The sequence below is a fragment of the Macrotis lagotis genome, chromosome 1 (assembly GCF_037893015.1).
Source record: "Macrotis lagotis isolate mMagLag1 chromosome 1, bilby.v1.9.chrom.fasta, whole genome shotgun sequence".
Classification (NCBI taxonomy): domain Eukaryota; kingdom Metazoa; phylum Chordata; class Mammalia; order Peramelemorphia; family Peramelidae; genus Macrotis; species Macrotis lagotis.
In genome coordinates this window covers 23,601,761-23,673,849 of record NC_133658.1, presented here as the reverse complement: position 1 = coordinate 23,673,849, position 72,089 = coordinate 23,601,761, and the positions used below count along the sequence as shown (strand labels likewise).

Sequence of the window (72,089 nt, the reverse complement as noted above, 5' to 3'; positions counted from 1 at the left end):
ATTCAGTCCAGGAGCAAAAGTTTCAATCTCTAAGGACAAAAGACTTGACAGGATTCACCAGCTTCCTGTACCCTATTGAGCTGTCCTGGCATGAAAGGATCTATCTACATGAAGTGTCACAGACCCCAAATTCACATTGAATTGACATAAACTGATAGATTATGTAAAATTGTTGTTCATGTGAATAACACGTCAAGAAATGTCTCACAAGGCAAATATTCAACTTCAACTAATATCTTTTCTTGCTACTAGGAATCTAATGAAGAAATGATCTTGCAGGTTCTGCCTCAGGCATGGATTTAAAAAAAAAAACAGAATCCAGGGCAAGACCAGAATAAAAGATATTTCTTCCCCTATCACTATGTTAAAGATGGCTATCAATAGGTCAATGCACCCAGAAAGAGAAAGAACCTTGAATGGTTTAAAGCTTATGGTCTAAAGTATCAACTGTGATTAAAGAAAGGGATTAAAAGAAGGTTACCCTAGTTCTCACAAGTCATAGCGATGGACTCATCAGTCATTCCCAATAGGTTTCTCCTCACTCACAAGATTCATAGAAACATGACCTTAGACCCTGAACCCATTGGTATGGAACTCCTCGTTGTAGCGATGAATCCTCTGCTCTCATTGAGTGGTAAGGAAAAGTTGTCTAGAGTCACAGAGGTCCCAAAATCTTTAGTAAACAACAAGAATTCCAACTTTAGAGTGCTCTGAGAATTTCTGAATTACAGTTTCAAGAAGAAAGATGGAAGAGGTGAACTCAATCTCAGCTGGCTGAAGGAAGACTCCGAGAAGCCATTAGAGAAACCAGCAACCTCCACCACTGACTGCTCTTTAATTTTGCTACATTATAGAGTTCTAGCAGTCTCCCTTGAGTGAGCTCAAGAACTGTCTCTGGCTTAGACTCTCTTGCTATTCAAACTGTGTGAACATAGTGGAATTTGTATTAGGTGCTTTGGCATCCCCCTTCCTCGCAATAATGACTAAAGTACCAGTAGTAAGAATGAACTAGTTCATATGCCCTACACTAATAGCATTTAAGAGAACAGAGATTGAATTCTTCACCCATATCTTGTCTCACCGAGGAGGAGAGAAATGATTACTGGTCCCAATTTTCTGCATCTTCTCTTGGGAAGAATGAAAGTGTCCCTTGGAGAATGATGGGGGTCAAAAAGGCTAGAGACCCTTTGGGACAGTCACCCAGTGACTCACCCATGTTACAGGTCAAGGAACAGGCCTAACTCACACATGAAACCCTCCTTTATAAAAGACCTTGGTGAAAGATGATTCTGAAAATTGAGAATGTAGACTGCTGTCCTAGAAAGGTTGGCACCAAATACTGTTGTGTTACCCTCATTATATAGGAAACATTTGAAGTTTTTGGTTGTTAAAGGAATACATTAGAGAACAACGCATGCCTGGATACATCAAAATCACTTTGGAATGCCCAGAACATGTAGTTGGTGTCACAAAGCGGAAGAATGTTTGAAGGTTTCGAATTCCAAAATTCAACCTGCATCAATGGAAGATTTAGCTTTGATTCTAATCATTGCATTCCATTTAGGATTAAAGGACACTATAACCAATGGATTGGGACATGTGGCTTGTACAACTTGATCCTTCATGAAGCTTCTGAAAAGAATGCTGAAGGGAAGCATCAAGAGGTTAAAGAGCCTCAACTTCTGAAGAAGATTCAGATATCTTTGACTTTTCTTTGATACCAGAGTAGAATTTGGAAAGTGTTGCTAAATCTGAAGATTAGCAAGAGGTCAAATAAGCTGCCATTGTATGAATAAGATGTAGCAAGTGAAAAAAGGAGAGATTTATAAGACAAAAATAGCAGTAGCTAGTATTTCTAGCTTTAAAGATAGGATCTCAGTTAATTCTTCTCAGAAATTGAAAAGATTCTTACTCCATTATTCAGGAAAGTGTTATTATCTTTTCAATATGAAAAAATAAAACATTGTCTCTTTTGTGCTTATAGCAAAACACCACCTGGTTCCTTTCTACTTTCCAACATTTTAAGGTAGCTCTTCCCCTTAAATGTCATGAGATAATGGCAAAAAGGCAGGAAGTGGCCTGAGGTCTCTGCAGTTTTAACTGAAACAATTTTAATTCAAGCCTCAACAGGAACTCTGAAGTGACAGAACCCACAAAAGGACAGGGTGAAACAAGTTTCCAGGACAAGGTAACTTCACAGGACTCCAGTGGAGGTCTGACACAATTGGGTAAAGGGGGTGCATGGCCCAGTGCAGATGGTATCCAGGTAAGGCTGCAGGAAGCCTCTCGGCCCAAAATAAATCAGCAAATGAGGCCCACTGACCTGGCTCAGCAAAGAATGATGTTAAGGGTGTGAATAGAATGTTAGAAAAGCTAGGTATCATAGACCTTTGGAGACCATTGAATGGGGACGGAAAGGAATATGCCTTCTCAGTAGCCTTCTCAACTGTTTAGTCATTAGGACGCACAAAAATAACTCACAATCAAATGCTGAAAGGCAGATCTATTAGGTGCATCCTTTTTGGATTATAGCAAACCAACCATTGCATTTCATAAATGGCAAGAAAGATTTAAAGCTGAAAAGAAATTGGTTCATTAATCCTGAAAAAGGAATCTTTAAAGAATATATCATGGAAACATGACTCATTTCATGAAAGAGAATGACAATTATCAGATAACACACCAAAATTTATGGGATGCAGCGAAAACAGTATTCATGGAGAAAATGTGTATCTATAAATGTGGTTTCCTTAAAATAGAGAAAGAGTAGATCAATGAATTCAGCACACCAATGAGAAACATGGGAAAAGGACTAAAAATCCCCAATATATACCAAATTGGAAATCCAGAAAATCAAATGAGCGATTTATAAAACTGAAAACAAGAACATCTTCAATCTAATAAAGAAAACTAAGAATTGGTTTACGGAAGAAAACTCAAATAAGAGTATCAGAATCCCAAAGGCTGAATTCATCACTCACGAAGAGCAAATGAAAGCAATAAATAAGAGCTAATTGCCCGATTATATGCCTATAACTCTCATAATCTAGATTAAATGGATTCATATTTGCAAAAAATACAAATGGACCAGATTAACCAGTCAGGAAAATGCATTCTTAAAGGACCCCCATTTTTAAGAAAGAAATAAACTTAAGAAAGAAAATAAGAGGTACAGATTACTATAATGAAATTCCAGAGTGTTCAAACATTGAATTACTTTGGATACTTCTGACTTTGAGTTTCAAAAGGAAAAATGGAAGAGACCAACTGTACTTTGGAAAAAGGAAAAGACTGGGAAGACTTAAGGGGAACCAGCAGTCCTCCTTCATTTTGCTCTCTGTATTTTGCTAAGCTAGAGGCTTCTAGGAGTTGTAGGAGTTTCATCAATGAACTCTAAGAAAAAATCCCCGAGGCTAGATGGGTTAAACATGAATTCGACTAAATATTGAAAGCATATTTAACTTTAGGACTATATAAACTATTTGGGGAAAAGGACAAAAAAAGAGGCCTTACAATTTTTTTTCATGACACCAACATGGTGCTAATGTCTAAAGAAGGCAGAGCCACAACAGAAATAAAATTATAGACCAACTACCCTAAAGAACATTAATGCAAAATTTTGAATAAAATATTAGCAAAAAGATCTTAGCCATAGATCACCAGGATCACAAACTAGAAGCAGGTGGCATTTCCATGGGTAGTGGATCATTATAATTTCTATCCATTATCTTTGACTCCCATTTCTCCATGGACAAATCCATGTTGTACCTCAGCCTGCAAAGTGTCACACCAGCACTCCTGCCTCTTTGAAAGTCATATGAAGAGCAAATATCATGGTCTATATAATGTGAAAACTTCTACCCTTGTTTCTCCCATTCTGTGATAACTCATCCTCCTTCCCATTCCAAATTGCTTTTTAGCTTAATAGTCACTTTTCAGATGAGTCAAGTAGGCTCAGAAGGAAATGTCTTTTAAGAACATGTTCTCTGTGGGCCCATGGCCATGATTGAGAAGACCAATAGCAGAAGCAGAGTGAAAAACTAGGTTCACTCTGGGACATTTCAGGAACCAAATTCTCTATTGGAAAGAACCCTCTGCTCTTATTGAGTCATTTGGGTCTCTGTGACTTCATTTGGAATTTTCTTGACAAAGATACTTTTATTCCTCTTATTGATTAGATCAGAACCACAAGACTGCAACTAGTTTTCACTATGTGAACTAGTTATTAAAGAAAGAAACTTTGAGACTTTAAAATTTATATTGAGATCTGTTTTATAAATGATTTTAGCAGAAATGGCTAAGGAGCTTTTTCAAGTAACTTGAAATCATAAAGAAAATCCACTCAAATGGTCATCGTGAGGACAAGAGATTTTCAAAACTGTTGCAAGAAAAGATGTTCCAGGAACCAGACATTTTATCCAAGATGAAATGTGTCGATTGAACAAAATAAATTTCAAAGATTTCAAGTTTGTAAATGTTGATGTTAATGATTGAATTTTGGTTTTTGTTCCTTTGTATCTGTATACTATGTTCTCCTGCTTTTCTTTGTGTCATATGAATTTCCTCTCTGCATTAGACCCCAGTTTTCCATAAGGAAGAAAATTTAGTAAGCTTAGTAATTTAGAAGTAAAGGGAACTTGAATGATAATCCAGATCAACCCCTAACTGAACAGAATTTCTTCCACAATATCCCCAAGAAGGGAATTATAGAACCAAGTGTGAAGGAATTCACAATCCAGGCAAAAGTTTGTATATTTATAAGTTAAAAAAGCAGAAGTTTCATGTTAATAATCGAAGGCTATCACTTCTAAAATGTCCAGGGATGAGGAAAGAGTACTAAGAGAAGAAGGACGAAGGAATATTGGATCATAGAGGGAAGGTGTTCAGCTTACCTGAAAGTAGTTCAGCTGCACAGACAGCTTATAAATCTGGTACAGACTGATACTGATACCTGTGTTGAATCCGATAGGAGGGAACTCAGTGCCGACACCAATATGATGCATAAGCTGGTTCATTTATTGATTACAGGATACGTAATTTTATACTTTTCATTTATGTAACCACTTACATAAGCGTTTTAGCAAGCATTTTTTTCACATGCATTTCCTTGTGTATGTCTTAGGTGAATGTTTTGAGAACCAAACAATGTTTTGAGGAACAGAATACAGAATGGTGTGAGAACAAAACGGTGTTGTGAGAAACCGAGTGCAGAATGCTTTGAGAACAGTGCAGAAGGTATTTTCTCAGAATGTGCTTTCTTATCTGAGCCCGGGAATATATCTTGTTAGCTCAGACATGCAGCTACTCCCTTATCTAAGCTCTGAAGTACATCTTGCTCGTTAAAGCACATAACTATTTCTGTGTTAACCCTTCATAGCTCTTAGCCTGGAACACATATGCCACCACATCTCCCCCTTTTCGTATAAAGGCCTGGGAGAGCATGTTTCCTAGAGATCTCTGACAACACAAAAGGATGCATGGTCCAAACAACAAGAATATAACAAGTATAAAGCAAATTACAATGATAGGTTTTACAATTGCCAAAAGCCAAGCAGGTAATCCTAAAGATTTTAGCCAATCCTTAAAGAAATCTTCATGTACAGTTATTTTATCAAGATTTTCTTGTAATTTTTTGATTTTAGCATAGACTGAAGCACCATTATCTGAAATATCAAAGCAACACATGCCTTCAAATTCCTCACAACCATGATTATGTAATAAAAGCCAGAAATCTATTGCAGCTCTATTTTGTAGTGTAGCCTTGTGAATTCTCTGTACATCCGTAATTATATCCATTAAAGGCATGGACGTAATGTCAGCCTGAGCTTTTGCCCAAATAGATGCCATTACCCCTGATGTGAAAAAGGATGTGGCTATTGCTTCTGATACTGATAGAAAATTAACATTTTTATTACAGTTGGAAGCCAGAGGAATGCTCCTTGTTTTCCTAGGGCTTCTGGAGAAATTAAGGTATGGTGTGGACACTAGTGCTAATTGGCCTAGGTAACAAGGTCCTCCTATAGGACGCCATGGGATAGAGCTGTAGGCCTTGTCTTCACATATCAAGAATACTCCAGAGGGTAATGACTTCGCTCCCTCAATTTGTACTTCAAGGAGCCCCCGTTCTGTTTCTGATAAATTCCAATAATGAGAATGCCCTGATACATTAGTGAATCGTTCCCACTTAGGGGAATCCCAAGGCGCGTTTTCTTTAAAATACTCTAAATGTCCAAATATAAAAGCTCCTGTAGCATTATAAAGTTGTGGGGAGCTCACAGGACTACAATGTGGGAGATGAGTGATAGTCTCTTTTATTTCAGGGGGAACGCTCCACAAGAGACTTATTTCCTGTGGTTTCTGTGTAGTTGGCTTATTTAAAGCCTTTATACAGCTCTTAATCTACAACTATTTTTCAGGGATGGCCAGGTATAATTTTGCGGCTTATCACACATACATGCACAAGAAGTATGCTGCTGGAAACTCCTACATGTTCCCCTTAACTGTCCATAGGGCCCTTTCAGTCTCTGATGTTCTCTGGGTCCAGGGCGATCCCTATGAAGCATGTCTTGAAGGGATCACCAGCTGATTTCAGGGAGATACACATTTGTTGCTGTCCTGCAGCATTAGCCAGTGCAAGCCACATATTTTCTTGATGCTGTAGATACTTAGGAATCACTCGAGTCACAAGAGCCGTGGCGGGGCAGGATGCAAGCGCCAGCAGAAGAAGTATCATCTTTCAGGTGAGGTTTTACCCACTTCGCAGGAGCCCACTGTGGTTTCGTTGAACCTGAAACAACACAAGCATACCCTCGTCCCCAGGTTAGTAATCGATAGGAATTGTCTCATTGGGCAGTCTTAGCATCAAAGACAGAGACAGAAATGTCAACATCGGCAAAGTGTGCCGCGTTCTTTGAAAAGTGAAAGTAAAGGGCCTTGTTATCTGAGATAGAGTGCCTAGGGTTAAGCCAGTTCAAAACATAAATCGCTTTGCTCACTATGTTAATGCGGTGATCCCCCAACCTCCCCCTTTTCTTTTAAAAACAAGGCTAAGTATTTCTTAACATCCTGATGAGCCCTCTCAATTACTGCCTGTCCCGTGGCATTATAGGGGGTGCCTAACTTGTGCTCAATACCCCACAATTGGAACAATTGAGATACTCTCTGGGAGGTATAGCCGGGGCATTATCAGTTTTGATACTCTAGGGAATACCCAGGGCTGCAAAAGCTTGCAGCCAGTGTCGGATAGTGTTTAGAGTTAGTAGAGGGTGCAGCTGTGACCCATATCGCTTTTGAGCAAGGGCCAATTGTCACATGTATGTGCCTCAGTTTCCCAAAAGGTGGAAAATCAGGGACATCGGTCTGCCATATCTGGCGGGGCTCCAATCCTCGGGGATTGGTTCCGTCCTTTTGCAGAGGGGTTGTTTTACTGCAGTCAGGGCAAGAGGCAACAATCATTCTCGTCTGCGCCAGGGGCAGGTTGAAGGTCTGTGTTAAAGCTTTGGCTGATGGATGAAAAAAGGAATGTGAGGCGAGAGCCTGCCGATGTCAAGTCTGTACAGCGGCTACAGCCCTCACAGGGTGGCCTACAGCATGATCGATGACATTGTTTCCTTCAGTAAATGGTCCCGGCAGGGAGGTGTGGCTCCGGACGTGTGTACACCAGTAAGGCTGGTTTCTGAGGTGCAAAAGTCCTTGCAGTTTGAAGAGGGCTGGGGAGACAGAAGACCGTATCTGTTCTTTGAGGAGAGCATAAGGTAAGCGGGTTAGGATGCCAACAGCATAGGAGGAATCATAGGCTGCATTCAACGGCTGAGTGGAGAATGTTTCGAATACTTGTACCACAGCCAGCAGTTCCAAAAGCTGGGCGGACCCATTTCCCCGTATAAGTCTGAATCACCCAATTCTCCGCTCCCTTGTAAGCGTACCCAGAAGTGTGAGTCTTATGACTAGCATCAGTAAATACAGCCAGGGCATCCGTAACTGGATGGTCCTGAAACAGCTTTCTATATTGGAGAGGCAGAGCAGTGGAGAAAATAGGGTTAGCAGCGAAATGCGGAGAAATGGGCAGGGCCGTGGCCAAGATGGGATGCTGCAGCATAATCTCCTGTAGAAACTCTTGTGCATGTTTTCGATATGCAAATGTAATACAACAGGGTCCAATGCCACCAGAACACGCACACGGTGGCGGGCTTTCAAGATCAAAAGTCCCAGAAAATCAAAGAAAGGTGTTGTGGTCCGGCGCGGGGTAGTGGGAAAAACCCACTCCAAAATAGCAAGCGACCCTTCCTTTTGCCCCCCAATTATTATAGCCAAGGCATCTATTTTATGCTAAACCTACAGATGGATCGGACAATGTTCATCAAAGCGATCAAGGAAAGCCGAGGAGATTTTCTCCTCTATTTTGTCCAAGGCTTCTTTAGCTTCCAGGGACAAGGCACAAGGTTCTGCGACGGTCTTTTCCCCCTGGAGTAAGGTATACAAAGGCTGTAACATTTCAGTGGTTAGGCCAGCAAACGTTCTTAACCACTGGATGTCGCCCAAGAGGCGTTGCAAATCATTTACAGTCTTAACATTTTTTGTAATAGAGACTTTCTGGGGATAAATGCGCTCTGCCATTATTTGCAGTCCTAAATAGTTCCACGGGGGAGCATTCTGAATTTTTCCTGGGGCAATGATGAGCCCATAAGATGACAGGGTTTTTTCAAGATCTTGAAAAGTGACCGGAGGCCGGGGTTGCAGGGTGCAGATCAGGATATCAGCCATGTAATGATAAACTATGGCCTCCTGGCATCTCCGTTTCCATTCTTGTGACGCGAGATCCACGAACCATTGACAGATTGTAGGGGAATTTTTCATTCCTTGTGGGAGCACGACCCACTCGTATCTTTGAATAGGTGCCCCACGATTTATGGTGGGAATAGAAAAGGCAAAGTGTTTGCAATCTTCTGCGGCTAGAGGAATCGTGAAAAAGCAGTCTTTCAAGTCAATCGCAGTTAATACCCAATTTCGTGGCAGCATGGACGGGTTGGGCATGCCCGGTTGTAATGCCCCCATGGGCTCCATCACAGTATTCACTGCTCTTAAATCCTGTAAGAGTCTCCATTTGCCGGATTTCTTATGGATGCAGAACACCGGGGTGTTCCAAGGGCTGGTGGAGGGGCGTATGTGCCCCGCTCCCAGTTGCTCCTGAACCAGTTGTTGTAAGGCTTCCAGCTTCTCTTTGGGAAGCGGCCACTGCCCCACCCATAGGGGAGTCTGAGTTTTCCAAGTCAATTTCAGTGTGGGCCGGGAGCCGGAGATAGCAGAGGCCGCTAGGGGAAAGGGGGTGCTGTGGCAAGATACGCACCCCACTGTGCCAGGGTGTCCCTCCCCAGTAACCAGAGAGAGGTCGACAACACAAACGGGCGAACAAGAGCAACATGCCCTTCCCCATCGGGCACCTCGATCAGATCTATAGACTGGCGGGTGGTTTGTGGGGAGGTCGTTCCCCCATCCCCTGCACCGCAGCTACGTGGCGGGTGGGCCAATGAGGTGGCCACGTATGAGCAGGTATGATAGTAGCATCAGACCCGGTGTCTAACAAAGCCGTGGATGTTATTGAGGTGCCATCCTTCCCTACAAAGTCTACTTGCCGGGTAGGTTGGGCAACGGTCATTTTTTTTTGCAAAAGCCACAGTAAGCGGTGTAATGGAGCCAAAACCGCCCGTTCTCTTGCCTCCCCCGGGGGATGGTGCGCAGGGAACAAAAGGAATCAATTGAGAAATCTTAGTCCCCGCCTTGAGGGAGACAGGGGGAGCAAAGACACGTAGCATTATCAAGATTTCCCCAGTATAATCAGCATCAATGCAACCAGGTAACACAAAAATTCCCATTTTTGATGCAGAAGATCGCCCTATCAACAATGCTGCAAGTCCATTACCTAAGGGACCTCTCACCCCCCGTAGGTATTAACTGTAGCTCTGAGGAGTTTATGATGACGTCCTCGGCCACTGCCAGGTCGATTCCAGCTGATCCTCTTGTGGCTGAGCGGAGGTCCTTGAGGCAGCCAGTGCCCGTGGGTATTTGTTGCCCGCGCCCACAAGTCCGCGGGGCCGGCCGTTTCCCTCCTGATTGAGGGGGCTGCCATCCTTGTGGAACTTTGAAGGGCACATCGACGCTTTGTGTCCAATCTTTCCACACTTGTTGCATGTGGCAGCAAACAGTCCTGGACCATCACCATTCCTCGGGGGTCCCCCTCGCCTTTTAGGGCAGTTCCTTCTCAGATGTCCTTTTTGATTGCAAGTTATAGCAAACTCCGTCATTCTGTCCATTCCCCCTCTGCTGCTGTAAAACCGCGGCCAGAGCTGCACCATGTACTTTCGCTTTCTCCTCTTCCCAAAGAAGTCTCTCCCCAGAACAGGCTTCTATCATCTGCACTAACGTTGCAGAGGGTCCCAGGGGAGCAATAAGTTTTTTACAGTTTGTATTGGCATTTTGTACCGAAAGTTCCTTAATCATCAAAGCTTTCATTTCAGGGAGAATGTTAGGGGCAAGATCAACAGCTTCCTTTAGCCGGTCTACGAACTGCATGAACGGCTCATTTGGCTTTTGAAGTACTTTTGTATAGGCAAAGAGGGGGAGCCTAATTGTGGGAGCGCTTGAAAAGCCGCCAGAGCACATTTCTGTGATTGCTGCAAAATTCTTTCATGCAGACGAGCCTGTGTTTGGGGGTCAGCAAAGGGCCCGAGCCCCGTAAGCATATCAATAGTAGCTGGCTGCAGAGGGTCCCCATTTGGCAACTGCAAATTTTCAACTTGTTTCATTTCCAAACGTTCTTGCCACTTTGCAAGAAATAGCATATAGTCTGTGGGTGTTAAAATGAGCTCCATCAAGGTTTTAGTATCTGTCGGCACAAATTGTGAGTGAGTGAGGAGGACAGAAACCTGTATAAGCTTGTTTTTTGATCCATACTGCAGTACAGATTTCTGTATACCAGCCACAAGCTTCCAGTGGAGCGGTTCCCATTGCCTCTGATTGCCATTCCTCACTATTACTGGATAAGACACCGGGGCAATGGATAGATCCCCCGTTAAGGTGGCATTTTTTAACACAGCATGCCACCATTCAGAAAAGTCATAAGAGGGATCCCCTTGAGGGGGTGGTTCCTTTTTCTCTGGAAACCATCCTTTCATCTTGTCTTGTGTGTGTCTTAAATCTTCCTTTCTGTAATAGTCTAAGCCTTCACTCTCAGCCTCTGAAGCTATTCCCATTATCCTTTTTTCTTCTGTGGTCCACCTTCCAAAAATACCATATTTTGACTCTAGCCAATTCTTTGCCTCTTCCATAGAAACGATTCCTTGCCTGATATCATCCCAGGCTAGTCTCTTATCATTCAGGATCTGGGGATCCTGTCCAACATCTGTAACAGACTTGTTGTCTCCCGGTCTATTAGGCACATCTCCCTCTGCACTTTGTGCAGCCTTTTGCTTTCCCTCCAGTGCTGCAAGTCCGTTTTTAACTGCCTTAATAGACTTATCATATGCCTCCCTCCTTTCTTTTTTGGAGGAGTGCTCATCAATACGGCACAATTCTTCCAATATTTCAGCGTAAGGGTTTGTATTAGTCACCTCCTCCTCATCAGAGGGCAAGGGAACGGAGGCTGGATCTATTTACATAGGTGTATCTAAAGCAGGAGCACTGGGTGCTGCACAAAGAGTCTCTCCCCCAGAAGGGGGAGGAAGCAGGAGAGGGTTAAATAAGTCTTTTCCTAGCATTGGAGGCATATCATCCGTACTGCCTCCAAGAGCTATTCTCTCAGCATCAGTCATAGCCGGGCAGGCCCACAAAGATCCACCGTCATCACAGTGGGGATCAGGTCCTTTATCATGACCATGGGGATCAGGGGGATCATTTATGGGTTTCTTATATCCCTCAAAGACCAATGACATGGCAGCTGTGACCTGAGCTTCCCCATGGACTCTTTGCATAATTTTACACAGCGTGCCATATGGTTCTGCCAGTCTCTGGGCTTCCTTGTTCTTAGTTTGGACTGCTTCCCATAAGCTTTTCCCCAGCTCATCCCATTTTTCCAAGGAGAAGAGTTCATCAGTCTTAGTAATTATGCCCTTATCTCTTCCCCAGTGTGATACCCAGGAAATTTCTGGCCTCTTAATAGGCAGGTCATATTTTTTTCGATAAATCCTCTAAGGTATTGAGCGTGGTGCACTCCATGGCTGATGCAGCCATTCCCATCCCAAAATTCCCGACTCATTGGTCAGCCTTGGCCAAGTCTGCTTTTCTTCGAGCGACCGAGTGAGGGAGCTTCAGCACTTCCCTACCGACTCGTTCTGGGATGTCTTCTCCCCATTCGACTCACTTCCATCAGGTCAGGGTCACCAGATGTTGAATCCGATAGGAGGGAACTCAGTGCCGACACCAATATGATGCATAAGCTGGTTCATTTATTGAATACAGGATACATACTTTTATACTTTTCATTTACGTAACCACTTACATAAGCGTTTTAGCAATCATTTTTTTCACATGCATTTCCTTGTGTATGTCTTAGGTGAATGTTTTGAGAACCAAACAATGTTTTGAGGAACAGAATACAGAATGGTGTGAGAACAAAACGGTGTTATGAGAAACGGAGTGCAGAATGCTTTGAGAACAGTGCAGAAGGTATTTTCTCAGAATGTGCTTTCTTATCTGAGCCCGGGAATATATCTTGTTAGCTCAGACATGCAGCTACTCCCTTATCTAAGCTCTGAAGTACATCTTGCTCGTTAAAGCACATAACTATTTCTGTGTTAACCCTTCAAAGCTCTTAACCTGGAACACATATGACACCACATTACCAGACATTTGTCCAACATTTGTTATGTTCCAAATACAAGCAAGAAGAAAGGCAATCCCTGGTGAGGGTGGACTAGGGATGCTCCAGGAGGAGAAGCTTGGACAGACAAAGAATATGGCAATATGAATAGAGTCAGGAAGAGCTGAGAAAGGTATGAAGGATGACCCCTCTGAGTCCTTCCTCAAAAGGGGGCTTTTATGGCCAGCTGGGTGATAGAGTGAATAGAGCAGTAGTCATGAAGACCTGATTTCACATCCAGCCTCAGACACTTACTAGCTATGTGACCCTGGACAAGTCACTCTACCCTGTTTGCCTCAGTTTCTTCATCTGTAAAATGAGTTAAAGAAGGAAGTGTAAAATCACTCTAATAACTCTGGCAAGAAAACCCCAAATGAGGTCACTAAAAATAAACAACTCACCAACAACAGGGGAAGATAACATGTACATTTAAATGTACAGATAAACAAAGTGAATATGAAATCATTCTAAGGAAGAGAATTTATGCGGCAGGGGGCACTGGAGAGTTGCAAAAATAAATGAAGATGGAGGGAATTCTAGGAATCCAAGACTCTGAGAAAAGACTTGGAGAGTCAGGTGGTAGCACTGTCTTGCCTGGAGAATAAGAAATAGTCCAGCTTGGCTGTTATATAGACTAAATAAAGGGAGAGTTTACTAGGACCACAACCTATCTCCCAGATTCAGGAAGGAAGGGAAGGAAACAGACATTTATTTAGTTTACAAATATTATCTCATTTGATCCTCACAAGCATCCTTGGAGAGAGTTGCCATTTTTTATTACATTTTCCTACTGAGGAAACTGAGACAGATAGAGATCAAGTGACTTGCCCAGGGTCACTCAGCTAATAAATATCTAGACTGAATTTGAACTCAGGTCTTCTCAACTCCAGGCCCAATATCCACTGGGCCTCCAGATAAGAGATGTAATATTATTTGTGAGGACCAGCAAGAAGGCTGGTGGGGCTTAACTTTAGAGTAGACAAAGGGGAGCTCTGCAAAATAAGATTAGGAAGGTAGGAAGGTGGGTTACAATCTTCCTTTGTTTTCCAAGTCCTGGACCCCACTCTGACACTTGGGTTGGTGAAGTTTATGGATGCCCTCTTAGAAAAATGCTTGTTTTAAGATACCAAGGAAACCAAATCCCCTGAAATCAAGATGTCTTTTCACAGAGCCCTGAAATCCATCCAGGTGGCCCAGAAGTCAAAGATCTCAGGCACAGAGAGTTGTCTGAGGCCGGGCAAAGGGAAGACAGGGGCCCTGCTTCTTCTTCCAAATGAGCAAAGGGCCTGGGGTCTTTACCTCCCCTCCTTTTATAAGAAAGAAAGGTCCAGAAAATAGTCCCATGACTCATAGATTTTGAGCTTGTAAAGATCATTAAGGCTCAAAATTTGCCAAAATGCATGTTAAAATTATTTTTACATGTAATTGGGGAAAATAAAATATTCAATTAATCATCATCATCATCATCATCATCATCATCATCATCATCATCATCAAGGCGATTTGGTCCAAGAAACTGAAAAACACAAACAAGTTTTGGACTAAAATGAAGGTTTACACACTCAGGGTCCTTCAAACAATCAGGCCAACAGTTATTAATTGCCTACCATGCGCAAAGGCATAGGTGAAGTAATAGTCTTCCTCCCCAAAGAGCACAGTAGGAGAAACAAGACTACGATTTGAACTCTGGGGCTCTCCAAGAGTTTGACTGGGAGAGGGCTTTCTGAAATTTGGTCTGGTGTAAAGATAGCTGAATTTGGAGTCAAGGGATGTGGGTTTGAGTCCTGGCTATCTGAACGGCCCTGGGAGTTACTTGATCTCTGTTTCCTTCTCTAGAAATTGAAGCATTTGGACTCTAATATTCTTGGTCCAGTTCTGTGGTTCAACTATGGTACTAGGCCAAGTTCTCAGAGTTAATGAATGGCAGAACAGAGTCTGATCAGCCGTCCTGTTGCCCAGTTCTATCTCAGAATACTCTGAGTGTTATGACATATGAAGAAACTGAGTCTCCGAGTGGCAGAGCCAGGTCTTTCCAGGTTTTCCAGGCTCTTCCCTCCACCTGGCTGATTTTGCCTTTGATGTTGTACAAGTCTGAATATAAATAGCAAAAAGGATTTCTTTCGCATGCTCTTTGAGGACCTCTTTGAGGACCTCCTTCCTGCGCCTGGTTCTAGAGAGCAGGCAGGACACGCCTGGCTTATCTGGCCATCCCACCACTGTGGGCGACATCATGGCTCTTCCACATGTCCTCTGCTTGGAGGTAGATCGTGATACCATTCTCCCCCTCCCCTCCACTCCCACCCTCCCTGTAATCAGTCAAGAAGCACCAGCAGGTTGAGAAGACCTAGCCCTTGCTAAGCTCCAGAAGGCAGGACCTCCATCCATTCACATCTCCATCCACAGAGAGCCTCTCTGTTGTCGACCAAGGCCTCTATTCCCAATGCCTTCTTTCAACCCCATCAATTATAATGAACCCTGGAAAATATGACGAAATTAGAAGGCTCTGGATCTGAGCCTAGAAATGATTCACCTCAATGAAAGCTCCCGCTTAAACCTGATGGGTAAAGCCTGGTGTGGCCACAAATACCCTGACCTGGAAGGCCAAGGCCCCAGAGGTCTGCTCTGACTCTGCCACTGACTTGCTGAGTGTCCTGGGACCAGTCACTCCTCTCTCGGCCTCAGTTTCCTCATCCACAAAAAGAATGATTCACCTTCTAAGGTCCCTTCCAGCTTTGAATCCTATCATCCTGCTGGGAGTGGATGACCCATTTCACTTCGAGCTCTACCAGGACCATGAGTGTACATTGTTGTTTCCACACAAACAATTGTGAAGTGTCTGTTGTATTTAGGACTCTTTAATGAAGCTGTTGGGATTCTGGATTTACATTTCAATCCAATAAGCATTTATTGCTTTGGACCCCAGGAAAAATCAAACAGGTCTTTCTTCTCAAGGAACTTACATTCTACTGGGTAAGGGAGAAGGGGAATATTCAACACACATGCAAACTGATCAAGAAAAGGTATGGGGGGGACACAATGGATAAAGCCCTGGGCTGGAGGAGGACTTGAGTTCAAATCTAGTCTCATATTCTTCCTGGCTGTATGATCTTGGGCAAGTCACTTAACCTTGATTGCCTAAAACAAACAAAAACAAAAGAAAGAAAAGGTATAAACAGTGATTTCAAGAGGAAGAATCTATAATGATGGGAGTGACTCAGGAAACTCTCCATGGCTCAGTTTTCTCATCTATGAAATGCAAGTAATAACATCTATTCTCTGGTAGTTGGGAGATGATCAGATGAGATAACTTAGATCAAGGACCTTTTCAAGTTCAAGATAAATTTCAATCCCTCACCAAGCATTTATTAAACACCATGTGCCAGGGACTTTGTTACAAAGATCAAATAATAAATAACCTTTGTTTGCAAGGCGTCTATATTCTATCTAATTATATACTAAAGTGGGAGGCAAATAGGTGTCACACTGGGTAGAGCACAGGACCTGGAGTCAGGAGAACCTGAGTTCAAATCCAGCCTCAGGCATTTACTAGTTCTGTGAGTCACTGAATCTGTTTGTCTCAGTTTCCACACCTATAAAATGGGAATAATAAAAGCTCCTGCTTCCTGGGACTGTTATTAAAATTGAGATAACATTTATGAAGCATTATATAAAAGATACTATTATTATGCTGTTCATAAAAACAATAGCATAGTGAAGAGAATAGAGTTCTGGGCTTGGAACCAAAGGGGTCTGGGTTCAAATGTGACCCCAGATACAGACTAGTTGTATGATTCTGAGCAAGTCGTTTGCTTGTCTATAAATGGGGGGGCAGTGTTGGGGTTGGATATTCTTCCCAAGGCTATATGATCTTTTGTTGTTAGAGGCTAGATATGCTTGTATACACGTATGGATGGATGGATGTCGATATATGGATGTGCATGTGAGGACATAGACATTCACATATTTATATGTTCAGCAGAGTACAAATACAAATTACAGTCATTAGCATTATTATAGTGGCATGGTGAAAAAGTGTATAGAGATGGGAGTCATGAAGACCAAGTTCAAACCTTGCCGCAGACACCTCTTGTGACCCTATGCAAGTCTACCTCAGTTTCCCATACGTAAAACAGGCATAGTAAGAATGCTTCCCCTAGGGTTGTTGTGAGGGTCAACTAAGACCATGATGGTAGCTAGCCTGGCCCAGAGTAGGTACAAGAGAAATGGACTGTGAGTTAATAACCCATATTTCTATAACCTTGACCAATAGGAGCAGAGCCAGGAGGGACCACCAGGAGGGGGACATGAGTGGGGGGGGGGTCGGCTGGTTAAACCTACTCATTTCTTAGATGGGGGGAAATCAAGGTTGAGAGGCAAGAGATGACTTGTTCATCAGAGTCACACAGAAAGAAGGCGAAAGGGCCAGGTTTTCCGAATCTAAATGCAGTGCATTTTCCAAGAGCTTGGATGAGTCCCAGGCCTGGCTCTTTAGATCTTCCACTAAATATTCTTATTAAACCACAGAAATAACCTAAAAGGTGTGGACAGAGAGCACCTGAGTTTGGAGGAGGAGGAGGAGGAGGAGGAGGAGGCTGAGGTCAACTTGTGAGTTGCCTCCTGAAGGCTGGGGGTGGGGGGGCTGTCTCAACTGAGAAAAGCCCAGACACAGACGGAGGAAGAGGTTCATCCCAGGGGTACAGAACTGACTTGACCTGAAGGCTCCCGATCAGACCTCTTGGCATCAGCATCTGGCCCTGACCAGCTCTTAACCTCTCATACCTGCACCTCCCCTTTGGAGAAGTGCTAGGGGCAATCAGCTGTCTGAAGCAGCAGAGGAACATCCATTCACTTCACAAACCACTAATTAACCAAGCAAAACCCTTCCCATCAGCAAAACCCAAGGGAGTTGTGGAGAATACATCTGGCACTTTTCCTTCAGTCTACATTTAGAGGGCTTTATAGAGCAGAATCACAAAATGTCAGAGCTAGGACTTTAGAAAAGAGAATGTCGGAGCTAAGGGGGGTCTTGGAACAGACTGTCAGAGATGGGAGAGACAGCATAGAATAGCAGAACCTAGGGGGCCTTAGAACAGGAGATGTCTAACATTAAGGCATGTTAGCCAAGGGGACAATCTCATATATCATACAGATCAGTTTCATACAGACCTCTTTTTCCAGGAGTTTCAAGAGAATGAGTATTCTTAGCTAATCTGTGGTGGATCTGGGATTTAAAACTTTGCCTCCATTATCAGTGGGACTTCCCTGGTCCCCCAGGTGTTTCCCTGTCTTTTAAAACTAGACAAATAAGTAAATTTTTCTAGTTTAGGAAGTTGGGATGGGGAGGTTTATTATTTTAATTTTCCTGAAAGTCATAATCCAGTCTGTCAGATGATTAAATTGGCTCAGAGTTTGTAGCTTTTATTTTTGGTTTTTTTTTCCTTTTCCAATCAGTATGCGAGTGGTACCCATCCCTAGACTTTGGCGGAAGGTCAAGGGACTAAGATATATAGGATGAATGTGGTCAGAAATGGTCTGGTGAAGGCCCTGGTGAAGGTTATAGATGTTTGGCCAAGGCTACTTAGAGATATACTGAGGCCCTGAGCATGTCAACGTCCAAGAGTTTTTATAATGATGTTATCAACAATGAAAACACAGGCAATCCAGTATTGCGTGAAGACCCTAGGAGTCAAGAGAATGGAAATCGAATCTCAGATCTGTCCCTGATCAGCTGTGAGACCTTTAGCCAACCCCTCATAAATTGAAAGGTGGAAGGGACCTTAAAAGTCATGTGTTCGAAGTCCTTAATTTTAAAACTGAGGAAATGAGGGACAGCTTGACAGTGCAATGAATGGATGGGACATGGCATCTTGAGTCAGGAGGACTTGAATTCAAATCTGACTGCAGACACTTACTAGCCTGTGACCCTGGGGAAGTAACTTAACCCTGATTGCCTCCCCAAATTAAAAAAAAAATAAAAATAAGGAAATTGCTCTGCCCAGGGTCACACAACTAATGAGCTTCAGGAGTGAGATTTGAACTGGATTCCAAGCCTAGAGATTTAGTCATTCTACCACATTCCCTCTTTCTATTTCCTTACCTGTCTCTGAGGGTCCTCCCACATCTGACATTCTATATTCTGAGGCTCCTCCAGTGTCTGATATGTTAGACTGCTAAGTTACAAAATGGATGAAATTATTAGTCTAGGATTCTGGAAGATTTGAATTCAATCCTAATTCAAAGACCCTTTGTCCAGTGGGACTCTAGAAAAGACCCATGTTATGATCTCTCTTTGCCTCAGTTTCCTCATCTGTAAAATGGTAGATAACAATAATCCTTTTTGTGTTTATCCTACAAATGAAGTAAAGGATGCAAGGTTTAAAGTTCTAAACCAATGGGTCCTATTTCTTTTGTATTACTGAGAGTAGTGATATATTTGTCTGTCTGCCTTTATCCATTCATTCTACCTGTGCAGCTCCCCTGACCCACGCTCACCCAATGACATATACATACCTGGGTTCGCCACAGCTAGAAGTTCGACACCAGGTCGTTTCCTGGTGATAACATGACTCCTGGAGACAGACTCTTAACTTCCCTTACAGAGTCCCCTAACTTCAAAATGGGGATAATTACAAGCATCTATATTCCAGGGTAACTATAACAAATGAAGAAATGAGATCATACAGGTAAAATGCTTAGTAGTGCCTCACTCATGGCAAGTGCTATATAAATGTTAATTATCATTATCATTTTTATTATACCTCTCAGTGCTCTAAGTCATTCTAAGTCTCTAAATTGTGAAACAGATATTAATCCAGATTAATTGAGGTAGGCCTCACTGGGAGTTCCCCAAACCAATGAAATCATAGAAATTTAAAATAAAGTATCTATGTATGGTGATGGGGAGGGAAACCATGCCTTAGGAATGGTGAGGATGAAGTGGAGACAAAGAAATATAAATATTATTAAGCACTTATGGTAAGCAAGGTCAAAGATAGTAAAAGACAGCCCTGCCCTATCTATCTATAAACAGGGCAAATCAGAGATGAGATAACTAAATTTGGGCAAGAGAAAATGGTTTGTTTGTGATCACAAAGGTACCAGAGGTGAGACCTGAACTCGGGTCTTACAAAAACAGAGATTTTGAGCTGGAAGGAACCTTTCTGAACACCTAATATATTTGGGCAGTGCTCAAAGCATTATAACTGAGGGGTGAAAGCCCTAAGAGCTAGTAGATGGGGGGAGCAATATTTTACTCTATAGCCATTGCTCTGCTTACAATATCAATTCCAGGATGTCAATGCTGAAAGGGACCATGGAGGACTTCTCCATCCACTTGGGAGGAGGAGGGGTGACCTGGAGTCTGCCTTACTTTGCCATAAATACACCCTTCCAGGGGTTAGGTCAGAAAGACTCTCTTTTCCACTATTAATTTCACTCAAGGAGCAGAAGGGTAGATAAGGAGTTTTTTTTTTCAAACTGAGGGACATTAGTCTCTCTTTCCTCCTGAAATCCAAGAGTCGTTGCTTGTCTCACTTTACCTCTCTGCTATATTTGACATGATGGACCAGGAGCCCCTGGATTTGAATGCTGCCTCCTGGCTAGACCTCTGGGATGCTCCTGGTCCTGTCTTTAGGACACATTTCTCCTCAGCTTCCTCTGCTTTCCCATCATCTATATCACACACTACTCGCTCCCCAAGGGGGTCCGAGTCTGTCCCACTTATTCACCCTGTTCTCCATCATCTCCCCTGATAATCTTATCAGTTCCCCATCATTCAAATGTCATATCTATTCAAATGGAGTCCAGACCTTCATCACCATCTTCTCCTTAGACTTTGCTGAGATGATATATAGATATTCAAATTCAAATGCATTCAGCTTGAGACCAGGGACCCAGCTACCTGAAAGAAGGGGTTTTTCGAGGAGTGATCCTCTGGATTTGGGAAAATAAGTCTAGGAAAAGAGGGGAGACAAGGGCAAAACTGGGAGATGTACTTTGATGAAGCAGTAACCTAAGGTAAAGATTCAACTGCCTATCTAAAATAGGGAAGTCAGCATATTTTGGGGTCCACATTTAGGGAGCTCTCTTTAGAAAAATATTCTTAGCCTAAGCTGTAGGGGCCACATAGAAAGAAAGTCAGATTTGAAGTCAGAGTTCAGGACACATATACTTCTCTAGACCTCACCTGATTTCCAAGCTAAAAGGTGAAGGGGATGGATTTGATGGTGTTGGAGTTTCCTCCTGCATCTAAACCTGTGATCTGACTTGATGTATTCCTAACCAGACCCTCATGCCACACCTAGCCTAGACAGTCTCGTCTCTCCTTTCCCCCAACCCCAACCTTGGACTCGGCCTCTGCTAGGGGAGCTGCCTCCCAGTTCTCCAGACTGCCACAAAAGCTCTCTGTTGCCCATAGGGTGTTTGCTTCTTCCTACAAAATATAAACTGATTGAGAAAAAGGTTGGTCTCCCTAGTTCTTAATGATGTCTATCACATAGGAATGTTCTCCCTCTCTCTCATCAAAGTTTGTCAGCTAGGTTAAGGAAATTATTTTTATCCATCTATGTATCCATCCATTTATCTATCTTCTGTCTGTCTATCCATCCATCTGTCCATCAATCTATCCATCTATCCAGGCAGTTAGCTTGAGCACCAGGCCTGGAATCAGGAAAGAATTCAGATGCAATCTATTTCCTAACTGTATGGCCCTGGGCAAGTCACTTCACACTGAAAGATGAGCTGGAGAAGAAAAAATCCAACTACTTTTTGCCAAGAAAATTTCGAATGAAGTCACAAAGGGTGGGACACAACCGAAAATGACTAAACAACATCTATTTGTTCATTTATTGAATTGTCTGTCTCTAACTCCTTGATTCTCTGAGCAGAGGTTCACAGGTTCAAAATCCTAAGACTGGAAACTCAAAGAAACAGTTTAATTCAACAAGCATAGATTTCTTACCCAGTCTTTATTTCATACTGTACCAGACCCTGGAGATACAAAGACATAATGGAATCTGCCCTTGCCCTCACTGAGCTTTTATTCTACTGAGAAAAAACACCTGTGCACAGATTCATTCATTCCCAGAATATGTGCAGTTTTCAGAAGTGGATTGGGATGGAAATACAAAGAACCAAGTCAGCAATGGGGCATGGCTACTGCAATGCTATGTCTGATTAGAGGTGCCCGGGAAGTGCCATTTTGACTGCTAACCTTATCAGTCCCGCTGGGAATAACATGCTGAGGGTGATATTTCTTTTAATTTATTATATTTGAGCTTGAATATGCTTTCCTGTCTGGCCCTGAATAAATCACTCAATCTTTCTGAGCTTCCTTTTGCTGGATGACCTCAGGCTCAAAGTCCAAGAACTTTACATTACAGCCTGGCTGGAACAGTAAGTCATAGTGCCTATCTTCCCAAGCTACATTGGCATCTCCTGGTCTTGGGTGCCCTGCCAGCAGAGATTTTTCTCTATCTGGGCTTGCACTTCCCTGTTGGGAGTGTAGAGGAAGCAGGCTGGAATCCAATTGATCACACTACCAGGGACTCCAGCCTGTTTTCCCTCCCCCACACACCTCAAACTGGCAAAAGTTACATATGAATAATTATAACTGATAGTCGCATTGCAGGCACTTTAAGATTTACAATGTACTATGGGACTCCTTTTCTCATCTGATTCTCACTTGAAGACAAACATTATTTTTGTTTCATAACCCCAGTGATGAGAGAGAGAGGGAGAAAGACAGACAGACAAAGAAGATGAATATATATATATATATATATATATATATATATATATATGTAACTGGAAATCATCTGTTAAAAAAATAATAGTGGAGGACCCTGGAATCTGAAGAGATCACCAAGGGAAAAAGTAATTATTGGACCACATAGCCTGTCGGTTGTCCCCTCTATCCTCATACTGATCCATCCTCAGTCACTACCGAAGTGACTTCTGCAGTGCCTAAGTCAAAGCATGTCCTTTCTCTTGTTAGGCCTCCAGGATTAACCACTCTCCTCTGCTTGGCATCTCAAGCTCTTGCCAACCTAAACCATTCTCCCTCCCACTCTCATTACACATGACTCAGCTCCTCAATTCACTCAGATTGGCTGCTTTCGGGGTCTATGTTCACAGTGTCCCATCTCATCTCTTGGCCTTAGGACTTACTGTTCCTAAAGTCCTAAGATGGTTGTGTGATTTGACCAAGGCCACAAAGCTAGTAAGTGGCAGGGCCAGACCTGGAACCCAGCTCCTGTGACTCCAGGACCCTTGGATTTTTTCCACTAACCAACATTCTATGATTTTGAGCTGAGGCTTAAGGGAGAGAGGGCAAATGTGGAATTCTAGGGCATTCTAGACAAATGAGAAAGATTTAGCTAGAACTCAATATTTATTTCTTTTCTTTTTCTTTTCTTTTTTTTGAACTCAGAATATTTAAAGAGAAGTGGGACACAAAGTGTCCCACTGAGACAATTGAGGGCATGGGATGGCAAGGAAAAGAATTGGGACTTCCTCTGTATGTCTCTAGATAGTCATGAAAGACTGGAACAGGAGGGCCACCACCAGTAATGTGCCTAAAGATCATTTTGAACTGCAAGACCCTAGGAAAAATATTCATCTTTCACAAATACTTTCTGGGCTTCTTAAGCCCAGGGGGTTTTTAGCCAAAGAAAGCCCTTGTGTTATCTGGAGAAACCTTCAAACTCCCAAAAGCAATCACTGTAAATGCATAGAATAAAATATATACAATTATGAAAAGTAAGTCCAAAAGATATAAGTTCAGTCTCTGGGTTACGATTTCCAGTCTGGAGGATCTCTGAGGTCCCTTTCAGCTCTGTGAGCCTATGTTTAAAGTAGGCACTTAAATAAATGTTGGTTTCTTCAATAAATGAATGAATGAGTCATGGAGCCAAAGTTTGCTCCATCCAACTGGGGGCTTTTATTTGAGAGAGGGAAACAAGACAAAATCACTCAGCAATGTTTGCCCATTGCTAAAAGGAACCATCTCCCGTGAAACAGACTTCTAACTGAGAATATTGCAAATGGGCCAGGCAATAAGCTAAATGATTTAAAAAAGGAAAAATAAAAAAACAAATATCTCATTTGATTCTCAGAATAACCCTTGGATATAGGTCTCTATTTTAAATCCCTAAGCAGGTCACCTAATCTCAAAAACCCACTTGGAACTGGGCATCTTGAACATTGTGACAAGGGAGGGGAGAGGGAAGATTGCCTCACACTTTGAATGCGTGATCTCTGAGGCCCCCTCCAGCTGTGATTGCTTGATTCTCTCCCTTTCCTTATTTGGGGCTTCCAGAAAGTGAAGGGCGTGAGTTGTGTTTGATTAAGGAGTTTTAGTTTCTATTCACTCCTACAAAATGACACATTTGCACCAACAAAACAAACAAATAAAAAGCATATTTAATAAAGTGATTCTAAAACAGGTAGAAATAAATGAGTTTTACAGCAAAAGTAACCAATAAGTCCCAATATAATAAAAAGAAGAGCAAAGTCTACATAAAGATAGATATTAAAAGAAAACATCACCAATCCGTGGAGCACCAACATCTGAATCCACAGTGACTGGGGAGTTCCAAAACACAGCCTTTTAGAGTCATGATTGGGAAAACATCCCAGACAAAGTGTCCTTTCATGGGTGAAACTCTGAGGGGCTGCCCAATGTCAGATACTTTTAATGGGTCCCAGGCAAAGGTGGCACACTGCCAATAGGTTTATATAAGCTTTTTTGGCACTTAACTAGGACATGTGAAGAGTACACATATCACCACGTGAAGAGTACATGCATGACCTGGGAAGACTCACGGCCAAGGTTATGAAATTAATTAAACATTGAACCTCTGGGTGGGTAGTCAACCTTCCCGGGATTCAACCTCCAGCAATGGCTAGTTCTTGGAGGGAATATTGGGCACATGCACAAACAACCAAGTTCATGCAAAGGTGATGGGGGACCTTGGGTGGGGGAACCAGCATATGGCCTTGCCCAGGATCAGAATGGGTATTAACCCTTTAGTGTGGTGGCAGGCCAGTGAAGTGGACTTAAAGGCCTGAGAATTGACAGGTTACTGAGCTTTCTAACCAGCAATGACTTTTGGGGTCCTCCTGGGTTCCCTCCACATTTTCCAGTTGTTTTAGATACACTCTGTCACACTAAGGAGGGACTTTAGCTCATGGACTAGTAGAATGTACTGGAAAGGAATGTCATGTCACCCAACCCCCTTTTTACAGAGAGAAGGTACACCAGCATGTTCAATTCATAACTATTGATTATTGCTTTTACTAAATGGGGGTCAAGTAAGATGCTGGACCCCCAGACAAAGGGAGAAGTCTCTGATCATAAGGAACTTCCATGCTATTGGTGGGGGGAGGCCATACAAAATGGATCCAGGCTGCATACAAAGTAGCCTTAAGAGAATCAGGGTCCTACTCCCTGAGGAGAAAGATCTTCCCAGGCAGCTGAGTGATGAGAGAATGATTAGAGTAGCAGATTTGGTGTCAGGAAGACTTGAGTTTAAATCCAGCCTTGAACTCTCATTATCTGTGTGGACCTGGTCAAGTCACTTCACCCTGTTTGCCTCAGTTTCCTCATCTGTCAAATGAGGTGGATAAGGAAATGGCAAAGAACTCCAATTCTGTGCCAAGAAACCCCAAATGGGGTCAATGGAGTGTCAGGCATGAATGACTACACAGCAGTCCAATAAATGTCGCAGCCTAGTTTCCTCATCTGTAAGATGGTGCCTATCTTAGTCTATAAAGATGTAGATATACTACATATATAAATATGATATAGAATATATATTAGCTTGTGACACGTGATAGGAGCTTCTTAAGTTAGCTGAATGTGACCCAGGAAGTTCAAGATGCTGTCTCTAGTCCTGGTGGCCACTTCATTGATAAGATGGAGATAAGGATGGCCCCTATCTGAGTACATGTGTGTGTGTGTGTGTGTGTGTATACACACATATATATATACATATATGTATATATATAAAACATGTGTGTATAGTTATTGTGTAGATATAGATGTATTATACTTAGTTTTTTTAGTTTTTTTCCCAAGGCAATGGGGTTAACTGGCCTGCCCAAGGCCACACAGCTGGGTCATTATGAAATGTCTGAAACTGGATTTGAACTCAGGTCCTCCTGACTCCAGGGCCAGTGCTCTATCCACTGCGCCACCTAGCTGCCCCATATTATTCATGTATATAGAACACAGACACACACACATATACATATATGTAACATAAATGAATGATATATTTATGAGCTTGTGACTCACCCTGGGAGCTTCCTAAAGGCTCCTTGACCCACCAAGTGACCCGAGGTGCTGTCCAGAGCCCTGGTAGGCTGACTTTTCTCCTCTCTAAGAGGGAGCCAGTGATTGTGGGTACACAGGCTATTCTAACAGCCATGACACAAATCATCTCCACGTAAACCGCCACCTGGACAGGCTCAGGAGCTGGCTTGCCGCCCTGAGAGATAAGGTGAGCCGGAGTCCTTGGGAGCCAGAGCCTTTGGGAGCTGGACATTCCGCCCCACTGTCCAAGGGCACTAGACACAGCTGTACCTTATCATCTCCTCCCTAAGTACCCTCCTATCCTGTAAGGCAAGAAGCTGTACCTACACGTCGCTTGCACCCCCTAACCATGACCTCATTATTCTTTGTTCTACCCCGGAAGACCTAACAGCATATATGTAATAGCTAAGCAATAATAAAATTGAGCTGGAGGCGTAAGGCAGTAGTGGCTTGACTCCTTATTCTCAGCTCCCCTCCTGGAGGGAGGTCGCCGCTGTGGGCCCAAGGAAGCAAGCCACCACAAGTGATGGCACCTATGTGTTAGGTGCCCACCGGCTGAATGATACTTCATTTTATTCAGGCGAGCACTGAAGAACTGAGACAAAGACGGTGAGTTCTCCCTCTACTCCACAGACCCCAAGTGCTGCACTACCCCTCCTTGTGCTGGTTGCCCCCAGCTCTGCAAGTCGCCCATCAGGCAGGTGCTTCCCCCCTCGGCCTGGTCTGGCCCTGCAGTGTTGCAGCCGCTCTCGCACCTGCCTCCGTGGACACGGCCGTGGCTGCGGCCGCGTCCGAATCCGCACCTGCATCTCTGGAGATGATGCTGAGTACCCGTAGGGGCGAGAAGGGCAGCCCCCGGGGACGTGGCCCGAGGCCAGCGAGCCAGTGGCCGGTCTGGGGCGGCACGCGGCCCATGGGGGGGTCGGAGAGCATCTCGGGGACCTCCCTCCCCTCCCCCCCCAGCGGCGGTTGCTCCCCAGGCAGGACCGCCCGGCCGGGCCGCGATGTGAGCGTCCTTCCTCAGGGGGGCAGTTGGCCCTCCGCGCTGGGGGAGCCCGCCTCGGGGCTGCTGATGGCCGGAGTCGCCCCCGAGGGTGGTGGTGGCCCGGGCGGGGGCGACAAGGGCTGCAGCTGGGGCCGAGAGGAGGGGGACGAGGACTACGAGACCCTCCCCACGTCGGCCTCCCTGCCCACCCACATGGTGGCCGGAGCCTTGGCCGGAGTCATCGAGCATTCGGTGATGTTCCCGGTGGACTGCGTGAAGGTGAGGGGGTGGGGGCGGCCTTCGGTGGGGGGCTCGGGGGGAATTTCAAGGGCCTGAGGGGATTAGCCAGACTTGGACCCTCTCCTCAAGAGATCTCTGTAGAATGCCTGTTGGCCCTCCCTTAGGATGAGGCCATCCATCGGCAAGAGTTTGCCACTTGGGGGGCTGCCCCCAGGGGCTTGGGCACAGGCTTGGCTCGGGGCTAGTCCTTGCACAGCACTGGGACCAGTGGAACCAGGAGGAAACACCTTCATTTACAATCCTAAGGGAGAAGACCCAACTTCTGCCCTTGAGTCTCAGCTCCGGGGCCATTATGACTCCTGGAGAGGCTGATGAATTTGCATCCAGTTTACACTTTTCTTTTTTTTCTTTTAGTTTTTTTGCAAGGCAAATGGGGTTAAGTGGCTTGCCCAAGGCCACACAACTGGGTAATTATTAAGTGTCTGAGGTCGGATTTGAACTCAGGTCCTCCTGACTCCAGGGCCGGTGCTCTATCCACCATGCCACCTAGCTGCCCCCCCCCCCCCCCCCCCCGCCAGTTTACACTTTTCAAAGGATTCTTAGGAAGTGGTTTTTTAGGACCTGGAAATGTGGAAGGTACAGTGGGAGGAGCAGCGAAGAGGGAGTTGGGAAGGCTTGGATTCTAATCACATCACTGCCCTTATCCCAGTGTAGGAGCCCACGCAGGGCAGACAGACACTTCCCCTCTCCCCATTTTAAATTGCACTTCCTGGATAGAGATGAGGATGATGAGCTTTAAGGAAGAGAGAGCTTTGCCCAGGGTTCCATCGAATGAAGGTTCCAGGGAAAACTGAGCATTAATGCCCCTTATCCCTGAGATTCTCCAGAGATTATCCTTTGGGCATCTTGTTTGTTCACAGTTGTGTGGGGTATCCCCATTTGACTGTGAACCATAGAGAGGGCAGGTACACTGTTGTGCCCTTTGTCAATCCTGGCCCATAGTAGGGCCTTTATTAGGGCTTCCTCTGAAGGAGATGCTGAGGAAATGCTCTGAAACTGGGATTTCTCACCTTTCTGTGATGCAAAGCATTTAGCATTACAGAAACCATTTCATAGTATGCAAATTTTTAAAACCAAACTCCCGATATGCTCTGATCTGGGGAACTTCCTTTTCCTTAGACTCCAGCTGGCATGCGTCCAGCTAACCCCCTGCCAACGGGCTGGTGCTGGCTCCTGGGTAATGGTGGGTGGGGCCTCCTGGACCAGCCTGGGGGTGGGAAAATGTTTCAGTTGGTGAAACTGAGTGTAGAATACCAGTTTTCCCAGTCAGCTTTCAGGACAGCTTCTATATCTGTCCCCATTTATTAGTGTAGTGCCTAAAAGAGCAGAAGCTACCTAAATGGAAGGCATCATTGTCATCATTTCTCTCTGCACAAAATGGAATTCTGATATTGGGATTGAGTAATAACTTCTGCTAGTTTGGGTAGAGTGACCTTGAGAGGCCTTGAGGTCTCCTGGACACGATGGCTTCAAAATCAGGGGGCGCAACAGAATGTTACTGGGCTGGGGGAGGAGGCTGAAGAGAAGCAAACCTGGGTTCACCCAAGAGGTGCATGTCAGGAATGGGAATCCCAAGAGGAGGAACCAGGAGGTAAGGGGAGGTGAGAGCCAGAAGGGACTTTAGGCCTTAGTTTCCTAGACTTTCAAACAAGTTTTGGGGGGAGCAGAGATTTGATGGGATTCCTAAAGGTAGCTCTCCAGGATCACTTACCCCCATTTTGTTTTCTTCCCTCTCCACACAGACCAGAATGCAGACGTTGTGCCCTGATCCTAAAGCCCATTACAGGAGCGTGTTTGGGGCTCTCCTCCAAATTATTCAAAAGGAAGGCGTTTTGAGGCCAGTTCGGGGCCTCAATCTAACAATATTGGGAGCCGGCCCAGCCCACGCGCTCTATTTCTCTGCTTATGAGCTCTTCAAATGCCAGCTCAATGCCTGTTTCTACTGTGAAAAAAGCCACATAGTTAATGGTATTTTGAGGACCTTTGTTGGGAGTTAGGCCACTCTGTTCTGTTCTACAACAGACTCTTCCCTCTCTGCTTCCTTGGGGCTTGCCCCTTGGGTGACCTGGCCACCTTGCTCACTGTCTTCGATTATTTGTGAACAATATAGTCAATCTATAGAAATAGTCCATTTTTCTGAACTTTGGGGACCTTGACAGAGAAGGATTGTACAGGTGGTGTTTTTGAGGAGGTGTTTTTGGTTTTTTAACCTTTGCTTTACTGTTCAGACTCTCTGTGTAGACATTTACTGATCAGACCTTAAGTAGAAATCCAACATCTGAATGGAAGTTATAAGAGTGGGCTCTCTGCAGCCTGTCCCTCAGACTGTTTAAAAAACTGGCAAAGGAGCATTGGCAAAAAAGCTAAGGCTTTGAGAGAGCTGGCAGAAAGTGTTCTTGACTAACTAGAGGCACATTCTCTAGAGCAGATCCCCTGAGTTGGGGTCCCCCTCCTGCTCCTTCAGCTTGTCTGACAGCTTTTTTGGGAGCAAGGGATGGAATAGCTTTCTTGTGAAGAAGGGGGTGAAGATGAGGCTTTGTGAGATCCTATAACACAGCTCTTGTGTGCTTGAAATGGGAGGGTGAATTAGGAGAGGAGGGGGGTTTGGGCTTTTTGTTTTATCTGGTGTGCGGTGGTTGTTGAGGATTGGTGTAGGCCCAGTTTACCAGGAGCCCCAACTGGTCTTCAGTGCTTATAGCTAGGGAGGTGGGACCTGTGGCCCCTTGCTTTCTCCATCCCTTTAGAAGCAGACCTGAGTAATAGTGTGTTCTGTAGAAATGTATTGATAATGTTTAGTGAGATGTGTCCTGGCGGGGAGGGTATCTTCAGTTATGACCACCCAGGAACTGTCTTGATTTAGGGTTTGGGGATGTCAGTCCCCAAGATAGGCCTCACCAGTAGCTGTAGAGAGGTTTGAAGACATTCTGTATATCCTAGAGATCCCCTGCTTGTCCTGTCCTGGGGCTGACTGTTTAGACAGCCAGCCAGAGGCCAGACTCCATTCCTCAGCTTCCCTCCCATTCTCCAGTGGTAACATCGATAACTTGGCACTGCCCTCAAAGTCCCCAGGGAAGTAGGATTCCTCAGATAATGCTGATGGCTTAAAGTTTGACTGGAGGAATTGGGGTCCCTGCCAGTGGGGAAACTGACAGTGTATTTAAATATATCTTGGGCACCTCCAGAGGTCCCCTCTTCCACTAGCATCCCAGTCTATCTTCCCTTTCTAATTCTGGAGAACTATGGGTTTACAACCTCATTAGACTGTTGAGGTAATATCTACTCTGGTTCCTTCACTCTACAGCTGGGGAAACTGAGGTCCAAAGAAATGAAGTCACTCCCTCCGTTGTTGAATGGATAGTAAGAGAGGATTTCAGGATTTGAAGTCGTCGTCTTCTGCAGCCTCCTCTTTGCCCTGTCCTTCAAGACCCCGCTTTTCATTTTTTGCCTTCCCTTCCCAACCTCCTTGGAGTGGACTTTATTCAGGCTAGAAGCTAGGAATTGAATTGAATGGGGTAAATGTAAACGTTAGGATTTCTGGGGGAAGGAGAGGGCAGATGAGAGTGAGAAAAAACCCCTTTGAATGTGAGGGGAAGAGGAGAGGTTCTTCTGAGAGTGGTTTCTGGGGCTCTCTGGCCTCAGTGAGGAAGTCCAAATTCTCTATGGGCCATTAGGATTTGCTGCACTTACTGTCCTTCCCTGGCCCCTGAATCCTTTCACAAATCCCTCCCCACAAGGTCACTTAATGGTTAAGTGACTTTCCCTTTTATTTCCTCAAAAAGCCCAGACTTTGAGGCTTGGTTGAGGACCCCAGGGACTGAGACCCAGTGGTTTCCTTAGGGAGGCTAACCTTTTCGAGTTTGTTTTGCAGGGCTAGCAGGGAGTGCAGCCACCCTACTCCATGATGCCGTTATGAGTCCTGTTGAAGGTAATGTGTCCCTGGCTTGGGGAAGGGTGGAGCCAGGTCCCAATAGCTTGGGAGGAGACAGGAACTTCCAGCACAGCGGGGACCCTTGTGCCTTATTTTCAAAGATCAGTTTATTTCATTTTATCACTGGGCTTCATAAGTAAATAAAGTGGTAAATTACCCAGGCAGGTAGTGGTGCAGTAGTTAGAAGAATGGACCTACAGTCTGGAAGAACCGAGTTCAAATCCGGCCTCAGACACTTAGTTTTACTTTATACTTTTAAAGTTTTTTTTGTGTTGTTGTTGCAAGGCAATGGGGTTAAGTGGTTTGCCTAAGACCAGGTCTGAGGCCGGATTTGAACTCAGGTCCTCCTGACTCCAGGTCCAGTGCTCTATCCACTGTGCCATCTAGCCACCCCTCCACTGTGCCACCTAGCTGCCCCTACTTTATACTTTTACAAAACATCCTAAGAGGTCTGTTTAGCATCATAGGAATCCTGGAAAAGTCACCATTTTATGGATGAGTAAACTGGATTGTCTCTCATTATGATGAGTAAGGACTTGGGGGGGGGTTGTGTATGGGGAAGACATAGCCACCTGCTTCTGTTTTTGGAAACATCAGCTGTCTGAATCAGGATTTCCTGAGGCCTCCCAGACTAACTTCACACTGGGGCCAGGAAAGACTGATTCTAGCTTATTGGATGGTCTCAAAAAAGGTTTTCAAAACCCAGACCTGTAAAGTTCCTCACATCTTGTTGGCAGAAAGCTTCAGAAAGGATAGATCTTATTCTACCTCATAGCAGCTAGAAGGAAGCTGAAACTTGATTATTTTATAGAAAAAGAAATGAGGCCCATTGAGTTTTAGGAATTTGCATAGGCAAGTAGCAGCTACATAAGTGGCTAAGCAAGGATTTGAACTCGTGAATGTCTTTGCACCTCAGGGACCTCACTTAAGGGAACTATCATTTTCCTTGGGCTGCTAAATGTTTGAACTCTACAAACAAATAGTTCCTGCTTTCAGAGTTGATGCTCTAATGGAGCCAATTAAATAGAGGAATGGGCTGGCCCAAGAAGGAGTGAGTTTCCCAGTCCTAGAAGTCTGGTAAAGAATAGCTGACCTCTGTTAGAGTCAGCAATTCAATCCATCAAGCTTTGAGTCTGGGGCAAGATTTTGAAGGCAAAAATGGAGCAGTTCCTGCCTTCACGGGGAGCTTATATTCCCCTGACTTGGAAAGAAGATTCATAAGGATGGGGGTAGCCTTTCTGGATTTTGTTTTCCCCATAAGTAAAATTTAAGGCAATGAGAACAACTCAGAGAAAGGTGGGGTGGGGTTTCATTCTAGAATGGAAAAAAGGGGACAATTTGTATTGACTAACCTTTGGTTTTCCTTTGTAATCTTATGTGTTTTATTATAAAACACAATTCTGAGAAGAGACTCAAGGGTTTTTGCCTCGAGCAGTCCCGGTCATGAACAAAATTAAGAACTCCTGGGCTAAGTAAGGTCCTTCAGAGTCATGAGGCAGATCCAACCTGGGTTGCCCCAGATCCACCACTCATGGTTCCCCAAGTCCAAGGTTGCTGAATACTCTCCCTCATCTGTGTCCTTTGGGTCTAATTTGTCTTTTTTTTTTACCTGTCTTCCCCTGCATCTCCATCATGGGGTGAAACATCTCCACCTGGCTCACCTGACTCAACTGGACCACTGGTGCTCCCTACTGGCAGTGGTAAAACAAAGACTTCAAATTTATAATTCTCCACACCTTACTGCATTCAGGTGTATCCAGTCTATATGGGTAAAAGAGGGAATTGGAGCATTTTATAAGAGTTATACTACTCAGCTAACTATGAATATTCCCTTTCAAGTGATACATTTTGTCACATACGAATATGTACAAGACCATATCAACCCCAAACGCACCTATAATGCGCTATCACATATTATTGCTGGAGGGATGGCTGGCGCCATTGCAGCAGCAGCGACCACACCCTTGGATGTCTGCAAAACTTTGCTAAATACCCAGGAGAAGAAGGCCCTTTCCATGGCCAACGTCAAACAACTTACTGGAATGGCCAATGCCGTTCGCACCATATACCAGCTTGGTGGAGTTTCTGGATTCTTTAAGGGTATTGCGGCACGAGTTCTTTTTCAGATTCCCTCCACGGCCCTTTCCTGGTCTGTGTATGAGTTCTTTAAATATTCTTTGACTAAGAGAGAATCATAATTTGAAGAATTCCCCCTTCTGTTTCCATCCCTCTTTCTCTCAATCCCTCCATCTCCCTATCCTCCCTTGCCCTCCCACTCCCATCTTTGACCTCCCAATCCCCCCTTGTTCTCCCAATCCCCCCTTGTCCTTCCACCCCATGCTTGCCCTCCCATGAATCCTGTTAGGAGAGGGTATCCTTTTAGTGAAATAGAAAACTCATGTACAGACTGGATGGTTGGAGAAAGATTATAAGAAGAGTTTATTATCTCCCCCTTGCCTTTTCCCTCTTCCACCAGAACTGATAAAGCTTTCTCTAAAAAAAGTTTATTGTCCCCCTGTCTTTAACCTCTGCCAGAAATGATGGTTGAAGAAAGCCTGGCTTGCTTATATGAAAGATGCTGGAAGCTTCCATATGAGTTCAGTCTTAACTCTTTTTTGGAGGCTCCTGCCTGGACCCAGGGTATTTGACTGGGGGTGGAAGGAGTGTATTCTGTTTGGTCTGTGGAATCCAAATATATGTGCTGCATGTCTGCAAGAACAAAATGTATTTTTAAACAGGAACAAAAATGTTTTAAAAAAATATTAAACTGTTGGAAATGATGGCTGTAATTTGTAATAGAACCCTAAATTGTTAACCAGCTTTTTGAAGAAGGAATGGGATGTGCTGGGCGGGGGGAAGGAGTGGGCCTTAGTGTGGGGTTTTTGTTTCCCAATAGACTGCTATAGTGGTACCACTGGAGCTGGAGGAAAAAAAGTGCTGAGCTCATCTGTTAGGTGTGTCATGAAATGGGGGGTGATATGGGGAGGGAGTGGGACTGAGGAAGGAGTGGCGGGGATGCCCAGGTAGAGCTGGGATTTTACAAAGGGAGGTGGGGAAGGCTAGAGGTGCACGCTGAGGACACTGAAGAGGCCACTGAGCCCAGGTCTTCTGTTTTACAAAGATCAGCCCACAGAAGTGATGACAGCTCAGAGATCTAGGATTGGAAGGGGCCATTTAATCCAGCTCTGAAAATTGAGTCCACATTTGGTTAGGGGCACACAAATAACAAGTGTTGCAACTCGGGGTCCCTAACAGGAGATGGAATGCTGTATATTCTACTGCCCTCCCATGAGGAGGAGTCAGATGTTCTCAGAAACCTATTTTCATTCTGAAGGAACCTTTGAGATTCATTTTACAGAGGAAGATATTGAGACCCCGAAAGGTGACATGCATAGTCTTACATAGTTCAAGGGGCTTTTGAGAAGCAGCATGGTTGGGGCAGATGGGGGGTTTACAGAGTCAAGACAACTTGGGTTTAATAATGGCATTAATTATGCACTGTGGGGGCAGCTAGGTGGCGTAGTGGATAAAGCACCGGCCCTGGAGTCAGGAGGACCTGGGTTCAAATCCGGTCTCAGACACTTAATAATGACCTAGCTGTGTGGCCTTGGGCAAGCCACTTAACCCCGTTTGCCTTGCAAAAACCTAAAAAAAATTATGCACTGTGTGCTTTACAAATAATTTCTCATTTGATCCTCAAAATGACCCTTAATGACAAGTCCTCTTATCCTCATTTAACAATTGAGGAAACTGAGGCAAACAGGTTAAACAACTTGTTCATATTAAGTGTCTTAGGCAGAATTTGAACTCAGCACTTTATCTTATAGGGTCACCTAGCTGCCTATGTGTTTCTTCTGAAGCTTTCTAGTTGTGTGGTCATGGACAAGCCCTTAACCTTTCTGAGTGTTAGTCTTATCATCTATAAAGCAAGGTTAGCAATGGAATTAGAAGGATCCCCGATGGGGAGATTATAAGAGCCTTTTGGAACCTCAAATATGTGGAAGTTATTATCCTGACCTAAGGTCAATGATTTTCTGATTCTGGCCACTTAAATATATGAACCTGGATAAAGTAGGCAGAGGCTCGTTTGGTAGAAGGGACAGGACTTTCTAGGGTTGTGATTGGCAATGGTTATTGACAGGTCCATTGAGGCCCAGAGACCTTATGCTCAGGTCTAAGACTCAGGGCCTGAGGTGGTGGATGATCATGATTGGGAAAAAATGTCCATTTAAATCCTAGATGCCTACTATGTACTGGCTGCTTTGGGTTATCCTCCTGTTCTTACCCTCCAAAAATTTATAATCTAATCAGGGAACTGAATCAATTCTCAGAAATAATTTTAATATTACACAACATAAAATATTATATTCATTATATATAAAATAGATGTAATTATAAATATAACAATTATATATAAACATACACACACTACACACACACACACATACATATATATGTATGTGATGAGGGCAGTACAACAAGGAAAGCAAAGAATATTTAGAGGCATTCAGAATTGGAAGGGAACTTTGAGGTTGTTTATTTCAACCTCCTTTTACAGATGAGGAAGATGAGGTACCAAAAAGTCCTTTGCCTAGCTTGAACATAGCTTGAACATGTCAGCTCTTGGATTTGAACCAGAGGCTCTTACAGACCCAAGACTCACCACTGGGATTTTCTGACCAGTCTCAGAGAGGGAAGGGCTCTCAAAAGCCCAGGGCTGTGGGGTTCAAGTTTCTGAGTTGGAAGAGTCTACCCAGCTTGGTAGACTTCCAGTTTTGAGAATCCCACCTTTCTCTAAAATACAGCTCTGGATCCATCTCCTATAAGATCCTCCCTAATTCCTGTAGATGCTAGGGTCCAACCCTAATCAGAAATATATTTGAATTTACTTATATATGGAATGTTTAATGTCCAGTCATATAAGTTCCTCAAGGGGAGTACTTTTTTCTGTAACCACAATTGAAGGAAATTTATGTGGAATGGAGGTAAGTGTGGGAAAGAAGAGTTATTAAGTTGCCTGCCAAACTGTTGGTCTGTAGAACTGTTGTGGAATCCTCATTGTGTATTCCTGTGAAACCCGAATAGTTTATCAGTGACATGCCTGGAAACTAAATTGCTTCCATTTGAACTGTCTTTTGAAGATTCTTAAAATCTCCTGGCAAGATGAGATACACTTGAATTTACTGCCAAGCATCAAATTCTAAGTGCACAAAAGTGATTATTTGGACATGCTGTTTGAATGTCAAACATATGCTTGCCCAAAAGACTTTTTTATGGGTAACTCATACAGGCTAAGCTCTCACAAGGAGGTCAGAAGAAGATACTCTGAAGGTTTCTGTGAAGAACTTTGGAACTGTTTGTGTGACATAGGAGAGACTGGTGAAGGATCATTCAATATGGTGTGCCCACATCAAAGAAGATGATGCACTCTATAAGCAAAGCAGAATTTCAGTAGCTCAAAAGAAAAGTGTGCAAATTTAAACACGTCCACTCCAATTGTTCACATGAACTATTTGTGCTCAATCTGTGGTAGAACATTCTGAGCTCATATTGATCCAATCAGCCACAGTTGGACACACTGTAACTTAACTCCAACATATTATTTTGGTCCCTTTGATAGTAAAGGTCAACAAGCAATCATCTATTTATGCCCGCATTTTTCTATCAATCTATCATTTATCATCCATTCATTAATCTATTTATTGGTCCATCTACATTCCTATCTTGGATTAGTCAACTGAGCATCAGGAGTCATGGATTCCAAAGCAAGGCTATGCTGGCTAGTGTTGAACAACTGGCTCTCTGAAAAAAAGAACAGAATGTGAGCAGGACACACCTTTAAACTTAATATGGATCATTAACATTTTCTTCTTCAATTTCAAAAGTCTAAACAATCAAGAAAAGAATAAAGCTCCAATTTGCAGTGATTTTTGAGGTATAAATCTCGTATTCAAAATTTAACAATCATCTGAGTTAAGCATGTGAAGAAAGAATTACTGCAGTTGCTAGTTTTCAAAAAGTTTTTTTTAGTGTTCATAGAATGTTGTTAATCACAATCTATAGTCCCATTGTAATGTTGCCTCTTATAGAAAGGAATTTAATAACCTGGGGACTAAAATGAATCATTCCATTTAGGGGAATAATAACATCAGATCTGAGAGTAACTTTAGAGGTCATCTATTACAATCTACCTACCCATACACATAAAGTGATCACTATAATAAATTCATCATTCTTTTCTGCTACTTGGGGAAACTGTGTGTGCATATGAATATATATATACATATACACACACACACACACACACACACACACATATATATATATATATATATATATATATATATATATATATATATCGTAGGAAAAGAAAGTTGGCCATGCTCCTATTTAATTCAACTTCTCTTTAAACCTCCACAATATTTTCTGATGTTCCTTTTATCTTACTGATCATCAAGGTAATTTCATTCTTTCCAGCTCCTTGTACCATAACCTGTTCTAGAAATTTGAGGACTTCCCTTTCCAATCACAACTTCTGTAATGGTCTATGTGAACCACCAGAGAGATTAGTTAGTCAAAGGAGAAAATTAGCCTAACCCTGTATCATGGACTTGACAGTAGGAAGTGGTGTAGTGGGGACTGAGGATACAAGAAATCTTTGGAAAGAATTTATTTTTGTCCATTGTTACTCTACCTTGCACCCAAAACATTTAGGTAAAAATGGTATGGGGGTAACCAAACTGGGATAACTGTTACCCTTACTGGACTTTCTGTCTCTTGCCTCTGAGAAGTCACACAGTTTTCAGGTCTGCAGTGCCTACCCTCCTCTTCACCACCTGTAAGAATGCTTATCTTTCTTCTGGGCTCCACATTGGGACTATCTTCTCTGTGAAGCCTCCCTTGATCTGTTCAGTTCTCTCTCTCCTCGAAAACACTGTACCTATTTATTGGTTTTTATGTTGCATCTTTCCACACTAGTATGTAAGGTCATTAATACTGGGTAATATTTTTATTGTACTTGTTTCTACTGTAGCTCACTGTCTCATTTACTATTTTGGATTAAGGGTAGTTACTATTTCCTTTATTGACCTTGTATTCCCAACAGTTAACAAAGGGCCTTAGACATAGCTCTCTCTATCTATAAACATGATTTTTGAATTGAATTAGGATGACATCCAGAGAGAAATAACCAGGTGTAAATATGCCTCACTTTGGGAGGAGCTGATGGTTTAGGAATGGAAGTCTAACTTCTAGGGTCATCTACATAATGATTATTGCAGCCCAGGGATAAATACAAACTGTCCCTACCCTGGACCAGTGGCAAAAGACCGACACCCCAGGAGAAGTACATATATACAATCCAACTCAAATGGAGGAAGCCAGACACACTCAGTGAAAATGCAGCATATAAATGAGATCGGAAAATAGCCCAAACACTAAGAAATAATATAGACCCTGCCTTCTCCCACCAAGCAACTTGGACTTTGGCCTCAGTCTAGGAAGAGTCTGACCTCTATAGGGAGAAGATCGGGCCTTCTCTCCCTCTTGGGCTCTTCATATTCAGAAATTAGAAAAGAAATCTGTATTAGGAGCTCTAAACAGAAATTGAATTTGCGCTCATGTTTGGGTTGTCCCTAGCATGACTAAACTGGATCTCATTGAGAAAAGTGATCAATGTATCAAGGAGATCAGGTTTTGGGACAGCTATTTATTTCTCCACCACAAAAGAAATGCTTAAATGACGAAAGATTTATAAGCATGTACTTTTGAGAGACTGGAAATTAAAACACCAAATATCTGATGAACAGATATGTCCTTTGACCTCAGATCTGAGTGACACATTCAAGGTCTGTATGCTATGGTCAAGGTAGCAAGTAACTCATCCTTTAGGAAAGGGTGATCTTTCTGTTTTTGTTTTAGGTTTTTCTTTTTGCAAGGCAATGGGGTTAAGTGGCTTGCCCAAGGCCACACAGCTAGGTAATTATTATGTGTCTGAGGCCGGATTTGAACTCAGGGACTCCTGACTCCAGGGCCAGTACTCTATCCACTGTGCCACCTAGCTTCCCTAGGGGTCATCTTTCTGGGAAGGGTGTCATTAATTAAAGCATCTCAGAATTATCCCCAAGCAACTTTGAATTCTCAAATTCATGAAAAGGTGGTATCAATCTCAAACCATCTGTCTCTCTGATCACTATTCAAGGACCAGTAACAAAACCCAGAGCAGAACGGTCAGTAGGGGACTTGAGATGAATCCCTGAAGCAAACAGTATATCTTCACAGTGTCATGTGCTTTTAGTCCCCATTGCTTCCAAGGGAGAGATCCCCTTATATTATCACAAGAGGTCTGAAGGATAAAGGAGGCAGACTCCAAAGAGGAGAAATGGGGAGGGTAATGCCAAAAAGGTTATACTACTCTGCATACTTTTTGATCCAGCAATACCACTGCTAGGTCTAAATTCCAAAGTAATTAGGAAAGGAGAGAAGGGGACTTATTTGCACAAAAATACTTATAGTTGCTCTTTCTGTTGTGACCAAGAATTGGAAATTGTAGGGGATGACCTACAATTTAGGGGAATTACTAAACAAGCTGTTGTATATAATTTTAATGGAATCCTAATGCTAAAAGAAATGACAAGCAGAAATACCTGGAAAGACTTAAATGAATTAATTCATAATGAAATAAGCAGAAACTGTAGAACATTGTACACTGTAACAGCAATATTGTTCAATGATGAACTTTGAATGATGTAACTATTCTCAGCAACACAATAATCCAAGACAATCACAAAGGACTAATGGTGAGGCATTTTATCCACCTGCAAAGGAAGAACTGATAGTGATTGAATACAGACAGAAGCATTCTGTTTTTCATTTTATTTCTTTCATTTTTTTCTTTTATTCAAAATGACTAATATGGAAATGCTTTACATAATTACACATGTATAACCTATATCTGATTGTTTGCCATCTTAGGGAGGAAAGAGGGGAGTGAGAGGTAGAATTTGGAACTCAGAACTAGAAATAGAAATATTTTAAAATTAGGAAAAAACGAGAATACTACTACTGCTACTACTACTGCTACTACTACTACTATGAGAGAGATAAGAGAGAGAGACAGAGAGTCAGAAAGACAGAAAGACAGAGAGACAGGGAAAGCGAGATCAGGGTACTAGAATTTATATATATATATATATATATATATATATATATATATATATATATATATATGCCTATAGAGCCTCTTCAGTGCTCTTCTTCATTGATGCATTCTTTCATTGTGCAAATTCCACTTCCTTTACAGGGTCCCTTCACTATCCATTTTAGCTTGCTCATGAACCCTGTGACCTGAAAGAAAAATAGGAATAAATGTAGAAGTCCTATAGGTTTGGAAGCACTTGAATCTATAAATTATTAAGCTCAGGCAGTAGCATATTTTATTTTTTATAATTTTATTTTTTTATTTATATAAGGCAATTGGGTTAAGTGACTTAGCCAAGGTCACACAGCTAGACAATTATTAAATGTTGTCCAAGGCCGTATTTGAACACAGGTCCTCCTGACTCCAGGGTCATTGCTCTGTCCACTGCACCACCATGCTGCCCCCCAGTAGCATATTTTATATAAGACTTGGCACTTCCCAAAGACAGTCATGCACCTTCTCAATTAGAATGGAAGGATTGGGTCTCCAATCTGACCTGAGAATCCATAAGGATATAAACTTATTCTCCTGTGTACATTGGAGTTATCTGTAATTTCTGGACTTTCAGTTATGAAAATTTTGGTGGGGATGGTCAGACTCTACTACAGAATCTATCTTTGTAGCCTTGTGCAAACTACCTAATCTCTCAAGTCAAATGAATTCAGATGAGATATTATTTTTAAAACCCTAAGCAAGTCCTTGGCATTTAGAAGGTACTTAATAAATGCTTATTTCTTTCTCTTCCTTCATTACAGTTGCCTCATTGTTAAAATAATAATTTGGGGCTCAATCACTTTAAAGATTCCTTAAAACTCTATACTCATAACCCTATGAACCTTGCAAGCACTGTAAAGTCTACAGTTCCAATAACATGGGTACGATGGCTACTGAACAGGAAAGCTGCACAAAGCTCAGAAAGGTATATAGGAAGGGAAGTTTGGGATCTAAAAAAGATCAATAGATCATAGTGATGTGTTCCACTCTGTGCCTCCCTTCATAACAGCTGACAGGTATCATCTTGAGCTTCAAAAATGTTTTACATATATAATCGTTTTTGATCTTCAAATCAACAGAAATCTATATACATTTCTATACTGTTTAACATTCAGTGAACTGAATAAAGGCAAACAGCAATTTTTGGAGTGTCAAAATGTTTGACTAGATAGCTAATATACTGCATGATGGAGTCAGTATAAAATAGGCTAAAATAGTTTGTAAATACAAGATGAAATTCAACAGAGATAAATTTAAAGTCTTCTCCTTGAGTCTAAAATATCTGTTTCACAAGTTCAAGATGTTGGAGGCAGAGTTGGACAACAGCTGTTCTGGGGAAAAATGATCGTGGGGGCCTTACAGGGCTACAAGTTCGATATGATTTGACAAAGTTATGTAGTAGTCAGTCATGGACTATATTATGAGGGCCATAACTTCCAGCAATAGAGAGGTGATAATCCCAATACCCCCCCAGTGTTCAGTTCTGATTGTCATAATCTTAAGAAGGTGTCATGGGAGAACATTAAGAAAAGGAGGATCAGAATGATGAAGAGTATTGAGTAAATGTCATGTGAGCATCCATTGAAAGAAATAAGGATGTGAAGCTTGGGAAACAGATGACTGTATAGGAAAGAGGAGGCATAAGAACTGTTCTCAAGGGCAGCTAGGTGGCGAAGTGAACAGAGCACTGGCCTTGGAGTGAGTTCAAATCTGGACTCAGACACATAAAAAGAGAAACAAGGGCAGTAGATGGAAATTACAAAGAAGCAAATTTACTTTTAATGTCTGGAAACAACTTCCTAACAGAGCTATCTGAGAGTAAAATTGTTTGTTTCAAGAGGTTGTTGATTTCCCTTTCTTGCAGAATTTGGTTGGAGTTTGGAAACTACTTCTCCAGTATGTTATTTGGGGGATTCTTTTTATTACATGACAAATGAGGTCCTTTCCAAATAAAATTTCATGCTTTTGTGACACTTCCTTTTGAAGTAATGTTATTTTTAGTTTTCAAATGAGGAAACTGAGGTTCAGAGAGGTAGGTTAAGCTACTTAACCCATGCTCAAAAAGCTAAAAAGTGTTAGGGCTAAGTTAGAAAGGATTGAAACTCAAGTGTCTCCTGAATTCGTGTCCAACATTCTTATCATTATGCCATGCTGATTGCAATAAAATCAAATTTAACAGGAATAATTGTGAAAGCACTATTCTTGATTAGGTGTGAAATTAACTTCAAAATCACAAGATAAAAAAAAAATCACAAGATGGCAGGAGTATATATTCTGAAAAAGAACTGGGGGTTTTAGCAAGATCAGTGTGAACAAGAGTGCCTCCTCAAACACCTCTCACATAACTTATAAGTGGGTTTGGCAGCTTGAAATGATGGCTGAAAAGTGTCTTATAATTAACGGATGTTAATATGAAATTGGTTGAAAATTTATTAATAAATAATTTGTTGTTAATGCTGAGTTATTATGTAGTTCAGAAAATAAAAAATATATAGCAAAAAAGGCAGGCGGCAAAGTGATACAGACAAGTGTGATGAGTCAATTTTTAAAATCTATGGTTATTTTTAGACTTCATTATGAGAATAGGAATGAGGAGGCAATAAACTCTCTGTATTCTTCCTGGTAAGATTACATCTTGGGAGTCATATTCAATTCTCAGTGCTACATTTCATGAATGACATACTCAGAGAAGGTCTATTCTGAGGGAGAAAAATGTAGAAACCATCTTAAATGGCTGAAAATATTGGATTTTTATCCTGAAGAAGAGAGGACAGAGGAGGCAGGTGATCATAATACAAGTATTTGAATTACTACCATGTAAAGAGGCATTCTTTCTTATGACCCTATGAACTTTCTTATGCCCAATAAAAAGAACTAGGAGATGAAGGCAATGGGGTTAAGGTCACACAACTAAGTAAGTATTAAATGTCTGAGGCTATGATTTGAGCTCAGGTCCTCTTAACACCAGGGATGGTGCTCTCTCCATTATGCCACCTAGTTGATCCCAGATGTCTATTTTATTTTAGATTTTTTGCAAGGCAATGGGGTTAAGCAGTTTGTCCAAGGCCACACAGCTAGGTAATTATTAAGTGTCTGAGGTCGGATTTGAACTGAGGTGCTCCTGACTCCAGGGCTGGTGCTCTATCTACTCCTCCACCTAGCCGCCCCCGAGATGTCTATTTTTAAAGAAAGTTGTACCAACTGTAGTAGAGGCACAATCTGAGGTCTTTTCCATCTCTAAGTCTGAGAGACCACCATTTTGTTTACACGGAGCTTTCCTCCTAGGAGCTCTATGAAGCATAAGAACAGTGTAATGTCCCTAGCCTTTGTGACATTTATTCCCCACTCCTTTCTCTTCTCATCTTGTCCTTGCAACTTTATTTCACTGCCCCTCTCATCACCATTTTACCTGTTTTCTTCTTCTTCCATATGCTGAAACCCCCAGCACAGCTCAGCACCAGAATGATAACATGGGTCACAACCCATGGCCTCTTCACAGAGGGCTTCCCGGGAACTGCAGGATGTGAAAGGCAAAAAAACAAGAAGTGTTTTTGAGAGGAGAGGCAGATGGAGACATGACAAGTGAAAAACTCTACTCTGTGGAACATTACTCTGAGTAGAAAAAGTGGTGAAAAGGTTGAAACCCTCCATTCTTTGCTCCACATTAGCTTGGAAAAATACTCACCAGTATACACAGTTGGCGTCTGCAGTTTACTGTGCTCGATCACACAGGTGTAACCAGTCCCTGAATCACCAGGAGGAAGCTGTAATGTGATTTGGACATAGAAGGTGGAATCAGCATTAGGCAAGATGCCACTGGAGCCACACACCCAGCTGTCCACTCTTCTCCCAATGCAGCTGAATAGAGTGAGGGTAGAAGCCCGTGGCTGTGCAGCTGAAAGTGACTCTACCATCTGGACCATCATGTCGGGAAACAGTCAGCTCAGGGGCCACTGAAGAGAGAAATCAAGAGAGAAATATTACTTCAAATCATCAATGACCTTTTGTTGTTCCCTTATCACTTCTATACCCTCTCTCTCCCTTTCCTTCCATTTTACTCTGTCCTCTATCTTTATCAGTTATTAACTTTGTCAAATTATTTCAGATAGCTGTAGGACTTGGCTATTATTGTTTTAGCTACTGCAAAAGTCATCTTATCCCTAGGACCAAGTTTTCAAATTTCTATTTAGCTCACTCTAATGCCTCTTCTCAGACACATTCATAAACAGTTTCTTGCTGCGATTTGCAGCATTGTAAGTGAAAGTGACCCTGTGATCATGGGTGATATGTGTTCATTCCTTCTGGCACTAGGATTTTCTAAGGATTAGTTGCCTCAGTGGATAGAGAACTGGCTTTGGAGTTAGGAAGATGGGAGTTCAAATCTGGCCTTGGATACTTGGCAAGTCACTTAACTGTGATTGCCTGACATGCAAGACCATCTCCAGTCATCCACATCCATATCTAGCCACTGGATTCAGATGATTCTGCAGGAGAAAGTGAGGCTGGTGATGTAGCACAGCACCCCCCCCCCATTCAAATGCAATACTTGTGCTTGTTTGGCATCACCTTCTTGATGTCATGGTCTTCTTTGAGAATAAAGGGGACTTTATGAGATGATTAAAGTTTATGAACCCACCATTTCTGACTATTACTATAAAATTTTAGAGTATATGGACCCAATGCTGATTTGTTATCATTAGTACCAAATGGCCCACTAGAAACCTTCCTTTCACACCTTCCTGCCAATGTCTTCTTCCATTTTTTTACCTACTGAATGCATATTGATTTTCACCCATTGTTTCCCTCAATTATAGAGGAGAACTTAGAGCCCCACTATAAGCTGATCCTTAAGTCTACTCTCTTCTCCCTCTGTGTTATGGGAAGTTCCTTGTAGTCACCCTACCCACTTTTATATATCCTCAGAGTGTATATGATTGCTCATAGAACTCTATTAGATGATCAGGGAGTTACAAATTGTTAAGATGAGGAACCTCCTGGTTCGATGAGGAACCACTGAGCTTTACCAATTTACTTCCTCTAAACCCCACAGCCCATGGAGCCTGTCACTATGAACTCTTGGGTCTTGTTGTCTGTCCTAATGCAGAACATTTTTATATGTGCTATGTTCTCCAATTACTCTATAAAGTTTCTAGATAGCAAGGACTGTTTTGCTGTTCTATTTGTACTCCCCTGAGCTTAGTCCAGTGCTTGGCATATCATAAACATTTAATACATGCTCTTTCTTACCTTCTTCATTAATTCATTCTGTCCTCAGACTTGAGACCCCCCCCCAACTCTCCTTGAAGGCTAGGGTAATCTTTCTACATTAGTCAAAACCTAGGACAGTGCTTTGCTCAGAGTAGATCTTCCATAAACATTTGTCAATAGATTAGAATACTAAATCACTAAATCAGCAATTCTAGTGGGTTAAGAATAAAATCTTGAATATTTTAGTACTTGAAAGGATTCGTGTTTTCCGCAGTGTGGGTACTTTCTCACATGTGGCTTTCCATGCCATACAAATGAGTTATTCTGTTAGGAGTCATTACCTAAGGATCATGTCACTGTTGATTAGACTCTCCATGCTTAGTTAGATTGGCCTTCTCATAAGAGACAGTCTGTCCCAAACCCAAGCTCAGAGTTTCATAAAACTGACCAGAGCCTGCACTTTGCTCTCCCAGTCTAAGAAAATCCTGGGAGGAAATGGAAAGGTCTGGGAACTTACCATTCTCCTTCATGCTTGAGTAATGCAGGATTTTCATCATCATATCAAAACAATATTTCTTCAAAATCTCATCTTTAATATTTTTCCCTAAGTTACTTTCTGCTAAGGCCTTGAAGGGCTCTGCTTCGGGCTTCATGGCAATCCAGTGCTTAGTTTGATCAACAGTCTTGAGAAAATCTTCACCATCCAGGGCAAAGTGGAGATGGCTGCCAATCCCAATGCAATCATCCAGTTCACAGTGTATAAAGAACTGTAATGTGTGATTCTCTGTAGAGAGACTTTTGAGTCACGATGATATAATGAAATCAAGATTGGAACTGAAGTTAGAAGGGTCAATATGAATTCAGTCTCCTATATTTGCTAGCTATATAACCATGAGTAATTCACTTATAACTTCAAAGTTTATAATGATGATTAATAACTAATATTTATATATTACCTTTAATTTTTTCAAAGCACTTTCTCTATAGAATATTCTTAGTGCTGATCTTCCCAAGCCCCTTCAGAGACAGTACTATTATTATGCTCGTATTACAAATGAGGATACAAGGTTGAATGACACTGAGTGACTTGCCCAATGACTTGCCATGTAACTAATAAATATCTAAGTGGGATTCAGACACAAATCTTCCTCCTCATTCTAATTCTAGAGCTTTCTCCAGGAATTCAAACTCACAATATTTGAAAAATGTTTGAAGTTATTGCTATTGAACATATTTTTCCTAGTGCATAATGAGGTAGCAATACTTGCACCCTATACCTCTTAGGTTTACTCAGAGGAAAGTGCTATTCAACCTTTTATAGTTTCCTTGAAGAATGGAATATTGCAGAGCAGATACATGGCATCAAAGAGTCATTTGGATAATTGTTGCTTTCTGGTCAATCTCAGAGGTGACCTGTACTTTGGGCTGAATTTTTCTCTAGAGCAATGAGGGATCAACTATTCCTAGTGACACCAGAAAACTCTCATAAGATAGATTTATGTAGGACTTGGCTTAAATTGTACCTGTAGAATTTTCTGTTATATTAATGTATAGCTACTATACCTGAATGCACATCAGGTAACAGAAAAAGAAAGAGAAATGGAAACTGGAACTCAATAGTATGGCATAGTGGTTGTTAGAGATTGAAGGCAACAATGAAAAGTTGACTAGTTGATTTGGGATTAGTGTCTTTGAAAAGGGTCTGCCCTGGAGAATTCCTTTGATATGCATCATCAAGCAAAGGCCCAGATCGGAATTCTTAACAGATTCACAGAATCTTCAAATTGGAAGGCATCTCAGAGGCCAACTAGTCAGCTCTCATGCCATGAAGAATTCTCTCAAGCACAATCCAACTATATTATCTAGCTTCTGTTGGGCAGCTCTGTTAAGAAAATTTCCTATACCCTTTTTCTTGTATCTTTCACCAGTTGTTCCTAGTTTTGCCTTTATTGACCAATGAGAACATTTCTAATTCCCCTACTTTTCTTGTTTTTTTGGTACCTGATATGCTCTTTGATAGACTTAATATCAATCCAATATTTTTGCAACTGTAGTTGAGTTGTTTCAGTCATGTGCAACTCTCTGAGACGCTATATGTGCTTGCCTTCACAAAGATGACTTGCTATTTCTTTCTTCCACTCATTTTGCAGATGAAGAACTGAGTCAAAAGGTTTAAATGACTTGCAGGTCACATCACAAATGTCTGAGGCTAGATTTGAATTCATACCCTCCTGAGTCTAGGGTCAGCATTATTTCCATTGCACCACCTAGCTGCATCCTCCTTCCTCTCCCCTCCCTCTTTCCCCACAATGATTTTGTTTTTCAAACATCTTCAAGTCGTTGTGTCTCTTTTGGAGGGCATTTTTGGCAAACCACTGGAGTGGTTTGTCATTTTTCTTCTCCAATTCATTTTATAGATGAGGAAACTAAGGAAAATAGGGCTAAGTGACTTGCCCAGGGCCACAAAGTAAAGTGTCTGAGATTGGATTTGAATTCAGGAAGATGAGTCTTCCTAACTTTAGACCTGGCATTCTATTCACTGTGCCACTTAACTGTTATCAAATCAATTTAACCATCATTCATTAAATACTTAACCAGATACAAAGCAGTATACTTGAAATGGAGGATATGGGGGCAGCTAGGTGGCATAGAGGATAGAGCACTGGCCCTGGAGTCAGGAGTACCTGAGTTCAAATGTGACCTCAGACACTTAATTACCTAGCTGTGTGGCCTTGGGCAAGCCACTTAACCCCACTGCCTCGCAAAAAAATCATCATGAAATGGAGGATATAAAGTAAAAACAAAATTTCCAAGTTTAATGGGTTTGCATTATAGGAAGATGATGTGAGAGCAAGATAAGATGAGACGGGAAAGAGTATTATTAAGAACTAGGATCTTCTGGAGAGATATGATGCAGTAGGTGGTATTGCATGAGAATTTTGAGAAAACGTGAAGCATTATAAGAGATAAAACTGAGAAAGAAAAGCCTTCCAGGGCATGAGGAGCATCATGCAAAGGCACTTAGAGAGGAGATGGAAGACTGAGTTTGAAGAACAGCTTGTAGTCCTGATTCTCTGTGAGCCAGTGAATGAGAAGGAGTTTTTATGAAATGTCTGTAAAGGTAGAATGAAGCCAGACAGTGAAAGGCTTTAAAGTGAACAATATACATTTTATCCTACAGGCAATGGGAAGCCACAGAAAAAACTCTGAGTTAGAGAAAGACTTCACCAGACTTGTGTGTTCTGAAGATTATTTTGGCTACTCTGTGAAGGATTGATTGAATAGAAGAGAGACTAGAAACAGAAGCAATTTAAAAGCCTATATTATGATAATTTGGATGGGATTTGATGGGTTTTAGGCCTAATTTGATAACTATTTCAGTGGAGTATGGGATAGAGGGAACTAGGTGGTGCACAGGCTTTAGAAGCTGGAGGATGGGGTACAAGACTGTCCTCAGACACTTAACAATTGTTTAGCTGTGTGACCTTTGGCAAGTCATTTAATCTCATTGCCTTACAAAAAAAAACAAACTAAAAAACAATCAAAACAATAGAGTATGGGATGGAAGGAAGTGATGCAACTAGGTGACACAATGGAAAGAGCATTGATTTGGAGCCAGGAAGACATACATTCAAATTCAGTCTCAGAATTAACTAATTATGTGACCTGGGGAAGTTATTTGATTTTTGTCTGTTCCAGTGTTCTCATTTGTAAAATGGGGATAAAAATCACACTTCCATCTCAGGGTTTCTGAGAAGACAAAATGAGAATTTATAATGAGATAGGATTTAGTAAATCTACTTGTATTATCAAAATGATAATTACAAGCTGACTATTAATTAATATTGGGGAGCATGAAGAAAGGAATGACTACAAAAATATGAATGACTCCAAGATTGCAATCCTTGTAGACTGGATGTATTCAGTAGGAAAAGGAAAGTTTGGGGGGGGGTAAATTTAGAAAGGAAAATAATTAGTTTTGTTTTGTTCTTAGGTGATAGGATCATATATTAAAAGCTAGAAAGGACCCTGGGAAAGTCATTTTACCTTGTTTGCCTCGGTTTCATCATTTGTGAAATCAAATGGAGAAGGAAATGGCAAAATACCCCAGTAACTTTGCCAGAAACCCCCAAGTATTATTGTGTTCTCTTCTAGTCAGACCTCATTAGAAATATTGTGGTGAGAGTTCATCAGAGTGCAACCAGGATGGTGAAGGAATTGGGCATGTTAAACTTGGACTTGGTGGAGAGAACAGGGGCATGACAGCTGTCTGAGGATTTGAAAGATTGACACATAGAGGAGTGATTAGACTTCTTTGGTTTGATGTAATAGGTAAAAGTAATAAAGAGGGAGATTTAAAGTTTTCCTGTGCCCCCTGACTGAAAATTGAATGTCCTGCTTCAAAAGGTGGTACATTCACCTGCCTAGGATGTCTTCAGAAGTTGGATAAACACATATTGGGTATGGTATAATAAGGTTATCTTTCATGAGTGGATTGAACTACATGACCCCTGAGGTATCTCTAACTCATTGTATGGATTCAATTTATTTCACTTACGGCCACTGGTGTCATTCTGTATAAGGAACTTGAGGAGCCATCTGAAATTCATCTGCGCTCTTAAAATAGCTTCTTTCTTCTGCTCAATATAGTCTTTTCCTAGTGCCTTGATGATCCATGCTTCCTTGAACAAATTTTGTTTGCCCTGTTTATCATGGGCACATACCTGCACATCATCAATAACATGAATTATGGTGAAGTTGAAGAGAGAGTGTTTTGTACCCACTGCAATGAACTGACCCTTATGCTTGTGGTGACCTGTATGGCAAGAAGAGGGAAAAATAAGGAGATTTCAGCGTGTAAGCTCCTGAACTCTACCATGTTCTCCCTCTCATCTCCCATCTGATTTCTGTATCAGTAGGATAACTGTGACGATTACCACTGTGAACAATCAAAAAGGCAGATTGTACCTAGCCTGATTTGATATATGGTATTGAACTAGTAGTGCACGGTAAGGCTAGGCAATCTGTTAACAGACGCCTCAGAAAGTATTCCTTGATATAATGAATGCTCTTCTATCCCTGGTTTTCTGTTAGTAAGGAGTAGATTGGACTGTGTAAATATCAGGAGACTTAGTGCAGCTTATGGATAGGAGTGTGGAGGAAGCAAGAATAACTACTGAACTGAGAAAGTATAACAGCATTTTCATGCATTCTGGTATGGCAAGCAGCTGTTGAATTTAAGCATGATCATTAGTGCTGGTGTACGAGACATTGGTCCATTATCATTCTGCAGCTATAGCCTGATGCAGTCTGAGAATACAAAAGTGAAGAGTCAGGTAGGACTCTCAGGTCATTTGGTTAACATACCTTGCAGTGATTTGGGCTCCTCAAGGTTTTCCCCCATCTGGGTAGAGTCTTGTGCTTGCCTAGCTTTGTTTTCCTCTGAAAAGGTTAACAAGGGAATGCCTTATCAGTGATTTTCCATATATTTCATGAGATCATAACTGTTTCTTTAAAATATTTGTAGCACACAAGGGAACATACTATGATGATTCTCTTTTGCTCACAAAAAAGCGATCCCTGGCATATAGTAAATATTACATTTTTTTTACTTACTAAGCTATGGTTCCAATTATGAGATCACTAAATTACTTGGGATTTGGAATTAAGAGCTCAGTCTAGAGTTTTGTTTCTATGATTTGATTTTTGACCCACTCATTCTTTAGGTTGAGGTTAAACTTACAATAAATTTTTAATCTATTTTTCCATTTGCCTTTATTACATGTAATTTTTATTGCAGCATGTTATGAAAAGGATGCATTTAATATTTGAAGGGTTTTTTCAGCAATACTACTAAAAAGTCATTGAATTGAAATTCTACTAAATATCTTATTTTGATCATTATCAAATAGAGGTACTAGAATACTAGTTAGCTACTATTCCATCTCAAATTTCATGGAAGATAATGAGAACATAATGTATTGTCTTGCAATTAATTCTATTTTGGGAGGATTCATTTGAATGAGCTAATGAAGAACACAAATGGGATTCCATGGACTAGGATTCTATTGGGTAAATTCATTTAAGAGGGATGGAGTGCCATGATAGGGGAATGGTTAAAGATCCTGTGATAAATGAATGGAATGGAATGCGACTGTGCCATTAGGAAATTATGAATGTGAAGACTTCAGAGAAGCTTAGGAAAACATATAGATGGGCAAAGAGTGAAGAAAACCACAGACCACAGAAATAATGTAGACAGTAACCACAACAATACAAAGAAAAACAATTTTATTTTGTGATGATAATAGAAAAGCTTGACTCTTGGAAAAGAGTTGAAAGAATAATGCTTCCCTAGTCACTTTATAGAGGGGGAACCAGGAGCATTGGATATTGTATATACCATCATACATGATAGATGTGATGTTTTGCTTTGCTAAACTTCTTTTACAATCTTTATTTTTAACATATTATCTTTGAAATTGATGGAGGGGTGATATACAGAAAATGAGAAAAAACAGTAAAGGATCATAGATAGATTGCTGAAAGGAACTTCAGAGAGCATTTAGGCAAATCTGCTAAGGGAGGCTGAGTGACATATCCAAGATCACATAATCATTTGAACATTACTGGGATCACTCTAACCCAGGTCTTAAGACTTCAATATCAGTGCTTTTTAAAATGTAGGATCCTTTCAAGACCAAAAATTTCCTAAATTAAACACAGAAAGAAAATTCTCACATCACAAGAAACATCGAATTTAAACTAAAAAAAATACAAAATTAAGAATTGAGGACTGGTAATGAAATGAGTATAAAATAGGGACATAATCTGATAAGAGTGTTACTCATCCTTGTTTGCCTTAATTTACTCATTTGTAAAATGAGTTGGAGAAGGAATTGGCTAATGATACCCAAGTATCTTTGTCAAGAAAACTCCAAATAGGGTCGTGAAAAGTTGTACACAAGCAAGCCAAAAACAAACAACCTGTCACTTCACTTCTGTTTGTTTCAGTTTCATCACCTGGTAAAATGGACGTAATATTAGTATCTCCCTTCTAGGATCAGTCTGAGATCAAATGAGACAATATTTGTAAAGTATTTAACATAGTTCTGGCACACAGGTTCTATTTGTAATGATGATGATTTGATTACAAGAACAGGGTCTTTCATTTTTCTCTTCATAGTTATATCACTGAGCATAGTGATTTGTGCATACTAGATATTTTGCACATATTTATGGTTAAATTCAAAACTTAATTAGAAGGATTGAGGTTTCCTTGGAATGCTATGGAAATTTAAAAGGATTTTGCCACTACATTGGAAATAGAAGTTCAAAAAGTCTCTAAGACCTATTCTTCACATAGTTGGGATGATAATAATGAAAGATGGGATGAAGGACCTCAGCTCTCATTTTGTCTCTAACTTCTCTATCATAGAGAATCATATTCAGAAAGGAAAGAATAGAACAAATGGGATAAATATGTCATTGAAACCCAGGATAACTGAGGAGATGGTAAGATTATCCCCTGCTATTCTCAATAAGTTAAAGTCATTGGATTTGGACAAATTGCACCCCAAGATTAATGGAGAAATATCAGGCTTTGTTGAGCTGAGCTGTTATATGTAGTCTCTGAGGGATCCTGGAAAATTGGAAAGGCAATTCAGAGTTGAAGATGTACACATTTCCCAATTTGGGAGGAAGGTAGTTTTATATACTTATTTTGCAATGAACTTGAGTCTAATAATAAATGTCTGTAATATATTATTCAAGGGAGAGTTTATTAATAGTTCAACAATGAAGCAATGATCCGAACAAGTCAATGTGGGTATATCAAATCTTGACAGACTAAATTCACTTCATTTTTTACTGTGGTTCCCAAGATGATGGATTAAGGAAATGCTATATAGTTTGCTTGGACTTCAGCAGCATGGCATTTTGGGGGATAAATGAAGAAGTATCTACTATTGAATCCAGACTTACATAATTGTCTAAACCCAAAGTGTTGTCTTAAATCACTCACTGTCAATCAGAAGTACGGGTTACAGTACACCATTCCCAAGATTTAAGTTGTGGCATTATTCTAGTCCACATTTTATCAAAGTATTGCTCAAAGGTGCAGGTGACATTCTTATAAAATTTCAAGTTACTATGACCCTAAATGGTATTTGGGATCCAAAATGATAAAAAATAGTTGATGACAGGAAGTAAAATTAAATCAGATGAAATTTAAAGGAGGAAAATGCACATCTATGAAATGAGTTATGTGGATTGCTATATATCGTAATAATTGAATGTAAGACAGCGTTTTATGACATAAGCTACTATTGTTGAGCTAAATATTGAATATTGCTATTACCGGGTTTCTTAGCTACCTCTACTCCATAGGAGAACAACTAGGTGGAGCACTAGATATGGCACCAAGCCTGGAATCAGGGATCTGAATTTAAATAGAGCCTCAGATATTTGACACTTACTGGCTTTGTGTCCCTTAAGTCTGATTGCCTCAAATCTAGGGCCATCTCTAGTCATCCTGATTCAGAGTTGGCCACTGGACCCAGATGGCTCTGAAGAAGAAAGTAAGACTGTTGACTTAGCACAGCACTCTCTGCACTCAAATCAAATTGATGTGCATGTCATGGCATCACCTTCCTGTTGTTGTGGTCTTTGAAAACAAAGGACAGAGATCATCATCATCATCATCATCATCATCATCATCATCATCATCATCAATCATTCCCAAAGAACACACATAACTGTAGCCCCAGGTAAGAAAAATATCATTATATGGTATCTTAAGCTTTGATAGACCTCAGTCACATTCCGGGGCTATTTAGAAGATTGACCAGTTGACTACTAGTGATCTTTATTTAGCATCTGAATGTTTGAGACTGGACTGAACCTTATAGCTAACAAGGCAGAGCCCAGTTCCAATAATAATGAAGTACCTCAGAGTTGACCCTGGCAAACATAATATATTCAGAATTGTTTCTATTTCCTATGAATACCTCTCTGTCTCCTACATACTTTTCCCCTTATTATAGATCTAGTTTCAAGGGGCAGCTAGGTGGCGTAGTGGATAAAGCACCAGCCCTGGAGTCAGGAGTACCTGGGTTCAAATCTGGTCTCAGACACTTAATAGCTGTGTGGCCTTGGGCAAGCCACTTAACCCCATTTGCCTTGCAAAAAAACCCCACCTAGTTTCTTGACATCCATCTCCACACTCTAGAAATCAATGTGAATGTACTTCATTCCTCATTAACTCTAAACTTGACATTGCTTCTCTCTGGGTCAAAAGAAATGTTTCTATACAGGTGAGCTTTAATTAATTATTTGAAACACTGTACGGTCAAAAGAGATATTAAAAAACTAATAAAATGGGGAAGGGTGAGGTAAATCCTGTTATTATCCTCATTTTACAGCTAAGGAAAGAGACAAACCAAGGTTAAAGGATTTGCCAAGGGTCATGCAACCAATAAGTGTCTGAAGTCACATTCGAATTCAGGTCTTCTTGGCTCTAGGCTCAGCATTCTATAAACTGCAGCACGAGGTTATAATGCACAAAGAGTTGTAATGTCCCCATTATCACAAATGTTGTAACATCCCAAACCAGCTTAAACCTTAAATAACATGGCCCTTGACAAGTTTTTGTTGGGCAATATGGCCCAGAAGAGCTAAAAGGTTAGACATCCATGAAAGGTTAGGATTTAATTTTTGTCTGCTTGAATATCTATGCCGTCTTTCTTTACTTTCTGTCTTCCCTCTCATAAGCACTGTATACAAGAACTCTTCCTTCTTGGAGTCTGATCTCATTTTCTTAGTCCTCCTTCCCTCAATCCCCCTAGACTTACCTGCCTGGACTTCACTCAAAGCAACCACACCCAGCACAAACAGCCACTATGTGAATGATTCTCTCCTCTTCCTTCTTTTATTCTCCATTTCTATTTTTTTGGACAGCTTCTTTGTCTCTGCAGGAGTTAAAGGAAGCAGTGCCTAGGTATGAAATGGGACCCCTATTTATACAATGTTTCCCCATTCCTCTTTTGTGCTCAGATAAGTGTTGGTTTTTCCAAGTCTTTCCTTCCTGTCAATCTAAAGCAGGACTATTTGACATCAGGCAGAACCTATCTATGTTGGAGTTGGCAGTAAATGAACTTGTGGTTAGGGCAGGAAACCTTAGACTCTCATCCCCATCAGGTGTTGTTTCCCAGAATGGGGACTGGCACAAGGCCATCCACATTTGTAAATGTCAGTTAAATTCAAATGAGGTAGATAAAATGTACCTTAGGGGTTTCACAGTCTAGTCAGGAAAACACACTCCCAAAGTTTAGGTAGCCTTTAGTTTAATGAATGAACCATTCTTTTAAAGATTTAATATGTGGAAAGCATCATTTTTTTGTACCATGGATGGAAAGACAAAATAATAGAATTTTAATGGGAGAGGTAACACACAGGAGTTGTCATTGGGGAATTGTGTGGAAATATCCCAATGGTGATAAAATAGATGGTAATGCTTATTACTTAGCATCATTTCCAGTGATAAATTCATAAGCAATTTAGATGTCAGAATACCAGACCAGCAAAGGCTAGGGGAATTACAACTTTCTTTCCTGGGACTTCAGTGTCTGTGATTACTGGGGAGAAGGTAGAACTTACAGAGTCATCTCTCCACAATAGGAGATGTTTGCAGGAATCAGACTATTAACATGGTGGTCTGGGAACATGGTTATTCCCAGTGCTTTTGGGCTTACCTGACCACCAGGGGGCAGATGCCATACCTCCCCTCAAGAAGAGACTTAGTTTAAAACCTCAGATACTTTTAGATGCCTGTCCACGTCCGAGCACTTATGCTAGCAATGGATTATGGCTTATTGATGCCAACCTTCAAAGTACTGATGCTAAAGAGTCATCAGGGAGAAAAGTGATAAATTAATTTTGTTTATGAAGCCAGATGTACTCTAATGACATTCGATTCCATTCAGCCCAATTTAATAAGCTTTAAGTCTCTTCTATGCACAAGTAGGCACATAGATGTAGGCGCAATAATAACTGGAAGACAGTTTTTTGGTCTATGATCACTGTCACTATGTTTGCACAATGATGACCAACTGTCTGAGGGTCAGGCCTTCTTTAGAGCTATATTATGTTTCATCCCACTGTGAATCTATGTGAATGCTTGGATTTTAGGTTGCTTCTTCTGGAGAGCCTACTCCCATATTTGTCTTTGGGGTTTTTGCTACTACCTCCATGCTGGTAATTATTTACCTCAACTTCACTTTGGTGCTCAGCTCCTTTATTTTTAACTACCTCATGGATATCTCTACCTGTAAACTCTAGGTGCTCTACTAATGCCATTTGATCAGTAACCAACCAGTAAACATTTATTAGGTACTTACCATGTAGCAGGCATTGTGCTAAGCACCAAAGACACAAAGGAATTCAAAATAGCTCCTGCCCTCCAGGTAGTTACATTCTCTTTTTTTTGCGAAGCAAAGTGTTTAAGCAACTTGCCCAGGGTCACATAGCTAAATAAGTATTAAGTATCAGATACTGGATTTCAACTCAGGTCCTCATGACTCCAAGTCTAGTGCTCTATTCACTGCACCACCTAGCTCCTCAGTGGGAGGTTGCATTCTAATGTGGGAACAACAAACATTAATCCAAATATATTAGGTAAATACAAAGTCAATATAAGGTTTTTATTATTGCAGTTTTGTGTCATTTATTCTCAAAGAGAATCATGCACAATGACACTATCATAGTGCGTCTGAATGTAATAGTGTATAAGAGGTTGGAATGGTAAAGTGGGGAACAAGTTAATGATCATTTTTTAGTGATAAAGTATTTATATTTTCCCCTGGGAATAACTGGAAAGCAGTGGATTTTATTGGCCAAAGAGCTGACTTAATTGGACATTTAGATAAACACTTGGGTAGCAGGATATGAGAGGGTTCTGTGTGGGGAGAGATTTTAGGCAGTGAGATCAATTAGAACTTGTATCAAAAGATGTTGCAGAGAAAGAAATTATAAGATTTATTGAATGACCAGTTATGTGTTTTGTGTTCAAAAGAGGAATCAGTGATGGTACAAATTAAGAACCAGAGTGACTAGAATGCTGGTGGGGCTCTCAAAAGTAATAGCGAAATCCATAAAAAAGGAGGATTTTAGGCAAAATGTCATGAGTTCTGTTTTGAATACATTGATTTAGAGATAACAGGATTTTCAGTAGGAAATTAAGGATGAGGAACTGTGCATTTGTTTAGTGATGGTACCTGAACACATAAGAGCTAGTGATAAAAGAGAGGCTAAAAGCTAAAACAGAGGCATCCCCAGTTATTGTGTATGACATGGATAAAAGTTCAGCAAAACTGAGAAAGAACAACAATTAAAAATTAAGCAGGAGATGCAATAAAGAGCAGAGTCACAAATCTAGAGAGAAGAGAGTTTCAAGGAGATGAGTCATCCATAGTGCCAGAAGTTACAGAGACATCAAGAAAATGGGACTCAGCAGAGTAGAATAGGAAGATGAATAAATTTAATGTTAGGGGATCTTTTTTTCAAATCCCTTTTTTCCCTGAATGTTTGCTTCCTGTGAGGCCATGAGCAAGCCATGTAACAACTCTTTTTCCTCATTTTCCTTGTTTGTTGAATAAGGGGATTGAACTAGATTACCACAGAGTCCCTTCCACCTCTAGATCTCTGATCCTTTTGTTGTTGTTGAATTATTTCAGTCATGTCCAACTCTGTGACCTCATTTGGGACTTTTCTTTGCAAAGACATTGGAACTTTTTCCCATTGCTTTCTCCAACTCATTTTACAAATGAGGAAACTGAGGGAAATATGATAAAATGACTTCCCTGGGGTCACGCAAATGCTATATAGACTATACCACCTTGGTGCTCCTCTCTGATCCTATAGTCCTATGAATGCATCATCTTTGAGACAAAATTCATTCCTTCTTCTAACTTCTAGAACTAGACTTTTTTCCATATCACACTCTCATCCTGCCTTTATCTGTTTCTAAATCTTGACTATTGTCCTTACCTTATGGAATAGACTCCTTTCTTTCTCCAATTTCCATCTGTTTAGTGTCTTTCTTTATTGTATGAACTTGTGTCTTTCTCATGAAATTTCTCTTAACACTTTCTCCAGACCTTTTGTACTTTCTCACTTTCCTTCATAGTATTGTAATTTTTTTTGTGCCTATCTTTCTTCTTCCTCCAGTATAAATCAAGTAATTAGCAAGTGACTCTGAGACTACTGGAATCTTCTAGAAATTCCTTTAATCATTTTTTTCCTTCCTCCTTGAATTTCCTCCTTGTATCCCTTAGTCACAGACTGAGGTCTTGTTCTCCTCCCACAGCCACTTAGTTGATGTATGGTTTTGTTCACTTTCCCAACAGTGGTCAACATCAAGAGGTTTTTCTGTAATGGAATTCCCCAATTTTTGACTGCCTCTTCAGCAAAGAGTGAAGCAGAGTTGCAGACCCAACAAAAATCAAGAGATTAGTATTGGAAAGGAAGCTGGCCTAGATAGTAGATTATGTGGTAAAAAAATGGTAGGAAGAGCATTAAAAAATGAAATCATTTCTTAGTGGATATGGGACTGACCAGGGGTATGAAAGATTTTCCTGTGAACTCTCTCCATCTCAACCACTTTCTTTTCCACTCCTCTAGGACCCATCATGTATGACCACATCACCCTCCCCAATGTCAACAGAGTGTGGTTTGATGCAATGGAATTTCTGTCTGGAGATGTCTGAGCTCATTTAGCATCACTTATACAAAATCTCTGAATCCCCCATCCCCCAGCATGTGAGCAATCATTGCTGAAGTCTATGACATAAAATCAATCAATCATTTCCTGACCAGTTACTGTATTTTTAGATTTGAACTAAATACTATAAAACAGAAGTGAGAAAAAATTACCCCAGCTGATCTCTGTTTTTGAATTCCTGTCCTCCTGACTCCAGTGGTACCTTGTCCAATGATGATGATACCTTATACCTCTGGGGTAGACGACATTTGTGTCTTAGAACACAGTGAGCTGGAGGAGCCAGTTGTTTAGCCTAGTCAGTATTTCAGCATAGCTGGTTGAATCAAATCAAGCTGTGGAATTCTGCAATCTTCTGCTCCTGTCCATCCTTAAAGGTGAATGGCTGAAAGGAAGACATCTCACTAGACATGTACCATCCCCATTGCAAAAATTGCCTTCCTTTACCCCTATTAATTGATGGACTCTTCTGAAATTACTAGAAAGGTTCCTAAGAAGAAGTCTTGGACTGTTCCCTCAAACATCATTGGTGCTGAGGTGCGTTAAAATTGTCATCATATGAAAGGAGAGGCAGACTAATATATATATATATATATATATATATGTGTGTGTGTGTGTGTGTGTGTATGTATATATATACATATATGTGTGTGTGTATGTGTGTGTGTGTGTATGTGTGTGTATGTACAGAAGGAAGGGGGGTGAGAAAGGGAAATCACCTATAGTCAGAACAAGTTTCTATTTTGAGGGTGCTATTTGCAATACTGCACATTATAAAAAGAATCCAAGAATCACAGATTCTTAGGGATGGAAAGAACCCTGATGCCACTTTAGTAGAAAGCATATTAAAATAGAATTATGCTGCTCCAGAATCCCCATCAAGAGATCATACACCCTTGGATCAAAGACCTTGGCTAATACAGAGTTCACTACTTTATGAAAAAGGCCATTGCACTTTGAGTCAACTTTGATTGTTTTGACATTTTTTTTAATATGGAGACAAATCTAACTCCAATCTCACCCTTAATCCTACCTCTAATTGGTTTATTCCTCTAAGACAGGGGTGGGTATCTTTGGGTCTGTAGACCTTATCATTTGATCTAACACTGCCAAGGAAACAGCAGGCAGAACTCAAAATTCTACAAATATAGGAGGTTTTAGGGTAAATGTTTGACCAAATAGAGCCCCAAGTGATGTTATAAATGTGCAAATAGTCCTTGAAAGAAAAAAAAGGTCCTCCAAGGAGATGGGGCAGGGAGGAAAATTCATAGTATCCCCATTAATTGTGGGATATACAGAAACCCAATGGAAGAAGACCTTCTCAATGCCAGGAACATAAGCAGTCAGTATTAAACTGGAAAGGCAATAATGTCCTCACAAAGGAATGAGGTGGTGGATACTTGCAATTCTGCAAGTGCCAAGAAAGAGTGCTAAAGAATAAAAATGGACTCTTGGCCTAATGAGGTCTTGACTTACAGTTGTACAGGGTTTTCTGGGAGTTTCCTCCAAATTTATCATAGAGCTTATTATTATTATTATATGAAAAATGCATGATAAATACTCCTTATTCATTTCTTTAAATCTCTAGCAGAGTGCCTCGGAATCATATGTTTAATAAATTGAATTTATTTATAAACATTTGTTTTTGTTACATTTTTTTCTGCATCTACAAACAATATAGAGTAAGAATATAAATTTGATATAAAATGAATGTAAAGGATAAGGAAGGAATTGACAGATAGATACAATCTCTTTCCCTATCAAAAATGAGTTTAATCTTCTATGCCTTCTTAAATGGCTAATTGAATGGGAAAAATTGAGAGAAAGCTTACAAAGTGAACTAACCTTCCCTTCTGAATGTGGACACAAACTTTCTACAGCTAACTTCCCTCTTAACATATTGGATATTATATTTATTTTGACTGCATCTCTTTTCCTCATGCGATTAGTAGTTGCTTAGAGTCATGGGCTAAGTCACTCCCTCATGACTAGGTATTCATTAAGAGCAATGACTGCATCTCCTCCATCACAACTAGAGTTCTATATTCTTTAGCTTGATTCCCCTGCCTCATTCTCTCTCAAAATAAATACCCTTAGAATAAGTGTCCTCTTTTTTGCTTTATCCTCCTTCTCATCATTCTCTTTTGCTCTTCAGCTTAAGTTTTTGTAGCCACCAATGCCCAAATCCTGTTCTTTTGACAGTGTCTGAGAGGGAAATGAAGCTCTTTTCTTATCTCCTTCTATCTGGATTTAGATCTAGGGTTCTGCATTCATATCATGATTAATTGAGACATTTGGTGTTAAAAAAATCTGCCACATCCTGGCAGGTATGAGAGTAGAAGTGAAATACGGCTTGTGACAAAAGAGGAAACCACAAAACATAATAACCACCAGGTTATTTTATTTGGGAGGAAATGAGGAGCAAGGATAAGTACAATGTCACCTACAGAGGTGGTTTTATCCAGTGTTCATTGAATTACGTTCAACTCTATATGACTCCATTTGGGATTGTCTTGTGAAAGACTGGAATGATTTGCCATTTCTTTCTCCACCTCATTTTATAGATGAGGAAACTGAGGCAAGCAGGTTTAAGTGACTTTTCACACAACTAGTTCTGCTTAATTCAAACACAGGAGGGAGTTTTCCTGACTCTAGATCCGACACTATCCACTGTGCCACCTTGATGTTTCTAAGATGATTTAAGAAAGTATTAATTCTGATTGGATACTTCCACTTGCAGGGATCCTTCAGTTTGGTGAGAGAGCAAAAGCCTGAGTTTACAGAGAGTCCATATTCTGATGAGGGAGACATTTTCTGTCCTAGGAATCTTATGACCTAAAGATTTAGTCATAGTCTCTGACTTACTCTTCCTCAAAAATGGCTCCATCTTTCTTCTCTTTTCATTACCTGCAAATGCTCTCCTTCACCTCTAACTTCAAATTTCTCTGGATTTCTTCAAGATTCAAAACTCTTATATCACTTTCTATAGACAGTTTTCTCAGTACCTGAATCACCCCATTCCTATCCCTGTATGATTCCCTGACAGATACATTTTATATATTTTGTACAAAATTGTTTTTGCAAGTTATATCTCTTAGTAGAATGGGAACTCCTTGAGGAAGGGAATTTCTGGCTTCTTCTGTGTCCCCAGAGTTTAACAGATCAGCTAATACTTAATAAATGTCTGTTATGATGAGATAAGATGAAGGGTCTATTGCTATAATAGGAGAATGAATTACTTGATGAAAAGAATACATAATCACTCCCCTATGGGAGTGACAAGACTAAGGCATCCAATAAAGAAAATTGATAGAGAAAATCTTAGGTTTCCTCTAGAAAGGGGAACACTAAGTGAATGATATCTTATATTTTACAAAAGCACTTGGCAAAAACATTTTTCCTCATGGTTAAGATAAGATGATATCAGCTAAATTAAAAACATTAGTGGCAATTGGAATTAGTTGAATGGACTTAAAGAGTAATCATTATTTGGCTTTCATCTCCTTCAGGTATAGATAGTAGCTAATAGAAGAAAACAGAAAGGGCAATTGTGATAAAAACACTGAGAAAGCATATCTAAAGGAAAAAAAAGCAATTTGTTCTAGGTAAAGATGATTGATGGTCCTATTTCCCAATATCTCATTTCCATATGATCAGAGGTAATTCTCCAAAAATTTACAGCTCAATTATAATTCAATCTGCATTATTAACATTTCTCCATCATTTAAAACATCTAGATGACCAGTAAAATGATAAACAAATGGGGCAGCTAGGTGGTATAGTGGATTAGAGCATTGACTCTGGAGTCAGGAGGACCTAAATTCAAGACTGGCTTCAGACACTTAATAATTACCTAACTAATAATTACCTTGGGCAAATAACTTAGCCCTAATGTCTTGAAAAAACAAACAAAAAAGAAAGTAATAAACAAAACCCTGAATTTTAGTATTTGCTGATTTCCTAGAAATAATACTCATATTAATAATTTAATAATTAGCTCTTGTGAATCCATATGCCTTGACTCCTGTGTACCTTTGAATAAAATAGATATGTGGGCTTTGTAAGATAATAGGTAGAAAACTCTGATCGCTAGAATTGTTTTGTGATTATGTGACAAATGCATATTACAAATTATGGTAGAGTTGATAAGATTGTGAACTTTTCATTTATCAGCATGAGAAAGAAAGCATGAGTTAAGCCAATGAAGAAATCCTGTCTTTGGTCTGAGATTGTACTGACATTTGTACCTTGGGAAAGTAAGGTGGAGCAAGATAAAGCTTGCATGGACAGTTAATTCTTGGGAGAGTTGACTGGAGCAAGACAGGCTTTTGCCTGAGCTGCTACCTACTGTCTGAATGGAAGAAACTTTTCAGAGTCTAATTAAGTGAGTAGGTCTGGTAAATTCTTTGGACTCCAGTTTAGAGATTTTGGTTTTCCTGAAATAAGGTAACTATTTCAATAGCCTAGCTGAGAAGCAACCAGAACAAGGGAGCTAGAAGGTAACTGTCCCTACCCAGAAAGAAAATGGAGAAGCTAAAAAAGAAATTCAACTGACAACAGAGAAAAAGCACTAATTATCAGTGAGTTGTTCAGACTCTTTCTGAAGGCCAGAAAGGACATCAGGACCAATAGTAAAGAACTGTGAATTGACCTGGGCATATATGTTTTCTGGGTACGTTAATAGTTCAGTATACCCATGGATAAGTGATACACTTGCATTGGTGATATAGAACATTCCTAGTTTAAACATGGGATGCTAAGTTATTAATATTCTTCCTTTGCTTTTTTTCAGTTACCTTTAGAACCTGGAGGATTGTTATAGTGGTAATCTCCTCATCCTTGCCAGCTTTAATCTAGCTAAATGACAAAACTAAGAGAGAAAGAAGTTTTGGTTGACTTGCTTAGTACATAGAAATCATATGAGGAAGCTTAGGCTGGAGTTGAATAGAATTCTGGGTGTCTGTGTATGTGTTTGTGTGTGTGTGTGTGTGTGTGTGTGTGTGTGTGTGTGTGTGTGTTGGGGGGAGAGATGGGAGGAGATATGTTAAGTATCCTGAGGTATTTGAAAGGCTTTCAGGGAGGAGAACTTAGATTTTTTTTTCTGGGTGGACCCCAGAGGACATGTCTCAGAGTGCTAGGTGAAAATTGCAGAGAGGCAGATTTATTTTCAGATAAAGAAAAGAGTTCCTAAGCTTGAGTTTTATTCAGGGATCACTCCAGAGGAATGATTATATTACTAAAGGTCTTCAAACAAAGGATGCACAACCACTTGCTAATATTGCAGAAATTGGGAGAAGCCTGAAATATTTGGACTCTGACATTCTTATAGAATCTGAGATTGTATGATTTTCCACTTCCCTTAATAGAAAGATGCCAGTCCACACCACAATTTCTTTCTGGAAGGTGTCATACATTCAATAATTTATGCCATTTTTATTCAAAATGACCTATGAACTACTATTTCCTGCAAAAGTTCCATTTCACTCACCAGGGAGAGCCCTATCCTGTTCACTTGGCTAAATAATGATTAAAGAATTGCCTTTGCACTCCTCCCCTAAGACAGCGATCTTATCTCATCTAGCTCTTCCTTATAGTTTTCTTAGAGAAATAGAATAATTTTGGCTTTTTCCTAAAATCTTCTCATTTTTATTTTAATGTAACAATAATAATAGGTAACACTTTAATGTCTGCAAAACACTTAACAGTAATTTCATTTGATTCTTACCTTAGCTTTGGGAGTGAGGTGCTGTTGTGATCCTCGTTGACACATGAGACCTGACAGAGCGCTTTCTGCGTGTCAGACAAAACTCCCTTGACCTAATCATAAGGGAAACAGTAGCTGTGTGACCTGGACTTGGTCATTCCAGAGTCACCCTGATAGAGACAAAAATCACCTAGATTTCATCACAACACTTACCAGAGTTTTTACTATGCTTGTAGATGAATGGAAGAGTGTGGGTAAGATGATAATAAAATTAGGTGGATCTGAAATTGGTTAATCTATATGAACTTGAAAGGCCATTCCCCATGAGGTGACCTACAAATGCGCTTTTGGGTCTGAACTATTTAAGATTTTTAGCAATGATTTGGAATAATAAATGCTGGTGAAGTTTGTAGATGATGCAAAGCTGGGAGAGATCACTAATTCTTGGGAAGACTGATTCCATATTCAAAAATTTATCAACCAATAAGAATTCTTTAAACACCCACTATTTGTCCCACAATGTGAACTCCTTGAGGGTAGAAACATGGTTTCCTTTTTCTTTGTTCTTAGCACAATGAATTGTGCATAATATATTATACTTTATATAAGGATTTAATAAGTGATTTTTGACTAAGGCACTGCTAGGCTTTAGAGAGAAAAAAGACAAAAATGAAATAATTGTGTCCTTAATCATATAAGATTAAGGAATACACCCACATATAAATGTATACAAATCTTACCTCTAATACATACTAGTTGTGTATTCTGGGACAAATCTTTTAAGATCTAGTGGCAGCTAGGTGGCTTATTGGATAGAATATTAGACCTGAAATCAGGAGGATATGTCTTTGCATACATTTATTTTTGAAGAGCTGGTTAATAAACACTTACTAGCAGATGCTTGGGCTATGGATGGTATAAGAGTAGTCATAGTCTATGCTACTGTGGAACTTTCAATTTTTGCAGGGATCCAACATTTAACCATTTGGAGCAATGAGAGAACAATACAGGGAAATCAGTTTTAAGAGATTCTGCTGAATGTAATAGGAGCAAAGATTTATTAAAGATGCCCATTGTTATGACTTGAGAATACTTAGTCCAGAGTGATTAAAATGGTTTTTATTAAGATAACTTAACAAAATGGCCCACCTCTCTCATGATGGGAGAGAGGGGCAGGGAAATGCCAACATACAAGCTCTTTTATGCACTTTGACTTTGTTCCTGACCCTTCATGCCAATCATAGGCTGGGGTCACAAATCGCATTGATACATTGGTTACTATATGTTTCCCCACCCTGCTCATTATACTAATGAGCAAGAACAGATAGATCTCTTTGAGCATGTGCAAAGGAGAAGGTCAAGACTAGGTTACTCTTGACCAGTTAAGGACTAGTTTCTTCTAATCTAGTTTGTCATCTTTGGAATGGGATTAGGAGAACTCTCCCAGTTTTGTGATTGACTGGGGGCCATTCCCCGCTTTGTAATGGATTTCAAAGGGACCCCCCTCCACAACCTGTGAAGACCAAGAACACCCTTCATTCTTCACACCCATTTTTATAGCAAATGGAAAATGGGGGCAACAGGTAGGAATGCTTAACAAGGCAGGTATAGTAACTTCTCTGAATCTCAGGTCCATTCTTTTTTTTGTTAATTTATTTTCATCCATTTGTATATGTATATTTTGAAGTTACAAAGTTTCCCTCCACCCTCCCTTCCCTCCACCCTCCCCCTCAGTTGGGATTGGTGAGGTTCTACATACATATTTTGGTAACATATTTACAAATTAGTTGTTTTTGGAATCATGAATTAGGATTAAGGGAAAGATATATATATGAGATGTTTTTATAAAGTGTTCATCAGATTTGGTATGGGTGTTTTATTTTGTTTTTATTATGTGTATTTCATTTCATTTTGTTTTTCTTCCTGTGGTTGAGAATAATAGAGTCCATAATCTGTCAAATACAGTTGTCCTAGCTCTCTGGACTGCCAAGAGGAGTTGCTTCCATCAAGGTTGTTCGTCTAATAAAGTTGATGTATAAATGGTTCTCTTGGCTCTCCTCCCTTTGCTCAGCATCAGATCCTATAAGTCATCCCATGTTTCTCTAGAGTCTGACCATTTATTGTTTCTTATAGAACAATAATATTCCATAATATTCATGTACTCTAACTTGTTTAGCCATTCCCCAATTGATGGGCATCCCCTCAATTTCCAATTCTTTGCCTTTAAAGAGGGGCTGCTATGAATATTGTGGAACATGTAGGACTTTTCCCATTTTTTTATAATTTCTTCTAGATATAGTCCTAGAATTGGAATTACTGGGTCAAAGGGTATGAACAGTTTTATTGCTCTTTGGACATAGTTCCATATTACTCTCCTGAAAGTTTGGATCCATTCACAACTCTACCAGCAATGCCTCAATGTCCCAATCCTCCCACAACCTCTCCAACATTGATCATCTTCCCTTTTCCTCATCTGGGCTAATCTAATAGGTGCAAGATGATATCTCATTTTAATTTGCATTTCTCTAAACAATAGTGATTTGGAATATTTTTTCATGTGCTTATATATAACTAATTTCTTCATTTGAAAACTCTGTTCATATCCTTTGACCATTTATCAGTCCTTTGACCATTACCAATTTATCAATTGACTTGTGGCCTTATAAATTTGATGCAATTCTCTAAATATTTCAGAAATGAAATCTTTATCAGAACTCCTGGTTGTGAAGATTGTTGCCCAGCTTTCTGCCTTTCTTCTAATTTTGGCAGCATTGATCTTATTAGTGCAACCCCTTTTGAATTTAATATAGTCAAAATCATTCATTTTACAGTTTATAATGTGCTCTAATTCTTGTTTGGTCATAAATTTAACCCTTTTTTCCATAGATCAGATAGACAGGATATTTTTTTGGTCCATCAATTTATCTGTGGTATCACTCTCAATGTCTTAATCCTGTACCCATTTTGACCTTATTTTGATATAGGGTGTGAGATATGGATCTATGCCTAGTTTCTACCATACTATTTTCCAGTTTTCCCAACAATTTTTGTCAAATACTGAGTTCTTATCCCAGAGGCTGATGTTTTGGGGGTTTGTCAAATAGTAGATTACTGTAGTTGTTTACTACATTTTCTTTTGAACCTATCCTAACCCACTGATCCTGTTTCTTAACCAGGACCAGGCAGTTTTGATGGCTGCTGCTTTATAGTACAGTTTTAGATCTGGTAGAACTAGGCCACCTCCGTTTACATTTGTTTTCATCAGTTCCCTTGCTATTCTTGACCTTTTGTTACTTCAGATGAATTTTGTTACTACTTTTTCTAGATCAGTAAAGTTTTTATTTGGTAGTTTGATTGGTACCGTACTGCATAAGTAATTTAATTTGGGTAGAATTGTCATTTTTATTATATTAGCTCAACCTAATCAGGAGAATCTGACATTTTTCCAATCATTTATAACTGACTTTATTTGAGTGAGGAGAGGTTTATAATTGTGTTCATACAATTTCTGGGTTTGCCTTGGGAGGTAGATTCCCAAGTATTTAATGTTAACTGAAGTTATTTTAAATGGAATTTCTCTTTCTATCTCTCTTTGTCTTGAGCTTTATTGTTCAAACATAAAAATGCTGATGATTTTTGTGGGTTTATTTTATATCCTGCTACTTTGCTGAATTTGTTAATCATTTCAAGGAGTTTTTTAGATGATTTTCTCAGGTTCTTTAGGTAAACCATCATATCATCTGCAAAGAGTGAAAGTTGCTTCCTTATTGTCTATTCTGATTCTTTCAATTTCTTTTTCTTCTCTTATTGCTACTGCTAGCATTTCTAATACTGTATTAAATAGTAATGGTGATAGTGGGCATTCTTGTTTCACCCCTGAATTTATTGAAAAGACTTCGAGTTTATTCCCATTAAATATGATATTTGATGATGGTTTTAGATAGATACTATTTACTATTTTAAGGAAAACTCCATATCATATGGTTTCTGTTGGTTTTACTGTTGATATGTTTAATTATGCTGAGAGTTTTCCTAATGTTGAACCAACCCTGCCTGCCTGGTATAAACTTGCATACCCAATTCATTGACATTTTCTTTCTCTACTTTATTCATATAGACAGAGATATAAAAATTCCCCTCAAAAATGACTTGGCTAGGGGTGGATAGGTGGCGCAGCGGGGCAGCTAGGTGGTGTAATGGGGTGGCTAGGTGGTGCAGTGGGGTGGCTAGGTGGCACAGTGAACAGAGTACCGACCCTGGAATCAGGAGTACCTGAGTTCAAATCCAGCCTCAGACACTTAATAATTACCTAGCTGTGTGGCCTTGGGCAAGCCACTTAACTCCATTTGCCTTGTAAAAACCTAAAAAAAATGCCTTGGCTGCATCACATAAATTTTGGTATGATGTCTCATTATTATCATTTTCTTGAATACAATTATTGAGTATTTCTCTTTTTTGCTATTTGGTTCACCCATTATTTAAGATAAAGTTATCTAATTGCCAATTAGCTCTTGGTTTATCTTTCTCTGACCCTTTATTACATGTAAATTTTATTGCATCATGATCTGAGAAGTGTATATTTATTATTCCTGCCTTTCTACATTTGATTTTAAGGTTTTTGTGCTAGTACATGGTCAGTTTTGGTGAAGGTGCCACACACTGCTGAGAAAAGGTATATTCTTTTCTGTCCATATTAAGTTTTCTCCAGAGGTATAACATATCTAAGATTTAATCCACCTTTTTAACTTCCTTCTTGTTTATTTTGTTGTTAGATTTATCTAGTTCTGAGAGAGGGAAGTTGAGGTCTCCCATTTTTAAAGTTTTGCTGTCTATTTCTGCTTGTAATTCACTCAACTTTTCTTCTAGGAACCTGAAAGCTATACCACTAGGTGCATACATGTTTAGTAGTGATGTAGCTTCATTTCCAATGGTGCCTTTTAAGAAGATGTAGTTTCCTTCCTTATCCCTTTTTAATGATACTGATTTTTGCATTTGCTTTGTCTGAGATTAGAATTGCTACCCCAGATTTTTTTACTTCACCTGAGGCATAATATATTTTGCTACAACCTTTTACCTTTACCCTGTGTGTATCTTTCTGCTTCAAGTGTGTTTCTTGTAAACAACATATTGTAGGATTATGGTTGTTAATCCATTCTGTTATCCACTTCCATTTTATGGGACGGTTCATCTCGTTCACATTTACAGTTAAGATTACTAATTTTGTATTTTCCTCTATGCCATCTTTCTACATTTATATTTATCTCTTTCCTTTTCTCTTATTCCTTCTCACCAAAATTTTACTACATTTCCCCTTTGATTTATTTTTTAAAAATTTAAATTTCAGTTTATTTTTACTTATACCTTCCCTTCCCTTTTATCAGTTCCTTCTTCCTTTATCTTTCCCTTTCCCATTTTCCCCTTTCCCTGTAGATTAAGTTAGATTTTTAAACCCAAGTGGGTGTATGTCTTATTTCCTCACTAGGTTAAATTTATTGAATAGAATTTACACAGCATTCAGATTCTCCCTTCTTTCCCTCTAAAATTATAAATCTTTTTGGCTTTTCCCTTGGTGAACTAATATGTTTGTTAAGCTCCTATTATTATCAAGATGTCACCATAGATTGTTTACTTGATTGTTTGATAAGAAGCATTGACTGAAATTGCATCAAATTATAATTATAGTCATTTTTTACCTTACCCCCTTTTCAAGTATCTTTTAAGTACATACAATCCTCTTCACAAGACAAAATATCCTCTAAAGCCATATCATTTCTTGAACCATTTGTTTCCCCTCCCCCCGGCCTATTTTCTTTCCCACTTTATCTCCCCCTCTCCCCCACCAGGGTATTTAACACCTTGTTAAGTGAACCAAGACCCTTTGTCTTTAACTACCCCACCTTTGTAAAGTGAAGCATCCTGATCTAATTAACTGAAAGTATCTTGAAGATCTCTAAGTACTGGGAGGCTCTGGAGGCCACACTGAGAACTTTACAAATGAATGTAAAGCAATAGAGACACTGTCTCAGTCCTTGCTGCTTATGATGCCCTCATTAGACAAGATGCTTAGAGAACCAGAGTATAATGAGATACTTAAGTTAAAGTTGACACTCCTGCTTTTTTCAGAGGTTTTTAATCTCAAACATGGTGATGTGATCTTGGACCTCTCCAATTGAGGATCAAGATTAAATTAAACATATATCCCTTAGGTTCATTCTCTTCAATTTATTCTACCCTCTAATTATCCTTAGAAAAGTAGAGTTCTAATGAGTTAAAATTGTTATATCTTCCCTTTTAGTAATCAACATTTGTTTAAAACAGTTTTGTTTATTCAGTTCCTTTTTTCATTTATCTTTTTTTATGTAACTCTTCAGTTGTGTATTTGACAATTGAATTCTCTGTTCAATTTTGGTCTTTGTGTCAGGAAGTTCGGTAAGTCCTGTATTTCATTGAATATCCATCTTTTTCCCTGACAATACATGCTGAATTTTGGAGGGTAGTACATTCTGGTTAGTAATCTCAGGTCTTTAGCTCTCCTAAGTATGTATTTTGATCCTCCAAGGGACCAAAGTAATTTTCTATGGTCTGATTCTTCTTTTTCTGTTGCTTGTTCATTTCCTCAGCATTAAGACTGATTTGCTGCACTTCCAAGACTTTGGGGGGCCGTTTGGGACAACCCACAGGAACCTTAATCTCTCCAAAGTCTTATGTGAGGCTCTGATTGCTCTCTTGCTGGTGTTCAGGCCCTCCCCCTGCCCTGGAGCTGTGAGGATAGTCCCTGCTCCACTACATTGGTATTGTGGGGGCTGAGACTGCAACTTGGACCTGACTG

The 72,089-nt window shown here is 40.6% G+C and overlaps 1 protein-coding gene and 1 pseudogene across 2 annotated transcripts; one reads left to right on the top strand and one right to left on the bottom strand.

Annotated features, from left to right (window-relative positions):
* The first annotated feature begins 27,137 nt into the window (after positions 1-27,137).
* Positions 27,138-34,134, top strand: LOC141494814 (mitoferrin-1-like). Of its 2 annotated transcripts, XM_074195998.1 has the most exons (4): positions 27,138-27,432; positions 29,196-29,421; positions 31,322-31,378; positions 33,080-34,134. In XM_074195998.1, exons 1-4 carry the CDS (start codon positions 27,241-27,243, stop codon positions 33,577-33,579), a joined length of 975 nt encoding a protein of 324 aa, XP_074052099.1. In that variant the 5' UTR covers positions 27,138-27,240; the 3' UTR covers positions 33,580-34,134. The 2 variants fall into 2 exon arrangements, with proteins under 2 accessions (XP_074052099.1, XP_074052105.1); XM_074196004.1 differs by lacking the exon at positions 29,196-29,421.
* Positions 34,135-40,676: 6,542 nt separating this feature from the next.
* LOC141512846 (zinc-alpha-2-glycoprotein-like) lies at positions 40,677-55,721 on the bottom strand (annotated as a pseudogene).
* Between the last annotated feature and the right edge of the window lie 16,368 nt (positions 55,722-72,089).

Coding starts and splice junctions, on each gene's coding strand:
- LOC141494814 (XM_074195998.1), top strand. CDS start 27,241: ATGGCCGGAGTCGCCCCCGAGGGTGGTGGTGGCCCGGGCGGGGGCGAC. Junction 27,433..29,195: donor TCCCGGTGGACTGCGTGAAG/GTGAGGGGGTGG, acceptor CTCTCCACACAG/ACCAGAATGCAGACGTTGTG. Junction 29,422..31,321: donor AAAAAGCCACATAGTTAATG/GTATTTTGAGGA, acceptor TTTGTTTTGCAG/GGCTAGCAGGGAGTGCAGCC.